Source organism: Ranitomeya imitator, chromosome 2 (genome assembly GCF_032444005.1).
Source record: "Ranitomeya imitator isolate aRanImi1 chromosome 2, aRanImi1.pri, whole genome shotgun sequence".
NCBI lineage: Eukaryota > Metazoa > Chordata > Amphibia > Anura > Dendrobatidae > Ranitomeya > Ranitomeya imitator.
The window spans coordinates 370,649,891-370,720,983 of NC_091283.1; the positions used below are offsets into that span (position 1 = coordinate 370,649,891).

A 71,093-nucleotide genomic window follows, 5' to 3' on the forward strand; every position below is an offset into this window, starting at 1 on the left:
TTACAGACATTGTATTTTTGTGTGTATTAATTGTTCCTATATTTCATATTGTAAGGTAACAGCACCACCTGCTGACGGTTAAATGAATAGATTCTAGTTTAATTTGCAATGTATTATGGGAAGTTCCTAGGGCATTGTGGGATTGTTCCTGTTGCATTGTGGTCTTATTATGACACTGTGAAGGGAACAGCAGCCATTGTTCCTCCATGCGTCTGAGGAGAAACCACACCATTCGTTTTCTTCATGCTCCTTAACACTAGAACTCCCAGAGAGGGGTCATTTAACCTTTGGAGCTCGAAATTTCTGGGACTTCTAGTGTTAAACAGTCTGCTCTAAGCATAGTTGGTAAGCACTATCTGTGTTATAGTCCTGTGTTTATCAATATATTTGCTGTACTAAGTAGGTAATCATCAGTTTGTATTACCTTATGTTACCTGTGTATTGCAGACTATCTGTATTTTATGCTCTGTGCAGTTATATATTCTGAAATGCTCCTGTTATTGCATTTTATAGTTTCACCCTTTCCTGTCACATCTACAAGCAATAAAAGAAGGTTACAACTTTACAGCCTCTTTTTCTTAAAGGGAGGGTGCCGTGATTTTAGTTTTTGTATTAATAATTATTGATTATATAATCAATTATTTTTAATACAAAAGTAAATGTACTACTTTAATACTTTTTTATTTATTCATTTTTACTTTTGCCACTGGAGGCCGCCATTTTCATTAGTGTGGGTGTAAGTGTCTGGGCACGACACTTGCACACCTCACTTACGGCAGCCATGGGCATAGGAGCCAACAGTCGGGCTCCGACCGCTCCTCCTGCCTCTCAGCTGTGACTTGGGCACGCCCCCTGGGCTGCTACGTCACAGCTGTGAGAGGAGATCGCGGCCATTTTGTTTTTTCCTCTGTCATCGCACACACAGCTCAGTGTGTGCGATCATAGCAGGAGCTGCCAGGGAGAAGCTGCTGCTGGGAGCGAGGGTCGGGGTGAGTATCTGCAGCCAGGAGCTGTGATTGCAGTCTGTACTTATTATTACAGCACAGGCTGCAATCACTGCTCACTGCCGACCTGTTCAATGCAGAGCAGGGAGATCATCACACTGCTCTGCCCTGAACATGACTCAGCACTTCCTGGGAGAGGACTGAAGGTAAGTACAGAGTTTTTATTTTCTTATGCATCTACCACTGCTACCTGTCCCTATATACCACTGCTACCTGTCCCTATATACCACTGCTACCAGCCCTTATATACCACTGCTACCTGTCCCTATATACCACTGCTACCTGCTCCTATATACCACTGCTACCTGCTCCTATATACCACTGCTACCTGCCCCTATGTACCACTGCTACCAGCCACTATATACCACTGCTACCTGCCCCTATATACCACTGCTACCTGCTCCTATATACCACTGCTACCTGCCCTATATACCACTGCTACCTGCCCCTATATACCACTGCTACCTGCCCCTATATAGCACTGCTACCTGTCCCTATATACCACTGCTACCTGCCCCTATATACCACTGCTACCTGCCCCTATATACCACTGCTACCTGCTCCTATATACCACTGCTACCTGCCCCTATATACCACTGCTACCTGCCCCTATATACCACTGCTACCTGCCCCTATATACCACTGCTACCTGCTCCTATATACCACTGCTACCTGCCCCTATATACCACTGCTACCTGCCCCTATATACCACTGCTACCTGCTCCTATATACCACTGCTACCTGCCCCTATATACTACTGCTACCAGCCCTTATATACCACTGCTACCTGCCCCTATATACCACTGCTACCTGCCCCTATATACCACTGCTACCTGCTCCTATATACCACTGCTACCTGCCCCTATATACCACTGCTACCTGCTCCTATATACCACTGCTACCTGCTCCTATATAGCACTGCTACCTGTCCCTATATACCACTGCTACCTGTCCCTGTATACCACTGCTACCTGCTCCTATATACCACTGCTACCTGCCCCTATATACCACTGCTACCTGCCCCTATATACCACTGCTACCTGCTCCTATATACCACTGCTACCTGCTCCTATATAGCACTGCTACCTGCTCCTATATACCACTGCTACCTGCCCCTATATACCACTGCTACCTGCTCCTATATACCACTGCTACCTGCTCCTATATAGCACTGCTACCTGTCCCTATATACCACTGCTACCTGCCCCTATATACCACTGCTACCTGCCCCTATATACCACTGCTACCTGCCCCTATATACCACTGCTACCTGCTCCTATATAGCACTGCTACCTGCTCCTATATACCACTGATACCTGCCCCTATATACCACTGCTACCTGCTCCTATATACCACTGCTACCTGCTCCTATATAGCACTGCTACCTGTCCCTATATACCACTGCTACCTGCCCCTATATACCACTGCTACCTGCCCCTATATACCACTGCTACCTGCTCCTATATACCACTGCTACCTGCCCCTATATACCACTGCTACCTGCCCCTATATACCACTGCTACCTGCCCCTATATACCACTGCTACCTGCCCCTATATACCACTGCTACCTGCCCCTATATACCACTGCTACCTGCTCCTATATACCACTGCTACCTGCTCCTATATAGCACTGCTACCTGCCCCTATATACCACTGCTACCAGCCCTTATATACCACTACCTGCCCATATATACCACTGCTACCTGCTCCCATATACCACTGCTACCTGCCCCTATATACCACTGCTACCTGCTCCTATATACCACTGCTACCTGCTCCTATATACCACTGCTACCTGCCCCTATATACCACTGCTACCTGCCCCTATATACCACTGCTACCTGCTCCTATATACCACTGCTACCTGCTCCTATATACCACTGCTACCTGCCCCTATATACCACTGCTACCAGCCCCTATATACCACCTACCACTGCTACCAGCCCCTATATACCACCTACCACCGCTACCTGCCTCTGTATACCACTGCTACCTGCCTCTGTATACCACCGCTACCTGCCTCTGTATGCCACCTAACACTGCTGCCTGCCTCTATATACCATCTACCACTGCTGCCTGCCTCTGTATAGCACCGCTACCTGCCTCTGTATAGCACCGCTACCTGCCTCTGTATAGCACCGCTACCTGCCTCTGTATAGCACCGCCACCTGCCTCTGTATACCACCTACCACTGCTGCCTGCCTCTATATACCATCTACCACTGCTGCCTGCCTCTATATACCATCTACCACTGCTGCCTGCCTCTATATACCATCTACCACTGCTACCTCTGTCCTGTGTAGCTAATCTAGTCCTGTGTAGCTAATCCTGTCCTGTGTACAGTATCACACAAGATAGGATTAGATACACGGCGCAGCACAGTATCACACAGGACAGGATTAGATACACGGCGCAGCAGTCAGTATCTAATCCTCTCCTATGCACTCCTCTCCCCCCTGCGTGTCTTTCCCCATTGTGGTTTATTATTTTTGTTGTGGGAGATGAGGGAGTCGAGGATTATGCGTTCGGTATGGTATAAAAAAGATTAATAAAGGACTTTATTCTGGCCGAGTCTTTATTTACAATACATGTGAGATCTATGTGGCGGCATTGTGGGTGATCTATATGGCGGTATTATGTGAGAAGCATATGGTGGTATGTGAGAACACTGGCGGTATTATGTGTGATCTATATGGCGGTATGTGAGAACACTGGCTGTATTATGTGTGATCTATATGGCGGTATGTGAGAACACTGGCGGTATTATGTGTGATCTATATGGTGGTATTATGTGAGAACTGTATGACAGTATTGTGTGATCTATTTGATAGTATTGTGTGTGATCTATATGGCGGTATTATGTGAGAACACTATGGCAGTATTATCTTCAGAAAGCGGACCCATTCTATGGTGGTTCTGGCTGAGCACCTGCACGCGGGTCTGGGGTAATAGAGGGGACAGCGTGACCTCCAGTTAGGTGTAGTCAGGGGAAGGCTGGTGAGGAAGCTGAAGAGAGGGGTCTCATTTTTATCATTACTATATGGCTACAGCGTCACCCCAGACTGCGCCTGTCGCCTCGCTTTCACACATTGCCAGGAGGGGAATGGGGTCTGCATGCAAAGTCTGGATCAGACCAGGCCATCAATCCGCAGAAATGTTTCCTGGATTCCTGTGGAGCAGACGGTCCATCCATGTGTATAAAAGACAGCGCCCTATGTACAATCCCTGGCTGCTCCGCGCACCAAACAGGGGGCCCCTATAGACCAGCACACTGCTCTCCTGAAATACTCTGTGCTGCTGTCACCCTGCTCCCTCCACCACATATCTCCCAGAATCCTTGCTGCTTGCCATCCTTGGTGACTGTCTACTTGTCAGTATAAGGCTGCCTTCACACTAGCAGTATTTGGTCAGTATTTTACCTCAGTATTTGTAGCCAAAACCAGGAGTGGGTGATAAATGCAGAAGTGGTGACGTGTTTCTATTATACTTTTCCACTCCTGGTTTTGACTTACAAATACTGATGTAAAATACTGACCAAATACTGATAGTGTGACGGCAGCCATACTCTGCAGTCACCAACAAAATGGCTGCTCACTGGGTTCCTGAATATCATCCTCTCTAATCCCTTAGCAAACACCCATAAGGAGAGGAGAGGAGACATCACACACGTCAGCAGACTCCGCCAATAATTACTGCAGTGCTGTAATGTGAGCTATTTGTACACTAGGTTTTTCTGAAATTTCAGCAGCTGCTCCCCCTAGTGTTTAAAAGTGGAAATTCCAAAACTTTTCAAATTATTTTTCATATTTTACTAAATTATAAACAAATGATAATATTTTTTACGAAAATGTAATCATTAATTCTTTACATTTTTACAATTTCTGAAAAAAAATTTTTTTGATGGCACCTTCCCTTTAAAGAAGACTGGGGGTTTAGCTACATGTCTCATTACACACCCTGCTAACGTGTATGAGGACAGTATACGTGTCAGGGAACAACATGATGGGAACTCTGCTGTTTTAATGTTTGCGGGGGGTTGAAAGGGTTAAGTCACCAGTTCACAGAGGGGATCACCGCAGAATATTACTCAGGAGGGAAGCTGAATGGATCATGTGAACGCAGGCACAAGGTTCAGCGGGTTTCAATGATAAAGTCGATATGTCTGTTTTTCTATGATTTAATAATGCATGTGGAACGCCCGCCAGGTCCGTGAGGTACTCGATACCGGGTCTTGTAGTTAAAGGGGATGTGTCGCGGCGGTGGCGACCCGGTTCGTGGCCTTGGGTGCCCAAGTAAAAGGGACGGTCTTTAAAGGGATTTGAATAAAGATTGTAAAAATAGGAAATGTTCGTGACACCACCTGTGGTGCTCGGTCAAGAGTGACTGGCACTGCTTAAAGGGGTCCTCTGGGCGTGATAGTACTGCAGCAAAGATGGTATCGCTTCCCACAAGTGAAGCTGGGTCCCCAGGGCTCTGGTGTGTTTGGGCAAAGATGGTGTGAAGCTGGAAATAAATGGAGGACACAGGGCTGCAATCTCTTTACCTGGTTTACTGTTGGTAGACAGTCTCAGTCCAGAGTACCTGCAACAGGTGACGGTGGAGCCCAGGCAGCCTGTAAACGAATTGAACCACCTTGGTCAGGTCAGACTGGGACCCTTCTACTATCTTCCTCTTTCTCTCCTGTCCTGGGACAGTACCTGCATGGTAGGCAACTCAAGCTTGGGGTCTCTATGCACGGTGATTCCAGGATCTAGATGTTGCTGTACCTCAGGTATAATATGGAGAAGTCACTTCCAATTTCCTGCCCTCCGGTTCTGCCGTGAGACTTGTAGTTCCACACAGCCTTGGGCTCCCAGTGCCCAGTTTCTGCGCTCTTGCTTAGAGGGAACCCACTCGCAGCTCTCCTCTAGCTCCTGACATATCCTGTGCTCCTTCACTGTTCTTTATCTGCAGCAGACTAACTAACTCCTCCTCTAGACCAGAATGTATATTATCTAGGGAAGCTCCCCTGAAAACCGGATTCAGAGCTCCCCCTTCTGGCCTGGAGTCAGAAAGTGTTGCATGTAAGATTACCTGTCAAAGAGATCATCCTCATTTCCAGGCATGGCATCACCCTCCCCGAGAGGAAGGCAATAGCACTGTGGTACCTGAACTCCTGGGGTGCCACACGTGTTCATCTTGATTTTAAATGTGCACATATAGTGTTTTTTAATATTGTGAATTTTTATGTTGTCTTAAAGGGAAACAGTCACCCCAAAATTGGTCTATAAGCTAAGGCCACCGGCATCAGGGGCTTATCTACATCATTCTGTAATGCTGTAGATAAGCCTCCGATGTCACCTGAAAGATAAGAAAAACAGGTTATATTATACTGGTCTGGGTCCAATGGACGTCGCGGTCCGGGGCTCCTATCTTCTTTCGATGACGTCCTCTTCTTGTCTTCATGCCGCAGCTCCGGCGCAGGCGTACTTTGTCTGCCCTGTTGCGCTGGGCCTCTCTGACCTTTCCCGGCTCCTAGTAGTTTTCACCTCTGCTGCCCCAGCCTATATAATGGAGGCCGGCTGCATCCTGCTAGTGCATTTGTCATCTAACTAATGTTGGTCAGGCTTTCTTCATGGTGAGTGGTGAGTTTTTTATATTTTATGTTCAAGCATTTAGAGTAGGACTCGCAAGCATGAGGACACTTGGAGTTGGGTTGCGAGCTTCTTTATTTTGGCCAAAATATCAACAATACCTCATCTAATGTAATTATTATATGCATTATTATCTTTCATTTTTTTTTTTGCACTTTTTCCATCTTTTTTTAGCATGATGCTGCTGGGCCTCTTTTTGATGGCTGGTATGCTGGGGCGACATTCCTTATGTGTTGCATTTTTTCAGGTGCTGGGCAACACGCCTATCATAAAGTTTTGGGCGCCATCAATTCGCTGAAAACCAGACACCTTGCATCACACATCTTGCATCACTTGTGAATGGAGCCGTAGCAAGCCCTATTAGTGTGCATATTTTGCTACTAGGCAGTCACCCCCTCCATAAATTGGTAGGTCTGTGAGTGGCTGCTATTATCAGTAGTTTGCACCTCTGCTGTGTCAGCCTATAAAATGAGGCTGGCTGCATCCTGCTAGTGCATTTTTCATCTAACTAGTGTTGATCAGGATTTCCACAAGAGGAATTATGACATTGGTAATAGAGCATTGTTGGCAACTAAGTAGGTCTTCAAGGAATGACGTCACTTCCTCGAAGGGGCCCTACATGAAGTACCTGTTATCACAGGCCACAAAAGAGACTAAGAGAATCAACTCTAGGCAAGCTAGATGGTCTTTCGTTCTAGATTTGATTTTGTGGTGATGTTCAGACCTGGTGCTAAGAACATATAAGCATATGCACTCTCCCAAAGTTTGTGTCCTTTTCAGTCTGAGGACTCAGAACTAGTGATGAGTAGTGATGAGTGAGCACTAAAATGCTCGGATGCTCTTTGCTCGGGTTGAACAATTTGTAATACTCGGGTACTTGGGCAGAACAACGAGCCCAATGTAAGTCTATTGGAGACCCGAGCATTTTTACCGCGACCCCCCCCCCCCCCGGGGGTCCTTTTAACCCCTCTGTGACCTTAGACGTACTATCCCGTCGAGGTGCCCTGGGCTTATCTGACCCTGGACGGGATAGTACGTCATAGCCGATCGGCCGCGCTCACGGGGGGAGCGCGGCCGATCGCGGCCGGGTGTCAGCTGCTTATCGCAGCTGACATCCGGCACTATGTGCCAGGAGCGGTCACGGACCGCCCCCGGCACATTAACCCCTGGCACACCGCGATCAAAGATGATCGCGATGTGCCGGCGGTGCAGGGAAGCACCGCGCAGGGAGGGGGCTCCCTGCGGGCTTCCCTGAGCCCCCCGCAGCAACGCGATGTGATCGCGTTGCTGCGAGGGTCTCCTCACCTCCCTCCCTGCTCGAGCCCCGGATCCAAGATGGCCGCGGATCCGGGTCCTGCAGGGAGGGAGGTGGCTTCACAGAGCCTGCTTAGAGCAGGCGCTGTGAAGCCTGCAGCGCTGCATGTCAGATCAGTGATCTGACAGAGTGCTGTGCAAACTGTCAGATCACTGATCTGTGATGTCCCCCCCTGGGACAAAGTAAAAAAGTAAAAAAAAAATTTTCCAAATGTGTAAAAAAAATAAAAAAAAATATTCCAAAATAATGAGAAAAAAAAAAAATTTTATTCCCATAAATACATTTCTTCATCTAAATAAAAAAAAAAACCAATAAAAGTACACATATTTAGTATCGCCGCGTCCGTAACGACCCGACCTATAAAACTGTCCCACTAGTTAACCCCTTCAGTAAACACCGTAAGAAAAAAAAAAAAAAAAACGAGGCAAAAAACAACGCTTTATTATCATACCGCCGAACAAAAAGTGGAATAACACGCGATCAAAAGGACAGATATAAATAACCATGGTACCGCTGAAAGCGTCATCTTGTCCCGCAAAAAAAGAGCCGCCATACAGCATCATCAGCAAAAAAATAAAAAAGTTATAGTCCTGAGAATAAAGCGATGCAAAAATAATTATTTTTTCTGTAAAATAGTTTTTATCGTATAAAAGCACCAAACCATAAAAAAATGATATAAATGAGGTATCGCTGTAATCGTACTGACCCGAAGAATAAAACTGATTTATCAATTTTACCAAACGCGGAACGGTATAAACGCCTCCCCCAATAGAAATTCATGAATAGCTGGCTTTTGGTCATTCTTCCTCACAAAAATCGGAATAAAAAGCGATAAAAAAATGTCACGTGCCCAAAAATGTTTTCAATAAAAACGTCAACTCGTCCCGCAAAAAACAAGACCTCACATGACTCTGTGGACCAAAATATGGAAAAATTATAGCTCTCAAAATGTGGTATTGCAAAAAATATTTTTTGCAATAAAAAGGGTCTTTCAGTGTGTGACGGCTGCCAATCATAAAAATCCGCTAAAAAACTCGCTATAAAAGTAAATCAAACCCCCCTTCATCACCCCCTTAGTTTGGGAAAAATAAAAAAAAATGTATTTATTTCCATTTTCCCATTAGGGCTAGGGTTAGGGCTAGGGTTAGGGCTAGGGCTAGGGTTAGGGCTAGGGTTAGGGCTAGGGTTAGGGCTAGGGTTAGGGCTAGGGTTAGGGCTAGGGTTAGGGCTAGGGTTAGGGCTAGGGTTAGGGTTGGGGCTACAGTTAGGGTTGGGGCTAAAGTTAGGGTTAGGGTTTAGATTACATTTACAGTTGGGAATAGGGTTGGGATTAGGGTTAGGGGTGTGTCAGGGTTAGAGGTGTGGTTAGGGTTACCGTTGGAATTAGGGTTAGGGGTGTGTTTAGATTAGGGTTTCAGTTATAATTGGGGGGTTTCCACTGTTTCGGCACATCAGGGGCTCTCCAAACACGACATGGCGTCCGATCTCAATTCCAGCCAATTCTGCGTTGAAAAAGTAAAACAGTGCTCCTTCCCTTCCGAGCTCTCCTGTGTGCCCAAACAGGGGTTTACCCCAACATATGGGGTATCAGCGTACTCAGGACAAATTGGACAACAACTTTTGTGGACCAATTTCTCCTGTTACCCTTGGGAAAATACAAAACTGGGGGCTAAAAAATAATTTTTGTGGGAAAACAAAAAGATTTTTTATTTTCACGGCTCTGCGTTATAAACTGTAGTGAAACACTTGGGGGTTCAAAGTTCTCACAACACATCTAGATAAGTTCATTGAGGGGTCTAGTTTCCAATATGGGGTCACTTGTGGGGGGTTTCTACTGTTTAGGTACATTAGGGGCTCTGCAAACGCAATGTGACGCCTGCAGACCAATCCATCTAAGTCTGCATTCCAAATGATGCTCCTTCCCTTCCGAGCCCTCCCATGCGCCCAAACGGTGGTTCCCCCCCACATATCGGGTATCAGCGTACTCAGGACAAATTGGACAACAACATTTAGGGTCCAATTTCTCCTGCTAACCTTGGAAAAATACAAAACTGGGGGCTAAAATATAATTTTTGTGGAAAAAAAAATATTTTTTATTTGCATGGCTCTGCGTTATAAACTGTAGTGAAATACTTAGGGGTTCAAAGCTCTCACAACACATCAAGATGAGTTCCTTAGGGGGTCTACTTTCCAAAATGGTGTCACTTGTGGGGGGTTTCTACTGTTTAGGTACATTAGGGGCTCTGCAAACGCAATGTGACGCCTGCAGACCATTCCATCTAAGTCTGCATTCCAAATGGCGCTCCTTCCCTTCCGAACCCTCCCATGCGCCCAAACGGTGGTTCCCCCCCACATATGGGGTATCAGCGTACTCAGGACAAATTGGACAACAACTTTTGGGGTCCAATTTCTCCTGTTACCCTAGGGAAAATACAAAACTGGGGGCTAAAAAATAATTTTTGTGGGAAAAAAATTTTGTTTTATTTTTATGGCTCTGCATTATAAACTTCTGTGAAGCCCTTGGTGGGTCAAAGTGCTCACCACACATCCAGATAAGTTCCTTAGGGGGTCTACTTTCCAAAATGGTGTCACTTGTGGGGGGTTTCAATGTTTAGGCACATCAGTGGCTCTCCAAACGCAACATGGCGTCCCATCTCAATTCCTGTCAATTTTGCATTGAAAAGTCAAACGGCGCTCCTTCCCTTCCGAGCTCTCCTATGCGCCCAAACAGTGGTTTACTGCCACATATGGGGTATCAGCGTACTCGGGACAAATTGGACAACAACTTTTGAGGTCCAATTTCTTCTCTTACCCTTGGAAAAATAAAAAATTGGGGGCAAAAATATAATTTTTGTGAAAAAATATGATTTTTTATTTTTACGGTTCTGCATTATAAACTTCTGTGAAGCACTTGGTGGGTCAAAGTGCTCACCACACCTCTAGATAAGTTCCTTAGGGGGTCTACTTTCCAAAATGGTGTCACTTGTGGGGGGTTTCAATGTTTTGGCACATCAGTGGCTCTCCAAACGCAACATGGCGTCCCATCTCAATTTCTGTCAATTTTGCATTGAAAAGTCAAACTGCGCTCCTTCCCTTCCGAGCTCTCCCATGCGCCCAAACAGTGGTTTACTGCCACATATGGGGTATCAGCGTACTCAGGACAAATTGGACAACAACTTTTGAGGTCCAATTTCTTCTCTTACCCTTGGAAAAATAAAAAATTGGGGGCAAAAATATAATTTTTGTGAAAAAATATGATTTTTTATTTTTACGGTTCTGCATTATAAACTTCTGTGAAGCACTTGGTGGGTCAAAGTGCTCACCACACATCCAGATAAGTTCCTTAGGGGGTCTACTTTCCAAAATGGTGTCACTTGTGGGGGGTTTCAATGTTTAGGCACATCAGTGGCTCTCCAAACGCAACATGGCGTCCCATCTCAATTCCTGTCAATTTTGCATTGAAAAGTCAAATAGCGCTCCTTCCCTTCCGAGCTCTCCCATGCGCCCAAACAGTGGTTTACTGCCACATATGGGGTATCAGCTTACTCAGGACAAATTGGACAACAACTTTTTGGGTCCAATTTCTCCTGTTACCCTTGGTAAAATAAAACAAATTGGAGCTGAAGTAAATTTTTTGTGTAAAAAAGTTAAATGTTCATTTTTATTTAAACATTCCAAAAATTCCTATTAAACACCTGAAGGGTTAATAAACTTCTTGAATGTGGTTTTGAGCACCTTGAGGGGTGCAGTTTTTAGAATGGTGTCACACTTGGGCATTTTCTATCATATAGACCCCTCAAAATGACTTCAAATGAGACGTGGTCCCTAAAAAAAAATGGTGTTGTAAAAATGAGAAATTGCTGGTCAACTTTTAACCCTTATAACTCCCTAACAAAAAAAAAAATTGGTTCCAAAATTATGCTGATGTAAAGGAGACATGTGGGAAATGTTACTTATTAAGTATTTTGTGTGACATATCTCTGTGATTTAATTGCATAAAAATTCAAAGTTTGAAAATTGCGAAATTTTCAAAATTTTCGCCAAATTTCCGTTTTTTTCACAAATAAACGCAGGTACTATCAAAGAAATTTTACCACTATCATGAAGTACAATATGTCACGAGAAAACAATGTCAGAATCACCAGGATCCATTGAAGCGTTTCGGAGTTATAACCTCATAAAGGGACAGTGGTCAGAATTGTAAAAATTGGCCTGGTCATTAACGTGCAAACCACCCTTGGGGGTAAAGGGGTTAAGGTCTGAAGATGATGTAAACACTGCTCAAATGACATGGGAACATCATGGCAAATGTCCATTTCTGACTCCTAGGTCACAGCTGTAACCAGTGTTGTCAGAGTTTCACGACATTTTTACAGGTGCACCAAAAAACATACAAAAACTAAATCAAAATGGATTTTACTGGGAAATATCTTAAGGAACATCCTTTCCAGGGTAATGACTTGTATATAAGCAGGGGCGGGCTGGGCCGGGTGGCAGTGAGGCAAATGCCCCCTGGGCTGCTCCCCCAGCAGCTGTGAAGGGCCAGCCGCCTGAATGCTGTGCACAGCAAACTGCGTGTCAGCCAGCAAGGTTGTGGCTGTGTCAGGGGAGTGGCAGTCTCTGGGAACTCCAGCTGCTCATTGGCTGTGTAGCTCTTTGCTTTGATTGGCTGCTAGGCTGCAATTTGCCTGATGCTGATTGGTGCATCAGGGCAGTGTGGGGCAAGCTTAGAAGGTGGGAGGCGCGCATTCAGGAGCATGCTCACTCAGCCAGTAACTACACTACCTGAGCTCTATACTGTAACCAGAGCTCTCCCCTGGGATATCATTGTGTCCCTGGGAAAGAGCCAGCCTAATAGGGAGGGAGGAAAGTGGGCAGGACCTCTCACCACGGCAGGTCGTGCATCCATAGCGTGAGGGGTCGTCACGGAAGTGGGGTATGTGTGGACAGCTCCTCCATCACACCTCTATGTGGAGGGCTGCTGCACTCCTCACTGCACACAGGGACATACAGGGTGACAGTCTGCAGGGCATTGCCTCTCTACTTGTGCATGTATCTGCAGAGCATCACTCCCCTACCTGTGCATGTATCTTCAGAGCATCACTTCCCTATGTGTGAGTGTATCTGCAGAGCATCACTTCCCTACCTGTGCGTATCTGCAGAGCATCTCTTCTCTACCTGTGCATGTATCTGCAGAGCATCACTTTCCTAACTGTGCATGTATCTGCAGAGCATCACTTCCCTACCTGTGCGTATCTGCAGAACATTACTTCTCTACCTGTGCATGTATCTGCAGAGCATCACTTTCCTACCTGTGTATGTAGCTGCAGATACATGCACACGTAAGGAATAGTGATGAGTGAGTGTACTCAAAGCTCAGGTTTTCCCGAGCACGCTTGGGTGACCTCTGAGTATTTATGACTGCTCGGAGATTTAGTTTTCATCGCGGCAGCTGAATGATTTACAGTTACTACCCAGGCTGAGTACATGTGGGGTTTGCCTGATTGCTAGGGAATCCCCACATATAATCAAGCAGGCTAGTAGCTGTAAATCATTCAGCTGCTGGGATGAAAACTAAATCTCCAAGCAGTCATAAATACTTGGAGGTCAACTGAGCGTGCTCGGGAAAACCCGAGCAACGAGTACACTCGCTCATCACTAGTAGGGAAATGTTTGGGATCTCCTTTCACAAGCTTCTCACAGTAGTTGGTCAGAATTTGGGCCCACTCCTCCTGACAAAACTGGTGTAACTGATCCAGGTTTGTAGGTTGTCTTTCTAGCTCCAGCCTTTTCAGCTTTGCCCATGAATTTTGGCCGCTCTAAAACATTGACATTGTTATCCTTGAGCCACGTTGTTAGCTGCTATATACAGGGGGCAGTGGGGACCTTCATACTACATACAGGGGGCAGTGGGGACCTTCATACTACATACAGTGGGCAGTGGGGACCTTCATACTACATACAGGGGGCAGTGGGGACCTTCATACTACATACAGTGGGCAGTGGGGACCTTCATACTACATACATTGGGGACCTTCATACTATATACAGGGGGCAGTGTGGACATTCATACTATATATAGGGGCAGGGGGACCTCCATACTATATACAGGGGGCAGGGGGGACCTTCATATTATATACAGTGGGCAGGGGGACCTTCTTACTATATACAGGGGGCCCTGTGCTCTTCACAGATGAAAGCAGGTTCACACTGAGCACATGTGACAGACGTGACAGAGTCTGGAGATGCCGTGGAGAGCTGCCTGCAACATCCTTCAGCATGACCGGTTTGGCAGTGGGTCAGTAATGGTGAGGGGTGGTATTTCTCAGGAGAGCCACACAGCCCTCCATGTGCTCGCCAGAGGTAGCCTGACTGCCATTAGGTACCGAGATGAGATCCTTAGACCCCTTGTGAGACCATATGCTGGTGCGGTTGGCCTGTGTTCCTCCTAATGCAGGACAATGCCAGACCTCATGTGGCTGGAGTGTGTCACCAGTTCCTGCAAGATGAAGCATTGAAGCTATGGACTGGAACGCCCCTTCCCCAGACCTGAATCCGATTGAGCACATCTGGGACATCGTATCTTGCTCCATCCACCAACGTCACGTTACACCACAGACTCTCCAGGAGTTGGCGGATGCTTTAGTCCAGGTCTGGGAGGAGATCCCTCAGGAGACCATCCGCCGCCTCATCAAGAGCATGCCCAGGCGTTGTACAGTAGGGAGGTCATACAGGCACATAGAGGCCACACACAATACTGAGCATCTTTTCCTTGTAATGAGGGATTACCACTGAAGTTGGATAAGCCTGTAATTTGATTTTCCACTTTGATTTTGTGTATCATTCCAAATCCAGACCTCCGTGAGATATTCATTTTTATTTATATTGATAATTGTTATGTTTTATTGTTCTGAACACATTCCACTATGCAATGAATAAAAATTAGCAACTGGAATATTTCATTCAGTGTTATCTAGGATGTGGGATTTTATTGTTCCCTTTATTTTTTTTGAGCAGTGTATATATATATATATATATATATATATATATATATATATATATATATATATATATATATATATATATATATATACAGTATGTAAACTAACGAAATACTCGACTCTCCTCCTCGTTCCCAAGCTGATTCTGGCTCTGCTCCATTATCAGCAGCTGTACTTCTGTTTGCCTGAAATACAGCGGGTATGCGATGAAGTGACGTCATCGCGCAGCTGCTCTGTCAGAGGCAGAGGGAAATGATGGGAGAGAAAGCGTCATCTGACGCGCTCTCCTCCATTATTGCTTTTAACTGTATCAGCATCTATGATGCCGATACACTTGAATGTGGTGCGCACTGGGGGACAGTGCTGGCGCCGGACCCCACAGACTTACGGGCCTCATAGCGGCCGCATGGGCTGGGGGCACCTGGGCTAGCGGGGACCCTGGTTTTCGAGCCATGATAGTGGGCAGTGTTAGCCGCAGCCTACAACTAACACTGCCCGCTATTAAAGAGAAATGAATATTCACTCCACACCCATGGAGCAGCAAACTTCTGCTTCCTGTCACCGGATGCAGCTCCGCTGGCATTGGGCGGAACCCCTGACTTACGGAGCCCATAGCAGCTGCATGGTGTGCCACTATTAGCAACATGCCACTGGCTGGAGGCCCCTGGAGCCGCGGAGGCCCTAGGCAGCTTCTGAGTCCGTATGCCAGCAGGTGTCAGTGCCTGGGCCCACCCAAGAATCCTCCGGTTCTCCGGTGGGCCAGTGCAATCCTGACCTTGCTTTATGGAGATGTTCGAAGAAGCCAGGTTGTGACCCTCCAGTCAAGCTTGTTGTAACCTCTTCTCTGCGCCAGCCACAGGTGGGGTAGTCGGCCCTGAAAGCTTTGAAGTAACAGCTGCTCTTATCCCGGTAAGTCAGTGAAAGGGTGAGATTCTGTAATTTTGCACCACCTTGGGTATTTTTCTGGGACTGTTCTACGTGTTATTTGTTTTCTGGTACAATAAAGTATTGGCACACTGTTTTACCCTCACCCTGTGTTGTCAGAGTGGTATTACGCCCAGCTTCTGACCCTCCATGTCTCCACATGCTGGGTGTTCCTTGGCTACTTTCTTATATAAACCCCAGCTGCTTTTACTGTAGATTCTGGCTCCCCCTCACCTCACGCTATAAATGTTCTCTGTAATACAGGTTTCTGATTGCTGAGCCCCTTGTTATACTTTCTCATATTATACTGGTTTTCTGTCTATATTAAGCCTGAGGAAGGGTCTGGGAGCTGAAACATTGTGACCACAAGAAAGAGTATTCATGAATGAGGGTCTGAAAAACCTCACAATAAAGAAGTTTTGAGGCAAATCCTGGTGATTATGGAGCGCTGGTTCATCTCTCTGTAAATGCTCTGAAGTCTCCTGAGCAAGTGGTCGGCTGTACGGGAACGTGCCCCCTGGAGCTCCCTATGTGCGCTGCCTGGACTCCGCTCCTCCAGCATCAGGACAACCAGCACAGTGCTATATATACTGAGGCCCATGATCATGTGACCCCTGACTCCTCCCCTCCTGTGACCTCATCACAGGTCCTGTGCGCACAGAACAGCCATATATGTGGTGTGGGGCTCTGCAAGTGGAGGTAGGTGCTGGAGATTTTCCATTACTGGGTGCAGGTGAGTCACCCACCAGGGCAATGGGAATACTCGGTTCCGGTCGCTCTTAAAGGGGATGTCAAGGTGGCTGCGACCCGGTCTGTGGCCCTGGGCACTCAATAAAAGGGGAAAAGTCTTTAAAGGAAATTTGGTAATAAAGTTTATTCGTGACGCCACCTGTGGTTCTCGGTCAGAGGGAACCGACACTGCTTAAAGGGGTCCTCTGGGGTGATATGGTTGCAGCAAGATGGTGACTCTTCCCACGCGTAAAGCGGGGTCCCCTGGGCTCCCAAGGGGTATGGCAAGGATGGTGGGTTGCCGATAAATAACAGATGACACCGAGTTGCAGTCTTTACCTGGTTTACTGATGGTAGCAGGCCTCAGTCCAGGGTACCGGCAACAGGTGCAGAAGGAGTCCAGGCAGCCTGAAAACAAGTAGTAATCTCCCTTGCCAGATCAGGTTGGGAGCCTTCCTCTATGCGCTGGTTTTCTGGTCCCTTGCTACCTGTAGTTCACTGGCAAGGTACCCCTTTCTCTCTCCTGTCCTGGGACAGTACCTGCACGGGCTGTTCTCTTGGGGGTTTCTGACACGGTCACTCCAGGCTCTATCTGCTGCTTTACCTCAGGTATGGTATGGGAAATTAACATACAGTCCTATGCCCTCCGGTTCTACTGTGGACCTTGTAGTTATCCACAATCTCGGGCTCCCGGTGCTGGTTTCTGCGCTCTGGCTCACAGGAGGGCCAATCGCTGCCTTCCTTAGCTCCTAATCACTCCTCTTCATTCCAGACTGAACTCACTCCTCCCCCAGACCCAGATGAATATCAGGGAAGTTCCCCTAAAACAGGGTTTTGAGCTCCCCCTTCTGTCCTGGAGTTAGAATATGTTGTGTGTAAGATTTACCTGCCAAAGGGATCCCACTTGTCTCCAGGCATGGCACTACCCTCCCCGAGAGGAAGGCAGCACCACTGTGGTACCCAAACTCCTGGGGTGCCACACAGGCGCTATAACATTTGTATTTGTCATTCTGGGGTTCCTGTCACGTTGAGGGTAGAAAACGTCAGCGATTCTTTCATTGTCTTCCTGCATTATCACCAGTTAGAGCCGCGCTCGTTTCTCCTCCGTCCCATAGACGATGAATAGAGAGAAGCGCACATGTCCCCTGTAGAAGCCTCTCTTATAATTGCGGCCATTATAATTTATGACTCCTGTAAATCCCCCTCATGGTCACCCCCCGGGACCCTCCCAGTGTCATTGCACTTTGTATTTCCAGAGTCCCTGTGACCAGAACGTCTCCTGTATTAGTAATCTGCACCATTATCCGTGTAGATGGCAGATTCTGGGGAAAGGACACAAAACACATCGAGTTCAGGCCGAGCTCCATCTTTATGACATATTTCCACTCCATCACTCAGGCGTCTATTGTTTCCTTCAGTCTGTTTACATCGCTGCAATGACAATATTGGATGCTGGTATGTCTGAGATGTTTCTATTCTGTTACATGATGGTTTATGGAGATCATCTGTCCGACATGCTGCCACCATGAAGATGTGATGTGGAGAATATGTCTTCATGAAATATGGGATAGATTCTTTATGATCTTACATCAGCTCATCTTCTTTACATTTAGTTCCCTACAATATCGGATCCTCTCAGTGGAGATCTTCTATATAAGAGAAACTTTCTGATTAACCCATCAAGGATGGATAGTGACAGGAACAAGATGGCAGAGAGGATATTACACCTCACCCTAGAGATCCTCTTACAGCTTACTGGAGAGGTGAGAGATTCTGATGACGTCACATTACATCATTCTTATCTATGGGAATAACAGATGGACAGAACTGGAGAGGTGAGGACTCTGGAAATGTCTGTAGTGAGATTTATTAATGTGTCTCCATAACCAGGATAATACAGTAGTGAAGAAGACCTCTAGTGAGCACTGTCAGGCCCCTGTGTCTGAGGGATGGGGGAGACCCCTGAGCCCAATCACGGTAACTCTATCTCACCCCTTGATACATGAGGACATCAATGACCAGAAGATCGTGGAACTCACCTACAAGATGATTGAGCTGCTGACTGGAGAGGTGATACTGCTGGGAATGCTGGGACATTATACCGTAACGGTATGAAAGGATTGAGGGGATGATGGTATAATTGTATTTGTCAGGTTCCTATAAGGTGTCAGGATGTCACCATCTATTTCTCCATGGAGGAATGGGCGTATGTAGAAGGACACAAAGATGTGTACAAGAAAGTCATAAAGGAGGTTCTCAATCCCCTCACATCACCAGGTAATAGGACTAAATACACACGGTCTATAATTATCTGTATGTAAAGAATGAATTCAGTGCCTGTATGTGTTTCCCCCAGTTCTATCCAGTAGGAGGACAACACCAGAGAGATGTCCCTGTCCTCTTTTTCCACAGGACTGTAAAGAAGAAAATCCCAATATTCCTCAGTATCATCAGGTAGATGCTGCCACCATGAAGATGTGATGTGAAGAAGATTTCTTCTTAACATTTTGAATAGATTTGCTATGATGTTTGACCTTTTTCCCATTCAGTTCCCTGCAATATCAGATCCTCTTACTGGAGATCTTCTATGTAAGAGAATTTTCCTTCTTGACCCGTCAAGGATGGATAGGAGCAGTGACAATATGGCGGAGATGGTATTACATCTCACCCTAGAAATCCTTTTCCAGCTTACTGGAGAGGTGAGTGATTCTGATGATGTCACATTACATCATTCTTATCTACAGGAATAACCAACAGATTTGGAGAGGTGAGGACTCTGGAAATGTCTGCAGTGAGATTAATGAATGTGTCTCTCCATAACCAGGATTACACAGTAGTGAAGAAGGCCATTAGTGAGCGCTGTCAAGCCCCTATGTCTGAGGGGTGGGGAAGAACTCTGAGCCCACTCATGGGGCCTCTACCTCATCCGCTGGTACATGAGGACATCAATGATCAGAAGATCCTAGAACTTACCTATAAGATGACTGAGCTGCTGACTGGAGAGGTGACACTGCTGGGAATGCTGGGACATAATACGCTAACACTATGAAGAGATTGGGGGGATGATAGTATCATTGTATGTGTCAGGTTCCTATAAGGTGTCAGGATGTCGCTGTCTATTTCTCCATGGAGGAGTTTGAGTACCTAGAAGGACACAAAGATCTGTACAAGGACATCATGATGGAGGTTCCTCAGCCCCTGACATCACCAGGTAATAGACAGGACTAAATACACACGGCCTATAATTATCTGTATGTAAAAATGAACTCAATCCCTGTATGTGTTTCCTCCAGTTCTAACCAGTAGGAGGACAAAACCAGAGAGATGTCCCCGTCATCTTCTTCCACAGGACTGTAAAGAAGAAAATCTCAGTATTCCTCAAGATCATCAGGTTGGTAGAAAGAAGATGCCATGAGATCTTCTCTATTATGTGTAGTTGGCTGTGAAGGTCTTGTGCTCAGTTTTTTTTTTCATCCTCCAGTATTATTTCTTTTATACTTGTGTAATGAGGACGGTGGAGATGGCAGGATTAGAGCTGATCATAGATGTGACTTCTCCATCTGTCTGTGACTTACAATATTTGTTTCAGGGTGAAGATCTGACCCATATTAATACTACAGAGACATATGTGAGGGGTGTTGAGTGGTGTAAAGAGGAGATTCCATCAGATAACACAGGTGAGTAGTAATCACTAAATGCAGATTATTCACAGATTATCCTTCCTGTAGAATTCTGTTTCATTTTTTAGGGCTTGGTCTCTCATTACTTTTTGATGTGCATTTTTACTGAACGAAGGATTTAGTGCTTTTTCTATTAAAGCATTTTAGCTACAACATTTCACAGGCCAAAACTAAAGTAATACAGTTTTACCACTGAGAAAAATATAGAGCCGATCTCTGTACAATCTGCTTTGATCTTGGTCATGTGATCCCTCCAGCCTAACTCCATCCACATCAGGAAAGGATTACTCTCAGCGGCGTATAGTGATTGGCTAAATCGATCAGGAGTTAATCCGAAAGAGAAGGCATGGAGACTGGCAGGGCACCTCGTCATCAGTGGAAGGGGATTATTAATAATTAGCTGAAGAGCCCGGCGTTGCCCGGGCATAGTAACTAACTGTCGTTAGTTATAACAAATTATAATGATTATATTGCACAGAAATACATAGTGGATGCTTTCCTGAAACGGAAAGTACTTGCAAGCATCATAATACAATGTTTACCCAGAAACCTTTGCAGTAGGCGGAGCTATGCAAATCATCTCTTTCCACCCCAGTCTAATCCACAGCGCTTGGAACCGCCAAGCGTGCAATGCTGCGGATTAGTTTCTAAATTTACACAGGATAAGTAGAGGGCTTTTCGGTCTCTTTCGTCCCGCTACATTTAGCCCAACTTGGGTCTCTCCCTAAGGTGGCTAGCATATACAGTGGGGCAAAAAAGTATTTAGTCAGTCAGCAATAGTGCAAGTTCCACCACTTAAAAAGATGAGAGGCGTCTGTAATTTACATCATAGGTAGACCTCAACTATGGGAGACAAACTGAGAAAAAAAATCCAGAAAATCACATTGTCTGTTTTTTTAACATTTTATTTGCATATTATGGTGGAAAATAAGTATTTGGTCAGAAACAAAATTTCATCTCAATACTTTGTGATATATCCTTTGTTGGCAATGACAGAGGTCAAACGTTTTCTGTAAGTCTTCACAAGGTTGCCACACACTGTTGTTGGTATGTTGGCCCATTCCTCCATGCAGATCTCCTCTAGAGCAGTGATGTTTTTGGCTTTTCGCTTGGCAACACGGACTTTCAACTCCCTCCAAAGGTTTTCTATAGGGTTGAGATCTGGAGACTGGCTAGGCCACTCCAGGACCTTGAAATGCTTCTTACGAAGCCACTCCTTCGTTGCCCTGGCGGTGTGCTTTGGATCATTGTCATGTTGAAAGACCCAGCCACGTTTCATCTTCAATGCCCTTGCTGATGGAAGGAGGTTTGCACTCAAAATTTCACGATACATGGCCCCATTCATTCTTTCATGTACCCGGATCAGTCGTCCTGGCCCCTTTGCAGAGAAACAGCCCCAAAGCATGATGTTTCCACCACCATGTTTTACAGTAGGTATGGTGTTTGATGGATGCAACTCAGTATTCTTTTTCCTCCAAACACGACAAGTTGTGTTTCTACCAAACAGTTCCAGTTTGGTTTCATCAGACCATAGGACATTCTCCCAAAACTCCTCTGGATCATCCAAATGCTCTCTAGCAAACTTCAGACGGGCCCGGACATGTACTGGCTTAAGCAGTGGGACACGTCTGGCACTGCAGGATCTGAGTCCATGGTGGCGTAGTGTGTTACTTATGGTAGGCCTTGTTACATTGGTCCCAGCTCTCTGCAGTTCATTCACTAGGTCCCCCTGCGTGGTTCTGGGATTTTTGCTCACTGTTCTTGTGATCATTCTGACCCCACGGGGTGGGATTTTGCGTGGAGCCCCAGATCGAGGGAGATTATCAGTGGTCTTGTATGTCTTCCATTTTCTAATTATTGCTCCCACTGTTGATTTCTTCACTCCAAGCTGGTTGGCTATTGCAGATTCAGTCTTCCCAGCCTGGTGCAGGGCTACAATTTTGTTTCTGGTGTCCTTTGACAGCTCTTTGGTCTTCACCATAGTGGAGTTTGGAGTCAGACTGTTTGAGGGTGTGCACAGGTGTCTTTTTATACTGATAACAAGTTTAAACAGGTGCCATTACTACAGGTAATGAGTGGAGGAAAGAGGAGACTCTTAAAGAAGAAGTTACAGGTCTGTGAGAGCCAGAAATCTTGATTGTTTGTTTCTGACCAAATACTTATTTTCCACCATAATATGCAAATAAAATGTTAAAAAAACAGACAATGTGATTTTCTGGATTTTTTTTTCTGTTTGTCTCCCATAGTTGAGGTCTACCTATGATGTAAATTACAGACGCCTCTCATCTTTTTAAGTGGTGGAACTTGCACTATTGCTGACTGACTAAATACTTTTTTGCCCCACTGTATGTATCACTTGCTCACCGAGCCCCACTCCATACAGCCAACCAATTTCAGCCCTGTGCTGATGAGGGCCTAAAGCCCGAAACACGTGTCCACAGGTAGGAATTGGTTGGCTGTGTAAATTTAGAAACTAATCCGCAGCATTGCACGCTTAGCGGTTCCAAGCGCTGTGGATTAGACTGGGGTGGAAAGAGATGATTTGCATAGCTCCGCCTACTGCAAAGGATTCTGGGTAAACCTGCTATTCTTTGTATTATGCTGCTTGCAAGTACTTTCCGTTTCAGGAAAGCATCCACTATGTATTTCCTTTAAGTAGAGGGCTTTTTGGTCTCTTTTGTCCCGCTACATTTAGCCCAACTTGGGTCTCTCCCTAAGGTGGTTAGCATATATGTATCGATTGCACAGAAAAACATTTCACATCATATATTCAACACTACAGATTTGCAGCACAAATTAACTAAATGATTACCCAAGTATTGATAGTATTTTATTTTCAACTCATTCAAGAGTCTTTTGTTAAACAATATTTTTGGTTTTTCCTTCCAGTGCAAAAATGAACAGATTTTTCATAGTTCCAACTCTAGAACAGGCCACGTAAATTTGACTATGAAAAAAGTATGGAGATTGAACATAGCAATGCTCCCGCACTGGTACATGGAACACAACCGGTGCCATTTTATTGAAGCAAAAGGTTTTTTAACACAATATTAACCCCTTAACGATACAACTTTTAACGGCGACAGTTAAGGGTTCTTATTCCTCCTGCACCTCATGCTTTTTCTTTTTACACAGCCTCCTCCTGCACCTCATGCTCCTCCTTTAAACACAGCATTTTTCTGCAGCACAGCTTTTCTCCTTTATAGTTGCCTCCTCCAGTAGCACCTCTCACTCCTCTTCCATATGCAATTGGAAACTGTTAATTCCTAGAGAAATTGCACTAATTGCAATAAAGCGTATCATATACACAGTCTTCTTCTTCTGCAGCACCGCACTTTTCTCCTTTAGACCTCGTTCATATGTTATTTGGTCAGTATTTTTACCTCAGTATTTGTAAGCTAAAACTTGGAGTAAAACAATCAGAGGAAAAGTATATTACAAACATGTCACCATTTCTGTATTTTTCTCCCATTCGTGGTTTTGACTTATAAATACTGAGGTAAAATACTGACCAAATACTGAACGTGTGAATGTGGCCTTATGCACAGACTCCACCTGCAGCGCCTCACTCTTCTATACACACAGCCTCATACTGCAGCAGCACCTGACTTCTCTCATTTTGCTATTACACCTCTAATTTTTCCCCTCACATCTCTCATTTTCCCCTCACATCTCTCATTTTCCCCTCACTCCTCTCATTTTCCCCCTCACATCTCTCGTTTTCCCCTCACATCTCTCATTTTCCGCTCACTACTCTCATTTTCTCTCTCCTTTCATTTTCCCCCTCCTCTCATTTTCCCCCCTCACATTTGTCATTTTGACCTCACACCTGTCATTTTCCCCTCACTCTTCTGATTTTCAGCTCACGCCTTTTTTCCCCTCACTACAGTTTCCCCTCACTCCACTGTTTCCCCTCACTCCACTTTTTTCCTCTCACTCTTCTCATTTTTCTCTCACTCCTCTCATTTTCCTCTCACTCCTCTTATTTTCATCTCACTCCTCTCTTCCCCTTACACGTGTGCATATCAACTTCCAGTTATGAGCACAGCGGTGTAATCCATGAGGCTCCTCCCTTTCCCTTAACGTCATTCTGTGGTGCACCTGCAGTCCAGATGCCACAATGGTATTGCCTCCCTAACCGGTGGTGGTATCATGTCTGGAGGTAAATGGAGCTCCCTACACCCTAAGTAACCCACACATCCACACACAAGTCTGATCCCTGACCAGTAGGGGGAGCACAAGCCCCTAGTTTGTAGGGTGACTGTCCTTTCTGGCTGGGGGGAGGAATTAGAGCAGAGTAGTGCAGTTTAGTGTGAGGAAGGGAAGAAGGAGCACATGGAGTTTCCAGGGGTTGGAGCTATCGAAAGCTCACCCTAGGATGACAAAGAGAACAGGGCACCAGAGCCCTAGGCTACTAGGGATTGCAAATCCTGGGAGCAGAATCTGGAGACCAGAGGACTGCAGGTTCTCTGGCCACTCCTGCAGCACTAGAAACAACACATTACAGAGAGTTCAGAGCTGGAACTGAGAGTACAGCTTCTAAAGGGGCTCGCAATGTATGCTAGCTGGAGCTGCTGCAGAATAGACAAGCAGGGAGCACAAATTAGCTCACAAGCTACTGAATCTCCAAAGAGGCATATACAGAAAGGAAGGCTCATTCTACCCACTTAGTGGAGTGGTCTCCACCTGCTTCCAGATGGTCGGAGCCTGAACCTAGTGACCAGTACCCCTGGATTCAACCTGCATCCATCATTAGTAAAGGTAAAGACTGAATTCCTTCACCTCCTTGCTTCTTTCTGCTGCATTTCTCACCACAACCCCCATCATTGCTCCAGGGACATGCTCCTGCTGAGTGGAGTGATCCATTTTGCTGTATTACCATCTATCCTCTGGGGACCCCACTTGCAATGCTGGCCAGACACCTCAGCTGACGTCACGATACAACCATAAACTATTATTCCCCATAAATATTCCCTTTTCATTTGTCCGGTCAGTGCCACGGTGCTGGGCAATTGCCACTGTCACATCCCTGATAGACTGCCTGCCTGGCTACCGAGTACCCCGGCCCGCGTGACTGCGGCAATGCCTCACAGGAGCAACTCCATTCTAGACGCGACAGTGCTAGATATGGCCTGTGCCTACTGTGCACTGATACTCTGAAGGCGGCTGCCCTTATTCTAGCTTACAGCGGCTGAGAAGTCACAGCCGGTGAGTCTCTGCCCGTGTGCGCTAACGTGGGCCGTGTGGAGTGAGTGTGGCTATGCGGAGTGGGCGTGGCTTGATACATACACACACATACATACACATAGCTTTATATATATACAGTAGATTATTATTTCTCAGGAGATATAAATCTTGAGGGCCATGGACTTGGTAGCAATGTGTATAGGACATGCTTTGTGCATCAGTTCCACCATGGACTTGTTGTGATTGTACAGAAGAGGAATGTAGCCCCTTAAATGATCTAAGTCTATGACCTCAAGTTAAGAATTCAGAGAATATGTAGAACCAGGACTTGTACAGCGATAATCCAGTAGCACATAGAAAGGTTAAAACATCATTTTTATTCCCTGGTTTAAACTGTTCCTTCTGTGCAGGCATTCGCTAACAAAAAACACATACACTTATGGCCACAATATCCATTATCAGAGTATTAAACACTGGTGATTACATGTACAGAAATAATCACTTAATCCAACAGTAGAAAATAGATCTTAACAACATAGAAATGAGGTACAATAACAAAAAGCGAAAAATATACTGTATACAAGATGTTGACAAATTTACATGAGATCCTTGTCTTCGAGCCTCAAGACCTAGTACTCATTTTTGTCTCCTGTCTTAGAAGGATTCCTTTCCATTCTCCTCCTCCTGAGGATTCTTAAGGCCGGGGTCACACTGGCGACTAAAACAGACGAGTGCAATGAGATAAAAAATCGCATAGCACTCAGACCAATGTTAAACTATGGGGCAGCTCCCAGCAGCCGATTTTTTTTTTTTTTTTTTGTCGGCCGTTTTCCTTGGTCCGAGACAATCGCAGCATGCTGCCGTCTCTCGGCTCACTCGCACCCATATAAGCCTATGGGTGCGAGTGAGACAACGCACATCACTCGGATATCATCCGAGTGATGTGCGTTAAACACTGACCCCGGCAATAGAGGAGATGGGGAAATTAGTTTCTCCGCCTCCTCCGCAGCTGTGCTCCGATCTGCTCTCTGCGAGAGGCTCGGAGCACAGACACATGACACTCATCTCCCGCTCGCAGCAGACCATGAGCCGAGGGTCATTAGCATGTCGCATCCGATGCTCTCGCATCGGATGGAATAAGCTAGTGTGACCCCGGCCTAACCCTTTCAATACTAACAAGAGAAAAAAGCAATACAGAAAAAGATGCACACCTAAGAGTACAAAAGCAATTATATTTTATTAAACACCATATAGCTCCAAGATTAAAAACAAGTAAAACCAAATCCTCCCCATAGATATACAGTTGTGGTCAAAAGTTTTCATCCCCCAACAGAATTTTTTATCAGATGGTAAAGCTGCCCAATCTTTTTGGCAAAAACTCTCCAGTTCCTGTAAGTTCTTGGGCTGCCTAGTATGAACTGTGCACTTGAGATCTTCCCAGAGTGGCTCAATGATATTGAGGTCAGGAGACTGAAATGGCCACTCCAGAAGCTTCACTTTTTTCTGCTTTAGCCAATGACAGGTAGACTTGGCCTTGTGTTTTGGATTGTTGTCGTGTTGGAACATCTAAGTATGTCCCATGCACAGCTTCTGGGCTGATGATTGCAAATTTGCCTCCAATATTTGCTAATAACATGCTGCATTCATCTTTCCTTCAACTTTGACCAAGTTTCCTGTGCCTTTGTAGCTCATACATCCTCAAAACATCAGCGATATTAGTGGCTGATTTATGAAAATGTTTAATAGTGATGTGTTTAATGATAATAATGCACAAGAACACTTTGGGAACCATACAATATGTGATTGATGCTAGTTCCTGAAACTATATTTACAGTATCTGTGGGTGTGGGACCTTGTGCAATACTATACAAGTTATTGGATAATGATATTGCATGGGAGCACTTTATAATATGTGTACAATGCTGGTCCCTGAAGTTCTATTTTTGAATATTTTTGTGTGAGACCGTATGCACTATTATATTCACCAATAACATTTTTTGGAGCCACATAATTTAATCTTGGTTCCTGAAGCCACTTTTGAAAAGAATTTGTTGTGTGTTGCGATCGTGTGTAATATCATATACGGCTATATGATCTCTTATTTGTGGAGTACGGATGTACCTAATATAATATGTAAGTCCAACCATCTACTTCTAATGGTACTTCCTAAATACATGCGAACAACCACAAGGTGGCAGTCAAATTACTGTCACCTTAAAGAAGCCAACCATTAATAAAAACTTGAATACATTTTATTTAAAGAAAAAATAATGAAGACGATACATATACTTTTTTTTTTTTTTTAAACTACTTCTATTTTTCCGGATATTCCCCTTAGGGAGAGCCATGAGAAGCACACAATAATAAATAAACAATAAAGTGCATATCTCAAACACAAAGAGACTCAGCTTCTCAAACAACACATAGACTATATATAAGGTGCTAAAACAGCCTCCCCTTTTATTTGGCTAGTGTACTATGTTATAGAAGCGGTCCTTAGTACCATAATATCCTATGTAACCACCATAAACCGATCATATTCCGGGATCCCCACATAAGGTACATAAAGTTATGCCAATACCATTACCTAAGATAAGTCTTTCTATTGTGTGCCTCCTCTCCTGGCTTCTCCCAGCGCCCCGACGCGCGTTTCGCCCTTGCTTCTTCCGGGGGCGTGCATATATGCGTAATATAAATATGTTATGGGATTTGGCCCTTTATTGAAAGTGTAACTCGCCTTCTTTTGGTCCATCTCCATGTAAAACCTTGCAAAAAAGGATCTCTTTTTTTTGGCTGTTCCCCTGTGTAAGGGGTTATACCTAATACTATAAGGTGGGGTACCATATTGGAAAAAGGACCCTTAAGTTGGATCAAAATAAAGAAAAAAATTTTAGTAGTTGCCTCTAGTGATGAGTGAGTATACTTGTTGCTCTTGTCTCCCCGAGCACACTCGGGTGGTCTCCGAGCATTTGTTAGTGCTCGGAGAATTAGTTTTCATCGCCTCAGTTGCATGATTTACGGCTCCTAGACAGGCTGAATACATGTGAGGAATGTCTGTTTGTTAGGGAATTCCCACATGTTTTCAGGCTGTCCAGAAGCCATAAATCATGCAGCTGAGGTGACAAAAACTAAATCTCCGAGCACATCAAAATACTCGGAGATCACCCGAGTATGCTCGGGGAGACCCGAGCAACAATGCTACTCGCTCATCACTAGTTGCCTTATCTGATATAGTGCATGTACCATATGATATATCAGAATTGGGGCAAGGTATGAATTGATCATATGGTACCTTACTCTTTTTTCCCTGCACCCTATTATCTATTTTAGGTTTTCTAGGGACAGGGAGGGATAGCCGCCGATTAGCGGGGGTGCCACTGCGCAGGTTCTAGGGTGCCAACGTCTGCAGTCAGGCAGGGAGACAGTAGTGTGATAATAGGGTGATTTTTTTTTTCCCCCTCCCTCTGATGTTTACGGACAAAATAAATTGTGCTTTGTGTTGTCTTGTGAGTCATTTTGGCCAAATAAATTTTGTTCTTAATCATATTATTAAAAGTTATCTTTTATTTGATAATTTGAAAAAGATTTTGGTACACTTTGGGTGAATGATTTTTCATGGTACCTTATACCTCTTGCACGGTGATATGATGTTCTTTGTGGGTTTTTCTTTGCATCCTGAACAATTTTCCAGGCAGTTGTGGACAAAATTTTTGTTGGTCTACCTGACTGTGGTTTTGTTTTTACAGAGCCCCTGATTTTCCATTTGTTAATCACAGTTTGAATGGAATGCTGCTGACTGGCATTATCAATTCTTTGGATATCTTTTTGTATCCCTTTCCTGTTTTATACAGTTCAACTACCTTTTCCCATTGATCCATTAACAATTCTTTATAGTATGATGGTTCCACCTGTAATCCCCCATATATAATATGATGGCCCCACACATATAATCACTCATGTATAGTATGATGGCTTCACACATTTAATCCCCATATACAGTATGATGGCCCCACGCATATAATCCCCCATGAATAGCATGATGGCCCCACACATATAATCCCCATATATAGTATGATTGCCCCACACATATAATCGCCCATATATAGCATGATGGCCCAACACATATAAGCCCTCATATATAGTATGATGGCCCCACACATATAATCCCCATATATAGTATGATGGCCCCACACATATAATTCACATATACAGCATGATGGCCCCACACATATAACCCCCCATATACAGTATGATGGCCCCACACATATAATCCCCCATATATTGTATGATGGCCTCACACATATAATCTCCTATATATAGTATGATGGCCTCTCGCATATAATCCCCCATATGTAGTATGATAGCCCCATGCATATAATCCCCCATATATAGTATAGTGGGCCCCCAAAGTACTGATTGATATACAGTGGGTATGGAAAGTATTCAGACTCAGTTTAATTAAACACAGATGGACTCCAATGAAGGAGGAGAACCATCTCAAAAATGATCAAAAGGAAATGGACAGCATGTGACTTAAAAATGAGTGTCTGAGCAAATTGTCTAAATACTTATGACCATGTGATATTTCGATTTTTCTTTTTTAATAAATTTGCAAAAATGTCTACATTTCTGTTTTTTTCAGTCAGGATGGAGTGCAGAGTGTACAGTAATGAGGAAATAAAATGAACATTTTTGAATTTTCCAAATCGCTGCAATGAAATAAAGAGTGAAAAATTTAAAGGAGTCTGAATACTTCCGTACATATGTGAATAACAAAAAACCCTCACCTCCTTTCCTCTCTTCATTCCCTGTTGCTCCAGTTGGTCCGCGGTTGCAGCATTACTAGTGCCACGGGTGGGAGAGCAGAGTGCATGCTCTCTGTCCACAGACAGCGCTGACACATGACAGCCACACTTGTGTAGCAGCACTCAGATGATGAACGTTGTGCGCATACACGCGCCCCGATGATAATGAACAACCAGGGCAAGCACCTGCAGTGTGCCCTGATCCGACGCTGAGCATAGCACACTGTCAGTGTTTAGTGCTAGTCTATGGCACTGCTGCGGACTGGCAAAAAAACCCCAACTGCCTCTCCTGGACCGTGGACTGGTATTTTGGAACCCCTGATATACGGTATCCGGACCCTTCTAATATTTATTCCAGGTACACTAATAGCTCGGTGTTGCAGTGGTATGGCCATTTCACCAAAGTATCACAGGAGCTGTTTTTCCAACACAAACGACAACCCCAGGCTGCATATTGCTTGTAGTACTGTGAGTTGCCAGCACGTTCTAAACGTGATCTCGTGTTCTGCACCATCTCTTGACTTCTCTGACATTTAACTCATCATTGGTTGGCAATTGCAGCGGCAGATCTTGAGGATTTTCCTGCCCAAGTGCATTGAGTTTCACAGAACATTCTTCATACGATCATTAATAACCTCATTGATGGCAACCAAAGCGTGTAAGTGCATTTTTACACAAGCCACTCATACTCAATACTGAAAAGATGTTTTGACATTTTTTTTTCCATTTTTCAACATTTCCAAGTTAATAACATGTTTTTCCATCCTATGATTTCCATAACTTCACAAGTTTTCCTTCTGGGTGTTACAATTTCAATATAGAGGAGTGTGGTATGTCCGGCTTATTGTGGTACTTCTTCACCACTGCTCCCAAGGATTAGCATTGCCTGCCAGGCTGATGTCATGTCAACAGCACAGCAACCAATCAGTAAGCTGACTAGTTACAATGCTGTCAATGTAATGTCAGCGCTGCAGCCAATTCCAGACATTGGTAGCAGTGTCAGAGTTCACCAGTGGACCGCAGGAAGGTGAGTCCACCATAGATAGTTTTTTTTTTTTAAAGCCAAATGCAGTGATGGACATATTTTATTTAAAAGCCAACAACCCCTTGAATGGTATTGGTCAGTTGTTTTGTCATGCTAAGGCTACGTTCACATTTGCGCCATGGGGCGCAGCGTCGTCGACGCATGCGTCATGCGCCCCTATCTTAAACATGGGGGGTGCATGGATATGCGCCATATGCGTTGTCATGCGTTTCATGACGCATGTGTTTTTTTGGCGCACCAGACAGGACGCGGACGACGCTACAGGTTGCAGTTTTGATGCGTCACATTTCCGAAGAAAAACGCATGCAACGCACCTGCGTCGTAAATGCGCAAAAAAAAACACATTAGTGTCTATGAAAAATGCATAGGGCGCAGGTGCCTGCGTTGAGCCGCGTTTTTGATGCATGCATCTTTTTACTAAATGTTTTTTTGGGGGGGCATTTTGGATCTTCAATTGTATAGGACAAGGCATGCGTCAAAAAACGCTGCGTTGTGTATGCGTTTGCCATGCGTTGTGCGTTGCGCCGACGACGCTGCACCAAACAACGCAAATGTGAATGTAGCCTTATGCTTACCAGCAAGGTTATGTAACTGTGGAAAGCCTACGATGGCCGAAACAGACAGTGGATCCAAAGAATACCTTTTAGTTAGGCATGCAGGGACTCACTAGGAAACAGGAATTAGTTGCTGAATGGCATTTTACATTTAAGGAAGTTAATAGATAATCTAGGTCATGCAGAGAAGTGAGGCAGCTGGATGTCTAAGCATTGGGTGAGGCAGGAAGCGGTCCTTGAGCAACACAAGATCAATTTTTAGCAATGATTCAATGTCTATTGAAAAATAAATATACAATTATCTTTTTTGGCAGATAACTGGACCGTGATCTCAGAGAAATACCTGATATTTTCAGATTCTAATGCAAATGATCCTAGTACAACACCTGATACTTTTGAAGAGCATCCAATTACACCAGATATACCTCTGCTCTTTCTTAAGAAATATAAATATAACAAAAGGGATGGTGAACATCCAATAGCACATACAAGAAAAAAGCCATTTTCATGTTCGGAATGTGGGAAATGTTTTAGTCGGAAGAAAAGTCTTGCTACACATCTGAATATTCACACAGGGGAGAAGCCATTTTCATGCTCAGAATGTGGGAAATGTTGTATAACAAAATCTGATCTTACTAAACATCAGAAAATTCACACAGGAGAGAAGCCATTTTCATGTTCAGAATGTGGTAAATGTTTTAATCGGAAGGAAAATCTTGCTAGACATCTGAATATTCACACAGGGGAGAAGTCATTTTCATGCTCAGAATGTGAAAAAAGTTTTTCAGAAAAATCAATTTTTGTTCAGCATCAGAAAATTCACACAGGGGAGAAGCCATTTTCATGTTCGGAATGTGGGAAATGTTGTATATCGAAATCTGATCTTACTAAACATCAGAGAATTCACACAGGAGAGAAACCGTTTTCATGCTCAGAATGTGAAAAAAGTTTTTCTAACAAATCAGCTCTTGCTCAGCATCAGAAAACTCACACAGGTGAGAAGCCATTTTCATGTTCAGAATGTGGTAAATGTTTTAATCGGAAGAAAAATCTTGCTACACATCTGAATATTCACACAGGAGAGAAGCCATTTTCATGTTCGCAATGTGGGAAATGTTTTAGTCGGAAGAAAAGTCTTGCTACACATCTGAATATTCACACAGGGGAGAAGCCATTTTCATGCTCAGAATGTGGGAAATGTTGTATAACAAAATCTGATCTTACTAAACATCAGAAAATTCACACAGGAGAGAAGCCATTTTCATGTTCAGAATGTGGTAAATGTTTTAATCGGAAGGAAAATCTTGCTAGACATCTGAATATTCACACAGGGGAGAAGCCATTTTCATGCTCAGAATGTGAAAAAAGTTTTTCAGAAAAATCAATTTTTGTTCAGCATCAGAAAATTCACACAGGGGAGAAGCCATTTTCATGTTCGGAATGTGGGAAATGTTGTATATCGAAATCTGATCTTACTAAACATCAGAGAATTCACACAGGGGAGAAACCGTTTTCATGCTCAGAATGTGAAAAAAGTTTTTCTGACAAATCAGCTCTTGCTCAGCATCAGAAAATTCACACAGGTGAGAAGCCATTTTCATGTTCAGAATGTGGTAAATGTTTTAATCGGAAGAAAAATCTTGCTACACATCTGAATATTCACACTGGAGAGAAGCCATTTTCATGTTCAGAATGTGGTAAATGTTTTAATCGGAAGGAAAATCTTGCTAGACATCTGAATATTCACACAGGGGAGAAGCCATTTTCATGCTCAGAATGTGAAAAAAGTTTTTCAGAAAAATCAATTTTTGTTCAGCATCAGAAAATTCACACAGGGGAGAAGCCATTTTCATGTTTAGAATGTGGTAAATGTTTTAGAGATGTTTCACATCTTGTTAGACATCACAGATGTCACACTGGGGAGAAGCTGTTTTCATGTTTAGAATGTGGGAAATGCTTTAGAGATAATTCACATCTTGTTAGACATCACAGATGTCACACAGGAGAGAAACCATTTTTATGTTCAGAATGTGGGGAATGTTTTAGTCGGAAAACAAATCTTGCTAGACATCTGAAAATTCACACAGGGGAGAAGCCATTTTTATGTTCAGAATGTGGAAAATGTTTTATTCGGAAAACACATCTTGCTACACATCTGAAAATTCACACAGGGGAGAAGCCATTTTTATGTTCAGAATGTGGGAAATGTTTTAATCGAAAAACACATCTTGCTACACATCTGAAAATTCACACAGGGGAGAAGCCATTTTAATGTTTAGAATGTGGGAAATGCTGGTCTTCAAAATCTGATCTTGCTAAACATATGACAATTCACACAGGGGTGCAACCATTTTCATGTTCAGTCTGTGGAAAATGTTTTCATCAGAAAAAACTACTAGACATCTGAGAAATCACACATGGGGGAAGCCATTTTTCTGATCAGAATATGGGAAATGTTTTACAAACCCATCAAATATAGTCACACATCGGAGAAGTCAAGTAGGGGAAAAGAAATTTTCAATTTCAGAAAAAGGGAAAATTTTCTTACATGTTTATTTTTTATTCAGAGAAATCACACCGGTAGCTACACACTTTTTTTTTTTAAATAATTTACTTGTCAGATTGTACAAGTGACAGTCAATGTAAATTCACATGTCGTCATACAAGAGAAATAGAAAGCAATTTAAAGCACTAAATGATGACTAATAAATGTAAGCAATTACCAATAATCATCTGTTATCAAAAAGCAAACAATGGAAATAAAGCATCTATAAACTGATTGCACACTTTATTAGAGACACCCATCTATTAGTACATTGGACATCCTCTGGCCTTTCTAAGTGCAGTAATTTCTTGTCACTAAATTGAAATGCAGGAATATTGGCCCATGCAGGCTGGATATCTTCTCACAAATTTTGGTAAAAAATGGAATCTCTGTTTATTTCTTTCAATTCTAATTCAGACGTCAGTGATCTTTTTGTATGCAAAGAAAAAAATGGTAAATTGTGGGGGGATTTCCACTCTTTTGGCACATCAGGGACTTTCCAGGATTCTCAGGTGTATAAAGCGATGTGGCATATGGGGAGTTTTATATACAACCCCATCAGATGTGTGTGCGGTTACAGTCTCAAAAACTCTTGTCAAGAGAGATCGAGAGAGAGATCAAGAGTGATTGAGAGAGAGATCGAGAGAGAGAGATATTTAAATTGTAGCATTCTAAGAAAATTGAAAAATTGATTTCTGTTCAAATATACACATTTAACCTACTAGACAGAGAGGGAAGACCTCCTCAAACAGGTCTTCTCCCTCTCTGTGCATACTTCAAATAAATCCCGCGGTCTCTTCTGTCTTTAAGTTATTATTTTAGGTTTCTTGTGTGTGTGTATATATATATATATATATATATATATATATATATATATATATAAACACCAGTATAAATTGATTTTGTTTTGTTCTATAACCTTTTCATAAATTTGCCCTTTGTTTATTCTCAAGTTGCTTGTTTTATTTTTCAACAAATATGTAAAATTAAAAAAAACAAAAACAACAAACTAAACAATTAAAATAAAAATAATTGTCTTTTTTTCCCTTTACAATATTTTGTGCATAATATGCATTGTTCTACTTGCAAAATTAACCCTGTGGGGAGCCTATGAGCGCTGTTGCGATCTATAAACAATAGCAGGAGAGCTGTTGGGATTAAATACTCATCACATGCAATTGCCATCGTTATCCTAGAGCTTCTGTTTGGAGATAAATCATAATTGTTCACTTGCAGCACTCTACAAGGAAGGAATGTCCTCATCGAACTGCATATCTTTCCTCCCGTCGAAAGGATTGGAATCCAACCCTTGAAATCATTCGAAGAAAAAACACAAAATTGAGCTTGCCTTGAGTTGGTACACATGCAGCACATAAACACATGTTCACATTGGCCATAAAACATAAAACCTATAAGAGAAAAAATGAGCAAAAACCCTGCTGTAACTATGTAAAAAGCAAAAAGTGCATCTAAATAACACATACAGGAAAGATACATATCTTTGTACCACGTTAGCCAGTAGATAGAACAATATTTAGAATTGAGAGTCCTCAGTGGTTGATACCTTTAAATGGCTAGTTGAGAAGATGGTAACAAATTGCAAGCTTTCGAGACTACTCAGGTCTCTTCATCAGGCGCAGACTAATACAAAATCTGAAGAATCACATATTTATACAGAACACAGCACAGAAATAATGCCATAGATATGACAGGTGACGTGAAGCAGAACTACCATTATGGTAGAGTGATAAACAGTTGTGTCCATAAATATTGGAACAGATCATAGATAAGGAGTGTTTTATTGTCCTCTGATTGGTGTCTGGTTCTCTGTTTTGATGACCCCCACAAGGTCTGATGAGCAAATTTCTTAATTAATGTAAAAAGACATAAATCCATGCGACACATTCATTCCTGCACTGAGAGCGTCAAAGGTTGACATGAGTTTATACTCACAGACTTTTCTGTCTCTCTGAGAATTGAAATTACCCTTTAATACAAGTAATTCCACGTCCATGGACCTGAATTTACTTGTATTAAAGGGTAATTTCAAATCTCGCTGTAATCGCACCGACCCGAAAAATAAAGTTGTCTAATCACTTATACCGCACGAGGAATGGCGTAAAAAATAAATTAAACCAATTCTTTACATGCTGTTGATTTATTTAATTCTGCCTCCCAAAGATAGCATTAATGCTCAGCGCACATTTATCCTGTGCTACGCATTGACCTCTTACACCGGGGATTCCATGTAAATCGTGATTTGGATGGAACTTCTGGCAGAAGATTCCCTATAATGAGGCAGGTAGAGGCACTGTGGATGTCGTCTGACCTGTGATCTGGCATGTTCATCTTTTTAGGATTGCATAAAAGTGCCGTCAGCCACAGTTTTGTGCACTTCTGAAAAAAGGACACCGCTGAAGAGCGGCCATTCGAAGTCCAGAGTAACTCTGCTGCCTCATTATAGTGAATGGCTCCCTCAGGACTTTCATCTGAATCACGTCACTCGGAGATTTAGATGGAAACTCCAAAGAAAGTGGTCAGAATAGAGCGCCGGATAAATGTGATACCAAACATTATTTAAAATGTTCTTAATAAAAGCTTCAACTTGATCCACAAAAAAGGGAGCCCTGTCATCAGTTAATGGAAATATAGGGGCTTTCACGTTGCTGGTAGCGCAAATGCTCTGGAAAAGCAAATTGTCCTTTCACCCACCAAAAGATATTAAGCAAATTTTCCGCTCCCAAATCCAAATGCCCCCTCCCTTCTGAGTCCTACAGTGTACCTAAACCACATATTGCGTCCACGTTTGGCATTTCTGAAGCGACAACAGCCCACCTAACTTATGGATGCATGACTGCAGAAGCACAGGTTAGGCATAACGTACTGGTGACTGCAGTGTGCTAGTCACTACAATGTGCTAGCCACTACAACGGCAATTTTCAATTGGCATTATTGATTGCTGCTTGTTTCTGGAAAATATACATGGTCAAAATCGTCACTACACCTGTAGATAAATTCCGCAAGGGGTATAGTTTCCCAAATGGGGTCACTTGAGGGGGAATTCTGCTCTTCTAGCAATTAGGGGCTCTGTATATTGAGTCCACAAACTGTTCTAGGAAAATCTACATTCCAGGAGGCAAACATTTCCCCGAGTCTCTTCATATGGCTAAGCAGTACTGTACAGCCACATATGGGGTATTCCCATGTTTAGTAGAAATTGTGGGACAAATTTTGGTGCCATTTTTACCCATTTCTTATGTAGAAATGTAAAATCTAGGGATAAAATAAAATTTTAGTGGTAAAAATGTAGTTATTTTGTCCTCACTGCCCAATGGTATAAAATTCTGTGACACACCCATGATGTTAATATGATCACTGCACCCCCAGATGAATTCATTGAGAAGTGTAGTTTTTAAAATGGGGTCACTTATGGGGGGTTCTGCTGTTCTGGCACCTCATGGGCTCTCCCAGTGGGTCATGTGTTGTGAATTCTGTGGCAGAGCTCCCTCCTGTGGTCACAAGTGGTACTTCGGCTGGTTCTCTCTGTGAGCTTCCGTTGGTGGAGGAAAGTGGTACTGCGGCTTCTGAGTTTCCTTCCTCAGGTAATGTGGTGAAGTCGTTAGGTGCTGCTCTATTTAACTCCACCTAGTGCTTTGATCCTGGCCTCCAATCAATGTTCTAGTATTGGACCTGTTTCCTCCTGGATCGTTCCTGTGGCCTGCTGCTCTGCATAGCTAAGTTCCTCTTTGCTATTTGTTTGCTGTTTTTTTCTGTCCAGCTTGTCAATTTGTTTTTTACTGCTTGCTGGAAGCTCTGGGACGCAGAGGGTGTACCTCCGTGCCGTTAGTTCGGTACGGAGGGTCTTTTTGCCCCCTTTGTGTGGTTTTTGTAGGGTTTTGTGTTGACCGCAAAGTTACCTTTCCTATCCTCGCTCTGTTCAGAAAGTTGGGCCTCACTTTGCTAAATCTATTTCATCTCTATGTTTGTCTTTTCATATTAACTCACAGTCATTATATGTGGTAGCTGCCTTTTCCTTTGGGGTATTTCTCTGAAGCAAGGTAGGCTTATTTTCTATCTTCAGGCTAGCTAGTTTCTCAGGCTGTGCCGAGTTGCATAGGGAGCGTTAGGCGCAATCCACGGCTGCCTTTAGTGTGGTTGGAGAGGATTAGGGATTGCGGTCAACAGAGTTCCCACGTCTCAGAGCTCGTTCTTGTTTTTTGGGTTATTGCCAGGTCACTGTATGTGCGCTGACCTCTATGTCCATTGTGGTACTGAATTACCTTTCATAACAGTACTGGAGGCCCAAAGTACTAATGATTCCCAATAGAGGGAATAAAGAAGTTCTGAGACCATTTTTTTTTCTTTGCACTGTGTTTTGCCTTTTTTTTCCCCTAGACATTTGGGTGGTTCAGGACACAGGTGTAGCAATGGACATTAAAGGTCTGTCTTCATGTGTGGATCAGCTCACGGCAAGAGTACAAAGTATTCAAGACTTTGTGGTTCAGAATTCTATGTTAGAACCGAGAATTCCTATTCCTGATTTGTTTTTTGGAGATAGAACTAAATTTCTGAGTTTCAAAAATAATTGTAAACTATTTCTGGCTTTGAAACCTCGCTCCTCTGGTGACCCAGTTCAACAAGTTAGGATCGTTATTTCTTTTTTGCGTGGCGACCCTCAGGACTGGGCATTTTCTCTTGCGTCAGGAGATCCTGCATTAAGTAATATCGATGCATTTTTCCTGGCGCTCGGATTGCTGTACGATGAGCCTAATTCTGTGGATCAGGCAGAGAAGAATTTGCTGGCTCTGTGTCAGGGTCAGGATGAAATAGAGGTATATTGTCAGAAATTTAGAAAGTGGTCCGTACTCACTCAGTGGAATGAAGGTGCGCTCGCAGCTATTTTCAGAAAAGGTCTCTCTGAAGCCCTTAAGGATGTCATGGTGGGATTTCCTATGCCTGCTGGTCTGAATGAGTCTATGTCTTTGGCCATTCAGATCGGTCGACGCTTGCGCGAGCGTAAATCTGTGCACCATTTGGCGGTATTACCTGAGCTTAAACCTGAGCCTATGCAGTGCGATAGGACTTTGACCAGAGTTGAACGGCAAGAACACAGACGTCTGAATGGGCTGTGTTTCTACTGTGGTGATTCCACTCATGCTATCTCTGATTGTCCTAAGCGGTTCGCTAGGTCTGCCACCATTGGTACGCTACAGTCAAAATTTCTTCTGTCTGTTACCTTGATCTGCTCTTTGTCATCGTATTCTGTCATGGCATTTGTGGACACAGGCGCTGCTCTGAATTTGATGGACTTGGAGTATGCTAGACTTTGTGGGTTTTTCTTGGAGCCCTTGCAGTGTCCTATTCCATTGAGAGGAATTGATGCTACGCCTTTGGCCAAGAATAAGCCTCAGTACTGGACCCAGCTGACCATGTGCATGGCTCCTGCACATCAGGAGGTTATTCGCTTTCTGGTGTTGCATAATCTGCATGATGTGGTCGTGTTGGGGTTGCCATGGCTACAAGTCCATAATCCAGTATTAGATTGGAAATCCATGTCTGTGTCCAGCTGGGGTTGTCAGGGGGTACATGGTGATGTCCCATTTCTGACTATTTCGTCATCCACCCCTTCTGAGGTTCCTGAGTTCTTGTCTGATTACCGGGATTTATTTGATGAGCCCAAGTCCGATACCCTACCTCCGCATAGGGATTGTGATTGTGCTATCGATTTGATTCCTGGTAGTAAATTCCCAAAAGGTCAACTGTTTAATTTATCTGTGCCTGAGCACGCCGCTATGCGGAGTTATGTGAAGGAGTCTTTGGAGAAGGGGCATATTCGCCCGTCATCGTCGCCATTAGGAGCAGGGTTCTTTTTTGTAGCCAAGAAGGATGGTTCACTGAGACCTTGTATAGATTACCGCCTTCTAAATAAGATCACGGTTAAATTTCAGTACCCCTTGCCATTGTTATCTGATTTGTTTGCTCGGATTAAGGGGGCTAGTTGGTTCACCAAGATAGATCTTCGTGGTGCGTATAATCTTGTGCGTATTAAGCGAGGCAATGAGTGGAAAACTGCATTTAATACGCCCGAGGGCCATTTTGAGTATCTAGTAATGCCATTCGGACTTGCCAATGCTCCATCACTGTTTCAGTCCTTTATGCATGACATCTTCCGAGAGTACCTGGATAAATTCCTGATTGTGTACTTGGATGACATTTTGATCTTCTCGGATGATTGGGAGTCTCATGTGAAGCAGGTCAGAACGGTGTTTCAGGTCCTGCGTGCTAATTCTTTGTTTGTGAAGGGATCAAAGTGTCTCTTTGGTGTTCAGAAGGTTTCATTTTTGGGGTTCATCTTTTCCCCTTCTACTATCGAGATGGACCCTGTTAAGGTCCAAGCCATCCATAATTGGACTCAGCCGACATCTCTGAAAAGTCTGCAAAAGTTCCTGGGCTTTGTTAATTTTTATCGTCGCTTCATCTGCAATTTTTCTAGTATTGCTAAACCATTGACCGATTTGACCAAGAAAGGTGCTGATTTGGTCAATTGGTCTTCTGCTGCGGTGGAAGCTTTTCAAGAGTTGAAGCGTCGTTTTTCTTCTGCCCCTGTGTTGTGTCAACCAGATGTTTCGCTTCCGTTCCAGGTCGAGGTTGATGCTTCTGAGATTGGAGCAGGGGCTGTTTTGTCGCAGAGAAGTTCTGATTGCTCGGTGATGAAACCATGCGCCTTCTTTTCCAGGAAGTTTTCGCCTGCTGAGCGAAATTATGATGTGGGCAATCGAGAGTTGCTGGCCATGAAGTGGGCATTCGAGGAGTGGCGTCATTGGATTGAAGGAGCTAAGCATCGCGTGGTGGTCTTGACTGATCATAAGAACTTGACTTATCTCGAGTCCGCCAAGCGGTTGAATCCTAGACAAGCTCGTTGGTCGTTGTTTTTTGCCCGTTTTGACTTTGTGATTTCATACCTTCCGGGCTCTAAAAATGTGAAGGCGGATGCTCTGTCTAGGAGTTTTGTGCCCGACTCTCCGGGTGTATCTGAGCCGGCGGGTATCCTCAAAGAGGGAGTAATTGTGTCTGCCATCTCCCCTGATTTGCGGCGGGTGCTGCAAAAATTTCAGGCTAATAAACCTGATCGTTGCCCAGCGGAGAAACTGTTTGTCCCTGATAGGTGGACAAATAAAGTTATCTCTGAGGTTCATTGTTCGGTGTTGGCTGGTCATCCTGGAATCTTTGGTACCAGAGAGTTAGTGGCTAGATCCTTTTGGTGGCCATTTCTGTCGCGGGATGTGCGTACTTTTGTGCAGTCCTGTGGGATTTGTGCTCGGGCTAAGCCCTGCTGTTCTCGTGCCAGTGGGTTGCTTTTGCCCTTGCCGGTCCCGAAGAGGCCTTGGACACATATCTCTATGGATTTTATTTCGGATCTTCCCGTCTCTCAAAGGATGTCAGTCATTTGGGTGGTCTGTGATCGCTTCTCTAAGATGGTCCATTTGGTACCCTTGTCTAAATTGCCTTCCTCCTCTGATTTGGTGCCATTGTTTTTCCAGCATGTGGTTCGTTTACATGGCATTCCAGAGAATATCGTTTCTGACAGAGGTTCCCAGTTTGTTTCGAGGTTTTGGCGAGCCTTTTGTGGTAGGATGGGCATTGACTTGTCTTTTTCCTCGGCTTTCCATCCTCAGACTAATGGCCAGACCGAACGAACCAATCAGACCTTGGAAACATATCTGAGATGCTTTGTTTCTGCTGATCAGGATGACTGGGTGTCCTTTTTGCCTTTGGCTGAGTTCGCCCTTAATAATCGGGCCAGCTCGGCTACCTTGGTTTCACCGTTTTTCTGCAACTCTGGGTTCCATCCTCGTTTCTCTTCAGGGCAGGTTGAGTCTTCGGACTGTCCTGGTGTGGATACTGTGGTGGACAGGTTGCAGCAGATTTGGACTCATGTAGTGGACAATTTGACTTTGTCCCAGGAGAAGGCTCAACGTTTCGCTAATCGCAGACGCTGTGTGGGTCCCCGACATCGGGTTGGGGACTTGGTTTGGTTATCTTCTCGTCATATTCCTATGAAGGTTTCCTCTCCTAAGTTTAAACCTCGTTTTATTGGTCCGTATAGGATTTCTGAGGTTCTTAATCCTGTGTCTTTTCGTCTGACCCTTCCAGATTCTTTTTCCAAACATAACGTATTCCATAGGTCATTGTTGCGGAGATACGTGGCACCTATGGTTCCATCTGTTGATCCTCCTGCCCCGGTTTTGGTGGAGGGGGAGTTGGAGTATATTGTGGAGAAGATTTTGGATTCTCGTGTTTCAAGGCGGAAACTCCAGTATCTGGTTAAGTGGAAGGGTTATGCTCAGGAAGATAATTCCTGGGTCTTTGCCTCTGATGTCCATGCTCCCGATCTTGTTTGTGCCTTTCATATGGCTCATCCTGGTCGTCCTGGGAGCTCTGGTGAGGGTTCGGTGACCCCTCCTCAAGGGGGGGGTACTGTTGTGAATTCTGTGGCAGAGCTCCCTCCTGTGGTCACAAGTGGTACTTCGGCTGGTTCTCTCTGTGAGCTTCCGTTGGTGGAGGAAAATGGTACTGCGGCTTCTGAGTTTCCTTCCTCAGGTGATGTGGTGAAGTCGTTAGGTGCTGCTCTATTTAACTCCACCTAGTGCTTTGATCCTGGCCTCCAATCAATGTTCTAGTATTGGACCTGTTTCCTCCTGGATCGTTCCTGTGGCCTGCTGCTCTGCATAGCTAAGTTCCTCTTTACTATTTGTTTGCTGTTTTTTTCTGTCCAGCTTGTCAATTTGTTTTTTACTGCTTGCTGGAAGCTCTGGGACGCAGAGGGTGTACCTCCGTGCCGTTAGTTCGGTACGGAGGGTCTTTTTGCCCCCTTTGCGTGGTTTTTGTAGGGTTTTGTGTTGACCGCAAAGTTACCTTTCCTATCCTCGCTCTGTTCAGAAAGTTGGGCCTCACTTTGCTAAATCTATTTCATCTCTACGTTTGTCTTTTCATCTTAACTCACAGTCATTATATGTGGGGGCTGCCTTTTCCTTTGGGGTATTTCTCTGAGGCAAGGTAGGCTTATTTTCTATCCTCAGGCTAGCTAGTTTCTCAGGCCATGCCGAGTTGCATAGGGAGCGTTAGGCGCAATCCATGGCTGCCTTAAGTGTGGTTGGAGAGGATTAGGGATTGCGGTCAACAGAGTTCCCACATCTCAGAGCTCGTTCTTGTTTTTTGGGTTATTGCCAGGTCACTGTATGTGCGCTGACCTCTATGTCCATTGTGGTACTGAATTACCTTTCATAACAGTCATGGCACCTGCAAACCATAACAGTAAAATCTGGCGTTCCTTGTGTTCTGAGCTTTGCACTGTGCCTGAAAAATATTTCACGATTACATGTAGGGTATTGGCACACTCAGTAAAAAATAGACCTCAGATTGTTGTAAAAAAAATTCCTATTAGCCCTTATAAAAATTAAAAACTTGGGGCTTAAACATTTTAATGGTAAAAAATTATTTTTTCTTTCTTCGCCACTCAGTGCTATAAAACTCTGTGAGGCACATGTGGTGTCAATTTGATCACTGAACCAGTAGATGAATTCATTAGGGAGTGTAGTTTGTAAAATGAGTTCACATATAGGGGGTTTCTGTTCTGGCACCTCTGGGACTCTGCCAATGTAACATGGCATCCTCTGGCAAAGTCTGAACTCCAATATACGGCGCCTCTTCCCTTCTTAGCTTTGCACTGTGCCTCTAAAGTAGTATTTCCCCCATATGGGGTATTGGCGTTCACTGGAGAAACTTTACAAAAAATTGTATGGTGCAATTTCTCCTGTTAAATTTATGAAAATGCAATATTTTGTGCCAAAACATATTTGTGGAGAGTGACATGTTAAGCATGTCGAGGTGAGGAGACTTAAAGCCGCAATGCTCCTCTGGGAAATATGCAAATTGTCTCTTCAGAGAGGAAGAGAACTAGAACTCTAGTGCCACCTATTGGAAGTAGCAATCCTAACAGTCAATGTCAACCCTTTACCGAGCCTTGTCACATGACTTAGGATAGTAGCCAAACCAGAATCTAAATTTGCAGACACTGTGTTTAGGTGCACTGCCCCTCGTCAGTGCAAATTGGAGATCTGGTTTGACTGATTGAGAGGCGTCTGACCGGGATCCAAGAAGTATCGTGAGAGGCGTCTGAAGAGGGAGAGCTCTGTGTGTGAAGCCATGGGATGCTCCAGCTTTTTACCTCACCACATTGTGGCTGGCTGCCTGCCACAATTAAAAGGTTAGTCTTTACAACACACAATAAAGCACTCTGCCACTCCTGTGGTGAACTATAACTCCCAGCATGCCATAGCATCTGCAGGACATGCTGGGAGTTATAGTTCTCCCATGGGTTCTTAAAGCAGCACTCCAGTGCGATTTTTCAGTGCTGGAGTGGTGCTTTAAATATAAGCCCTGTGCCCCCATTCTTATACTCACCCTCCAGCGTCTTCATATAGTACTTTACAGACACCACACTGGTCCCACAGCACCATCTTCTACCCGTAGCTTAAAACATAATAACATACTATTACATACAGTTATATGAAAAAGTTTGGGCACCTCTATTAATCTTAAGCTTAATGTTTTATAAAAATTGTTTTTTTTTTTTGCAACAGCTATTTCAGTGTCATATATCTAATAACTGTTGGACACAGTAATGTTTCTGCCTTGAAATGAGGTTTATTGTACTAACAGAAAATGGGCAATCTGCATTCAAACAAAATTTGACAGGTGCAGAAGTATGGGCACCCCACCAGAAAAGTGACATTAATATTTAGTAGATCCTCCTTTTGCAAAAATAACAGCCTCTCGTTGCTTCCTGTAGTTTTTAATGAGTTCCTGGATCCTGGATGAAGGTATTTTTGACCATTCCTCTTTACAAAACAATTCCAGTTCAGTTAAGTTTGATGGTCGCCGAGCATGGACAGCCCTCTTCAAATGATCCCACAAATGTTCAATGATATTCAGGTCTGGAGACTGGGATTGCCATTCCAGAACAGTGTAATTGTTCCTCTGCATGAATGCCTGAGTAGATTTGGAGCGGTGTTTTGGATCATTGTCTTGCTGAAAGATCCACTGTTGTGAATTCTGTTGTCGGGCTCCCTCCTGTGGTCATGAATGGTACTTCAGCTGGTTCTGTCCATGGACTTCCTCTGGTGGGTGTTTCTGAGTTTCACAGGTGACGAGGTTAATTCGTTAGCTGCTGCTCTATTTAACTCCACTTAGATCTTTGCTCCATGCCACCTGTCAATGTTCCAGTATTGGTCTAGTTCACTCCTGGATCGTTCTTGTGACCTGTCTTCCCATCAGAAGCTAAGTTCCAGCTTGTATTTCTTGGGTTTGCTATTTTTCTGTCCAGCTTGCTATTTAATTTGTTGTCTTGCTTGCTGGAAGCTCTGGGACGCAGAGGGAGCGCCTCCGCACCGTGAGTCGGTGCGGAGGGTCTTTTTGCGCCCTCTGCGTGGTCTTTTTGTAGGTTTTTGTGCTGACCGCAAAGTAACCTTTCCTATCCTCGCTCTGTTCAGTAAGTCGGGCCTCGCTTTGCTAAATCTATTTCATCTCTGTGTTTGTATTTTCATCTTTACTCACCGTCATTATATGTGGGGGGCTGCCTTTTCCTTTGGGGAATTTCTCTGAGGCAAGGTAGGCTTTTTTTTTCTATCTTCAGGGCTAGCTAGTTTCTTAGGCTGTGCCGAGTTGCATAGGGAGCGTTAGGCGCAATCCACGGCTATTTCTAGTGTGTTTGATAGGTTTAGGGATTGCGGTCAGCAGAGTTCCCATGTCCCAGAGCTCGTCCTTATTATCAGTAACTATCAGGTCATTCCGTGTGCTCTTAACCACCAGGTCCATTATTGTCCTGACCACCAGGTCATAACAGTACAGGTGGCCCAAAGTACTAATGCATCTCAATAGAGGGATAAGAGAAGTTCTGAGACCATTTTTTTTCTTTGCAGTGTGTTTTGTCTCTATTTTCCCCTTTACCTCTGGGTGGTTCAGGACACTGGTGTAAACATGGACATTCAAGGTCTGTCCTCTTGGATGGATAATCTCACTACAAAGATACAAAACATTCAAGATTTTGTGGTTCAGAATCCGATGTCAGAGCCTAGGATTCCAATTACTGATTTTTTTTTGGTGATAGATCTAAGTTCTTGAATTTCAAAAATAATTGTAAATTGTTTCTTGCCTTGAAACCTTGCTCCTCAGGTGACCCTGTTCAACAAGTAAAGATCATTATTTCTTTGTTACGTGGTGACCCTCAAGACTGGGCATTTTCCCTTGCGCCAGGAGATCCGGCATTGCGTGATGTTGATGCGTTTTTCCTGGCGCTTGGATTGCTTTATGACGAACCTAATTCAGTGGATCAGGCAGAGAAAATCTTGCTGGCTCTGTGTCAGGGTCAGGATGAAGCGGAGATATATTGTCAGAAGTTTAGAATGTGGTCTGTGCTCACTCAGTGGAATGAATGTGCCCTGGTAGCAATCTTCAGAAAGGGTCTCTCTGAAGCCCTTAAGGATGTCATGGTGGGGTTTCCCATGCCTGCTGGTCTGAATGAGTCTATGTCCTTGGCCATTCAGATCGATCGACGCTTGCGTGAGCGTAAAGCTGTGCACCATTTGGCAGTACTATCTGAGCATGGGCCTGAGCCTATGCAATGTGATAGGACTTTGACCAGAGCTGAATGGCAAGAACACAGACGTCGGAATGGGCTTTGTTTTTACTGTGGTGATTCCACTCATGCTATCTCCGATTGTCCTAAGCGCACTAAGCGGTTCGCTAGGTCTGCCACTATTGGTACGGTACAGTCTAAATTTCTATTGTCTGTTACTCTGATTTGCTCTTTGTCATCCTATTCTGTTATGGCATTTGTGGATTCAGGCGCTGCCCTGAATTTGATGGACTTGGAGTATGCTAGGCGCTGTGGTTTTTTCTTGGAGCCCTTGCTGTTATGGCTGGCAATCAGGCAACACAGCGTGCAGTAATCAGCGCACATACAGAGATCTGGCAATAACCCAAAACAATAGGACGAGCTCTGAGACGTGGAATCTCTGTAGACTGCAGTACCTGAACTATCCTCACACAACTGGAAGCAGCAGTGGATTGCGCCTATCAACTACCTATGCAACTCGGCACTGCCTGAGGAGCTGACTAGCCTGAAGATAGAAATACAAGCCTGACTTACCTCAGAGAAATACCCCAAAGGAATAGGCAGCCCCCACATATAATGACTGTTAGCAAGATGAAAAGACAAACGTAGGAATGAAATAGATTCAGCAAAGTGAGGCCCGATATTCTAGACAGAGCGAGGATAGCAAAGAGAACTATGCAGTCTACAAAAAACCCTAAAACGAAAACCACGCAAAAGGGGCAAAAAGACCCACCGTGCCGAACTAACAGCACGGCGGTGCACCCCTTTGCTTCTCAGAGCTTCCAGCAAAAGATAATAACAAGCTGGACAGAAAAAACAGAAAACAAACTAGAAGCACTTATCTAGCAGAGCAGCAGGCCCAAGGAAAGATGCAGTAGCTCAGATCCAACACTGGAACATTGACAAGGAGCAAGGAAGACAGACTCAGGTGGAGCTAAATAGCAAGGCAGCCAACGAGCTCACCAAAACACCTGAGGGAGGAAGCCCAGAGACTGCAATACCACTTGTGACCACAGAAGTGAACTCAGCCACAGAATTCACAACAGTACCCCCCCCTTGAGGAGGGGTCACCGAACCCTCACCAGAACCCCCAGGCCGACCAGGATGAGCCACATGAAAGGCACGAACAAGATCTGGGGCATGGACATCAGAGGCAAAAACCCAGGAATTATCTTCCTGAGCATAACCCTTCCATTTGACCAGATACTGGAGTTTCCGTCTAGAGACACGAGAATTCAAAATCTTCTCCACAATATACTCCAATTCCCCCTCCACCAAAACAGGGGCAGGAGGCTCCACAGATGGAACCATAGGTGCCACGTATCTCCTCAACAACGACCTATGGAATACATTATGTATGGAAAAGGAGTCTGGGAGGGTCAGACGAAAAGACACCGGATTGAGAATCTCAGAAATCCTATACGGACCAATAAAACGAGGTTTAAATTTAGGAGAGGAAACCTTCATAGGTATATGACGAGAAGATAACCAAACCAGATCCCCAACACGAAGTCGGGGTCCCACACGGCGTCTGCGATTAGCGAAAAGCTGAGCCTTCTCCTGGGACAAGGTCAAATTGTCCACTACCTGAGTCCAGATCTGCTGCAACCTGTCCACCACATAATCCACACCAGGACAGTCCGAAGACTCAACCTGTCCTGAAGAGAAACGAGGATGGAACCCAGAATTGCAGAAAAATGGAGAGACCAAGGTAGCCGAGCTGGCCCGATTATTAAGGGCGAACTCAGCCAACGGCAAAAATGACACCCAATCATCCTGGTCAGCGGAAACAAAACATCTCAGATATGTTTCCAAGGTCTGATTGGTTCGTTCGGTCTGGCCATTAGTCTGAGGATGGAAGGCCGAGGAAAAAGATAGGTCAATGCCCATCCTACCACAAAAGGCTCGCCAGAACCTCGAGACAAACTGGGAACCTCTGTCAGAAACAATATTCTCAGGAATGCCATGTAAACGAACCACATGCTGGAAGAACAAAGGCACCAAATCAGAGGAGGAAGGCAATTTAACCAAGGGCACCAGATGGACCATTTTAGAAAAGCGATCACAGACCACCCAAATGACAGACATCTTTTGAGAAACGGGAAGGTCAGAAATGAAATCCATCGAAATATGTGTCCAAGGCCTCTTCGGGACCGGCAAGGGCAAAAGCAACCCACTGGCACGTGAACAGCAGGGCTTAGCCCTAGCACAAATCCCACAGGACTGCACAAAAGCACGCACATCCCGTGACAGAGATGGCCACCAGAAGGATCTAGCAACCAACTCCCTGGTACCAAAGATTCCTGGATGACCGGCCAGCACCGAACAATGAAGTTCAGAGATAACTTTACTAGTCCACCTATCAGGGACGAACAGTTTCTCGGCCGGACAACGATCAGGTTTATTAGCCTGAAATTTCTGCAACACTCTCCGCAAATCAGGGGAGATGGCAGACACAATGACTCCTTCCTTGAGGATACTCGCCGGCTCAGATAACCCCGGAGAGTCGGGCACAAAACTCCTAGACAGAGCATCCGCCTTCACATTTTTAGAGCCCGGAAGGTATGAAATCACAAAATCAAAACGAGCAAAAAATAACGACCAACGGGCCTGTCTAGGATTCAAGCGCTTGGCAGACTCAAGATAAGTAAGGTTCTTATGATCAGTCAAAACCACCACGCGATGCTTAGCACCCTCAAGCCAATGACGCCACTCCTCGAATGCCCACTTCATGGCCAGCAACTCTCGGTTGCCCACATCATAATTACGCTCAGCAGCAGAAAATTTCCTGGAAAAGAAAGCACATGGTTTGAACACTGAGCAACCAGAACCTCTCTGTGACAAAACCGCCCCTGCACCAATCTCAGAAGCATCAACCTCGACCTGGAACGGAAGAGAAACATCAGGTTGACACAACACAGGGGCACAGCAAAAACGACGCTTCAACTCCTGAAAAGCTTCCACGGCAGCAGAAGACCAATTAACCAAATCAGCACCCTTCTTGGTCAAATCGGTCAATGGTCTGGCAATGCTAGAAAAATTACAGATGAAGCGACGATAAAAATTAGCAAAGCCCAGGAATTTCTGCAAACTTTTTAGAGATGTCGGCTGAGTCCAATCCTGGATGGCCTGAACCTTAACCGGATCCATCTCGATAGTAGAAGGGGAAAAGATGAACCCCAAAAATGAAACTTTCTGCACACCGAAGAGACACTTTGATCCCTTCACGAACAAGGAATTAGCACGCAGTACCTGGAAAACCATTCTGACTTGCTTCACATGAGACTCCCAATCATCTGAGAAGATCAAAATGTCATCCAAGTAAACAATCAAGAATTTATCCAGATACTCACGGAAAATGTCATGCATAAAAGACTGAAAAACAGATGGAGCATTGGCAAGTCCGAACGGCATCACCAGATACTCAAAATGACCCTCGGGCGTATTAAATGCCGTTTTCCATTCATCTCCCTGCCTGATTCTCACCAGATTATACGCACCACGAAGATCAATCTTAGTAAACCAACTAGCCCCCTTAATCCGAGCAAACAAGTCAGAAATCAATGGCAAGGGATACTGAAACTTAACAGTGATCTTATTAAGAAGGCGGTAATCAATACACGGTCTTAGCGAACCATCCTTCTTGGCTACAAAAAAGAACCCTGCTCCCAATGGTGACGACGATGGGCGAATATGTCCCTTCTCCAGGGACTCCTTCACATAACTGCGCATAGCGGTGTGTTCAGGTACGGACAAATTAAATAAACGACCCTTAGGGAATTTACTACCAGGAATCAAATCGATAGCACAATCACAATTCCTATGCGGAGGAAGGGCATCAGACTTGGACTCTTCAAATACATCCTGAAAGTCCGACAAGAACTCTGGGATGTCAGAAGGAATGGATGACGAAATAGACAAAAATGGAACATCACCATGTACTCCCTGACAACCCCAGGTGGTTACCGACATAGAGTTCCAATCCAATACTGGATTATGGGTTTGTAGCCATGGCAACCCCAACACGACCACATCATGCAAATTATGCAGTACCAAAAAGCGAATAACTTCCTGATGTGCAGGAGCCATGCACATGGTCAGCTGGGCCCAGTACTGAGGCTTATTCTTGGCCAGAGGTGTAGCATCAATTCCTCTCAACGGAATAGGACACCGCAAAGGCTCCAAGAAAAATCCACAACGTTTAGCATAATCCAAATCCATCAGATTCAGGGCAGCGCCTGAATCCACAAACGCCATGACAGAATATGATGACAAAGAGCACATTAAGGTAATGGACAAAAGGAATTTGGACTGTACAGTACCAATAACGGCAGAGCTATCGAACCGCCTAGTACGTTTAGGACAATTAGAAATAGCATGAGTAGAATCACCACAATAGAAACACAGTCTGTTCAGACGTCTGTGTTCGTGCCGTTCTACTTTAGTCATAGTCCTGTCGCACTGCATAGGCTCAGGCTTACTCTCAGACAATACCGCCAGATGGTGCACAGATTTACGCTCGCGCAAGCGACGACCGATCTGAATGGCCAAGGACATAGACTCATTCAAACCAGCAGGCATAGGAAATCCCACCATTACATCCTTAAGAGCTTCAGAGAGACCCTTTCTGAACAAAGCCGCTAGTGCAGATTCATTCCACAGAGTGAGTACTGACCATTTTCTAAATTTCTGACAATATACTTCTACATCATCCTGACCCTGGCATAAAGCCAGCAGATTTTTCTCAGCTTGATCCACTGAATTAGGCTCATCGTAAAGCAATCCCAGCGCCTGGAAAAATGCATCAACATTACTCAATGCAGAATCTCCTGGTGCAAGAGAAAACGCCCAGTCCTGTGGGTCGCCGCGCAAAAAAGAAATAATAATCAAAACCTGTTGAATAGGATTACCAGAAGAATGAGGTTTCAAGGCCACAAATAGCTTACAATTATTTCTGAAGCTCAGGAACTTAGTTCTGTCACCAAAAAACAAATCAGGAATCGGAATTCTTGGTTCTAGCATCGATTTCTGATCAATAGTATCTTGAATCTTTTGTACATTTACAACGAGATTATCCATTGAGGAGCACAGAGCCTGAATATCCATGTCCACAGCTGTGTCCTGAAGCACTCTAATGTCTAGGGGAAAAAAAAGACTGAAGACAAAGCTAAGAAAAAAAAATGATGTCAGGATTTCTTTTTTCCCTCTATTGGAAATCATTGAATGGCTCCTTGTACTGTTATGGCTGGCAATCAGGCAACACAGCGTGCAGTAATCAGCGCACATACAGAGATCTGGCAATAACCCAAAACAATAGGACGAGCTCTGAGACGTGGAATCTCTGTAGACTGCAGTACCTGAACTATCCTCACACAACTGGAAGCAGCAGTGGATTGCGCCTATCAACTACCTATGCAACTCGGCACTGCCTGAGGAGCTGACTAGCCTGAAGATAGAAATACAAGCCTGACTTACCTCAGAGAAATACCCCAAAGGAATAGGCAGCCCCCACATATAATGACTGTTAGCAAGATGAAAAGACAAACGTAGGAATGAAATAGATTCAGCAAAGTGAGGCCCGATATTCTAGACAGAGCGAGGATAGCAAAGAGAACTATGCAGTCTACAAAAAACCCTAAAACGAAAACCACGCAAAAGGGGCAAAAAGACCCACCGTGCCGAACTAACAGCACGGCTGTGCACCCCTTTGCTTCTCAGAGCTTCCAGCAAAAGATAATAACAAGCTGGACAGAAAAAACAGAAAACAAACTAGAAGCACTTATCTAGCAGAGCAGCAGGCCCAAGGAAAGATGCAGTAGCTCAGATCCAACACTGGAACATTGACAAGGAGCAAGGAAGACAGACTCAGGTGGAGCTAAATAGCAAGGCAGCCAACGAGCTCACCAAAACACCTGAGGGAGGAAGCCCAGAGACTGCAATACCACTTGTGACCACAGAAGTGAACTCAGCCACAGAATTCACAACACCTTGCAGTATCCTATTCCATTGAGAGGAATTGATGCTACGCCTTTGGCCAAGAATAAGCCTCAGTATTGGACCCAATTGACCATGTGCATGGCTCCTGCACATCAGGAGGATATCCGCTTTCTTGGTGTTGCATAATCTGCATGATGTGGTCGTTTTGGGGTTGCCATGGCTACAGGTTCATAATCCAGTATTGGACTGGAAATCTATGTCTGTGTCCAGCTGGGGTTGCCAGGGGGTACATGGTGATGTTCCATTTTTGTCTATTTCGTCTTCCACTCCTTCTGAAGTTCCAGAGTTTTTGTCGGATTATCGAGATGTATTTGATGAGCCCAAGGCCAGTGCCCTACCTCCTCATAGGGATTGCGATTGTGCAATTAATTTGATTTCTGGTAGTAAGTTTCCTAAGAGCCGATTGTTCAATTTATCTGTGCCAGAACACGCCACTATGCGGAGTTATATAAAGGAATCCTTGGAGAAAGGCCATATTCGCCCGTCGTCATCACCGTTAGGAGCAGGGTTCTTTTTTGTGGGCAAGAAGGATGGATCTTTGAGACCTTGTATTGATTACCGCCTTCTTAATAAAATTACAGTCAAATTTCAGTATCCTTTGCCATTGCTGTCTGATTTGTTTGCTCGTATTAAAGGGGCTAGTTGGTTCACCAAGATAGATCTTCGAGGGGCGTATAATCTTGTGCGTATTAAACAAGGCGATGAATGGAAAACAGCATTTAATACGCCCGAGGGCCATTTTGAGTACCTGGTTATGCCATTCGGGCTTTCCAATGCTCCATCAGTATTTCAGTCCTTTATGCATGACATCTTCCGAGAGTACCTGGATAAATTCCTGATTGTGTATTTGGATGATATTTTGGTCTTTTCGGATGATTGGGAGTCTCATGTGAAGCAGGTCAGAATGGTGTTCCAGGTCCTTCGTGCGAATTCCTTGTTTGTGAAGGGGTCAAAGTGTCTCTTTGGAGTTCAGAAGGTTTCATTTTTGGGGTTCATTTTTTCCCCTTCTACTATCGAGATGGACCCTGTTAAAGTCCAGGCCATTTACGATTGGACTCAGCCGATATCTGTGAAGAGCCTGCAAAAGTTCCTGGGCTTTGCTAATTTTTATCAGCGCTTCATCTCTAATTTTTCTACTGTTGCTAAACTGTTGACTGATTTGACCAAGAAGGGTGCTGATGTGGTCAATTGGTCTTCTGCGGCTGTAGAGGCTTTTCAGGAGTTGAAGCGTCGTTTTTCTTCTGCCCCTGTGTTGTGCCAGCCAGATGTTTCGCTTCCATTTCAGGTTGAGGTTGATGCTTCTGAGATTGGAGCAGGGGCTGTTTTGTCGCAGAGAAGTTCTGATGGCTCGGTGATGAAGCCATGTGCTTTTTTTTCTAGAAAGTTTTCGCCTGCTGAGCGTAACTATGATGTTGGTAATCGTGAATTGTTGGCCATGAAGTGGGCATTCGAGGAGTGGCGTCATTAGCTGGAAGGAGCCAAGCATCGCGTGGTGGTCTTGACAGATCACAAGAATTTGACTTATCTTGAGTCTGCCAAACGGTTGAATCCGAGACAGGCTCGATGGTCGTTATTTTTCTCCCGTTTTGATTTTGTGGTTTCGTACCTTCCGCGCTCTAAGAATGTGAAGGCTGATGCCCTGTCAAGGAGTTTTGTGCCTGACACTCCGGGTGTTCCTGAGCCGGCGGGTATTCTCAAAGAGGGGGTAATTTTGTCTGCCATCTCCCCTGATTTGCGGCGGGTGCTGCAAAAATTTCAGGCTGATAGACCTGACCGTTGCCCAGCGGAGAAACTGTTTGTCCCTGATAGATGGACTAGTAGAGTTATCTCTGAGATTCATTGTTCAGTGTTGGCTGGGCATCCTGGAATCTTTGGTACCAGAGATTTGGTGGCTAGATCCTTCTGGTGGCCGTCTTTGTCGCGGGATGTGCGTTCTTTTGTGCAGTCCTGTGGGACTTGTGCTCGGGCTAAGCCCTGCTGTTCTCGTGCCAGTGGGTTGCTTTTGCCCTTGCCGGTCCCGAAGAGGCCCTGGACGCATATTTCTATGGATTTTATTTTGGATCTCCTCGTCTCTCAAAAGATGTCGGTCATTTGGGTGGTTTGTGATCGCTTTTCTAAGATGGTCCATTTGGTACCTTTGTCTAAATTGTCTTCCTCCTCTGATTTGGTGCCATTATTTTTCCAGCACGGGGTTCGTTTACATGGTATCCCGGAGAACATCGTTTCTGACAGAGGTTCCCAGTTTATTTCAAGGTTTTGGCGATCCTTTTGTGCTAGGATGGGCATTGATTTGTCTTTTTCCTCGGCTTTCCATCCTCAGACAAATGGCCAAACCGAACGAACTAATCAAACTTTGGAAACATATCTGAGATGCTTTGCTTCCGCTGATCAGGATGATTGGGTGTCCTTTTTGCCGTTGGCTGAGTTCGCCCTTAATAATCGGGCCAGCTCGGCTACTTTGGTTTCGCCATTTTTCTGCAATTCTGGTTTCCATCCTCGTTTCTCTTCAGGGCAGGTTGAGTCTTCAGACTGTCCTGGTGTAGATACTGTGGTGGATAGGTTGCAGCAGATTTGGACTCATGTGGTGGACAATTTGACCTTGTCCCAGGAGAAGGCTCAACGTTTCGCTAACCGCCGGCGCTGTGTGGGTCCCCGACTTCGTGTTGGGGATTTGGTTTGGTTGTTGTCTCGTTATGTTCCTATGAAGGTTTCCTCTCCTAAGTTTAAGCCTCGTTTCATTGGTCTGTATAAGATTTCTGAGGTTATCAATCCTGTGTCATTTCGTTTGGCCCTTCCTGCTTTTTTTGCCATCCATAATGTGTTCCATAGGTCATTATTTCGGAGATACGTGGCGCCTATGGTTCCATCCATTGATCCTCCTGCCCCGGTGTTAGTTGAGGGGGAGTTGGAGTATGTGGTGGAGAAGATTTTGGATTCTCGTGTTTCGAGACGGAAACTCCAGTACCTGGTCAAGTGGAAGGGTTATGGTCAGGAAGATAATTCCTGGGTTTTTGCCTCTGATGTTCATGCTGCCGATCTGGTTCGTGCCTTTCATTTGGCTCATCCTGGTCGGCCTGGGGGCTCTGGTGAGGGTTCGGTGACCCCTCCTCAAGGGGGGGGCACTGTTGTGAATTCTGTTGTCGGGCTCCCTCCTGTGGTCATGAATGGTAGTTCAGCTGGTTCTGTCCATGGACTTCCTCTGGTGGGTGTTTCTGAGTTTCACAGGTGACGAGGTTAATTCGTTAGCTGCTGCTCTATTTAACTCCACTTAGATCTTTGCTCCATGCCACCTGTCAATGTTCCAGTATTGGTCTCGTTCACTCCTGGATCGTTCTTGTGACCTGTCTTCCCATCAGAAGCTAAGTTCCAGCTTGTATTTCTTGGGTTTGCTATTTTTCTGTCCAGCTTGCTATTTAATTTGTTGTCTTGCTTGCTGGAAGCTCTGGGGCGCAGAGGGAGCGCCTCCGCACCGTGAGTCGGTGCGGAGGGTCTTTTTGCGCCCTCTGCGTGGTCTTTTTGTAGGTTTTTGTGCTGACCGCAAAGTAAACTTTCCTATCCTCGGTCTGTTCAGTAAGTCGGGCCTCACTTTGCTAAATCTATTTCATCTCTGTGTTTGTATTTTCATCTTTACTCACCGTCATTATATGTGGGGGGCTGCCTTTTCCTTTGGGGAATTTCTCTGAGGCAAGGTAGGCTTTATTTTTCTATCTTCAGGGCTAGCTAGTATCTTAGGCTGTGCCGAGTTGCATAGGGAGCGTTAGGCGCAATCCACGGCTATTTCTAGTGTGTTTGATAGGTTTAGGGATTGCGGTCAGCAGAGTTCCCACGTCCCAGAGCTCGTCCTTATTATCAGTAACTATCAGGTCATTCCGTGTGCTCTTAACCACCAGGTCCATTATTGTCCTGACCACCAGGTCATAACAATCCATGCCCTGCGTAACTTCAACTTTGTCACTGATTCATGAACATTATTGTCAAGAATCTGCTGATACTGAGAGGAATCCATGCGTCCCTCAACTTTAACAAGATTCCCGGTGCCGGCATTGGCCACACAGCCCCAAAGCATGATGGAACCTCCACCAAATTTTACTGTGGGTAGCAAGTGTTTTGGAATGCTGTGTTTTTTGGCCGCCATGCATAACGCCTTTTTGTATGACCAAACAACTCGATCTTGGTTTCATCAGTCCACAGTATCTTCATCCAAAAAGAAATTGGCTTCTCCAAATGTGCTTTTGCATACCTCAGCCGACTCTGTTTGTGGCGTGCTTGCAGAAACGGCTTCTATCGCATCACTCTCCCATACAGCTTCTCCTTGTGCAAAGTGCGTTGTATAGTTGACCGATGCACAGTGACACCATCTGCAGCAAGTTGATGCTGCAGCTCTCTGGAGGTGGTCTGAGGATTGTCCTTGACTGATCTCACCATTCTTCTTCTCTGCCTTTCTGATGTTTTTTTGGCCTGCCACTTCTGGCCTTAACAAGAACTGTACCTGTGTTCTTCCATTTCCTTACTATGTTCCTCACAGTGGAAATTGACAGGTTAAATCTCTGAGACAGCTTTTTGTATCCTTCCCCTGAACAACTATGTTGAATAATCTTTGTTTTCAGATCATTAGACAGTTGTTTTGAGGAGCCCATGATGCCACTCTTCAGGGAAGAGTCAAACAGGAGAACAACTTGCAAGTGGCCACTTTAAGTAGCTTTTCTCATGATTGCATACACCTGGCTATGAAGTTCAAAGCTCAATGAGGTTAGAAAACCAAAAAAAGTGCTTTAGTAAGTCAGTAAAAAGTAGGTAGAAGTATTTAAAACAAGAAAATGATAAGGGTGCCCATACTTATGCACCTGTCAAATTTTGTTTGAATGCAGATTGCACATTTTCTGTTAGTACAATAAACCTCATTTCAATGCAGAAACATTACTGTGTCCAACAGTTATTAGATATATGAAACTGAAATAGCTGTTGCAAAAAAAAACAATTTTTATAAAACATTAAGCTTAAGAATAATAGGGGTGCCCAAACTTTTTCATATTACTGTATAATAACACCACATATAATAGTATGTTATTTATGTTATTAAATATTTTACCACTTTTTTTGCTCCGAATATTTTTTTCCCTATTTTCCACCTCTAAAACCTGGGTGCGTCTTATAATCCGGTGCGTCTTATAGTCCAAAAAATACGGTAGTTATGTACCAGCTTTAATGAACAAGCGTCAGGCAATGAAAGTATAGTGGATTGTCTGCAAAAAGGGTTGATCAGGTCTTCCATGTTACCAGTAAGCGCCGGTTTCTTTTTCATTGATAAAGATGGTGGTCTCAGACCTTGTATTGACTATTGCGAACTTAACTCAATTACTGTAAGGAATCAGTAACCTCTGGTGTGGGTGAAACCTAAGTCTCTAAAAGTCTTATAGCATTTTCTTGGATTTGCAAAATATTACCGTAATTTATTAAACATATTTCCAAGATTGCCGAAGCACTCACCGACTTGACTAACAAGGGAGCAGCTGTGGTTAATTGGAGGCCAAAGGCCATCTGTGCCTTTTCTGAGCTAAAGAAATTTTGGATGAAAATCCAGACGGCGCTTCCATTTTTGGGAAGGAATTCCAATAGGCTGGCCATAGGGCTATCAACCAAGAAGTGTAGATAGTCAGCAGATTAAGTTTTTTCTTTTCATTTTCGATGTAAAGCCTTTATCAGTTGTCTGATACAATACTCCCCATATGAGCTATTTATACCTTTATCCATTACTTATGGGTGCGGTTTCCTAAATAAGGGATCCAATCACTATTACTTTTTCTTTTAAAGGTCTCCCTTAGATACTTATTCAAACATTGTCTAAAAATTGTGAAATACGAAAAGGAACCAACATTATTGGCAAATTTATTCATAATAGAGGTAGGTGTGCAAAACCCCATAATTATATGTCCAAATCACAGAATACTTCCACAGTATATTGTTAATAATCAAGTGGCTTGATAATTTTCGTCTGTCATGATGAATATTAAAATTCATCACAAAGAATATGGTCTCACAGAGGCAAGACGTGGCAAGGTTGACTCCAGTTTGAATTTGGTTATGTAAGACTCATCCAGCTCCCAGTGACCTCTCCCCCATTGCAACCAGCCAGCCCAGCGGGACTCTCAAACCAAGTGGCCAGATGCATTTACCACCAGAGAGACAGCAAGAGTCTCTGATTGCTCCTATCTAATGTCGGGGGACAACCACACACAGGAATCCCTGCTGTGGACAACCCCACACATGCAAGTTGGCAGGTGCAGTTATGCTTAATTGAATAATTATGCAAGTTCCAATGACTCATTGAGTCCTACAGGATACAGACTGCCTGGTTGGATTTATTGGAGTGTTTATTAAAGCAATCATTTTGGGTAAGATGCAGATTATGTCAATATGCTGTATGAACCAATGGTTTAGGATATCTTTTTAAAATAAACCTGGAGAGTAGAACATGTGATTTTTGGATGTAGTCTGTGGTGGAAGTACAATTACATCTAACACGACGGAATTGGCTACTTGGTATGTTCTTTTTCCATTTGGATTAATATAAAACTGAAGTAATTTAAATATCCATTTGTACCAACCAGCTTGAAGTGAGTTCTGCTTTTAATAGACTGATGTTCTGTGATATAATTCTAAATCCAAGAACACAATTTATGTTTTAGATACATTTGCGGTAATTGAAATTCTCCAGTCATTACTGTTGAGTTCATGCACAAACATTGATACCTCTCCTTCTGCACCACACTAGATTAAGAATAAGCCATATGTGTAATGGCAGTAATATTTAATATTGCCACAGTACTTATGGGACATGATAGGCGACAGGGACTCAAACCTCCCCATAAACAAATTTGCAAAGCTTGGGGCTCCTCGAGTCCCCATCGCTGTCCCAAACTGCTGGAGTTAAAGTTTGTTTTGCAAGATGAATAGATTAGATAGATAGAGACACAAGTGTGTCTCAGTTTATCCTACCTGCAGAAGTGGTTATACGTACAGAAACTGAGACAATATCTGTCCTAATGGATAGTGGTGCAGGAGTTAATATGGTGGATGCTCATTTTGCTCAGATTCATGGTCTCTCCTGTAGTAAGCTGGCGAAGTCCATTCTCATATTTGTGATAGACTCTGCACCTCTTGGTCAAGGAACCTTCAAGCAAATAGCGCATAAATTGAACCTTGTAGGGGCCCTTTATGGGGAGCTCCTTTCTTGTTACATTCTAGAAGGCTTTCCTACTCCTATTGTGTTGGGTCTTCCCTGGTTGACTATGTATAATCCAGTCATAGACTGGCAGGACAGAGAGATAATTAAATGGAGTGCTTTTTGCAAGAATTGCCTACGTATTGTAATTTCCAATGTCTCCACTAAAAACATTCAATCTTTTCTGTCTGATTTTGAGGTGTTCTCTGCATAGGGGTGTCAAAAACTGCCTCCCCATCTTGTGTATGATTGTCCTGTGAACTTGCTTTCAGGTGCAAGTTGCCCAAGACCATATTATATAATCTGTCAGGTCCTGAGAGACAGGCTATGAAAGACTATATCTCTCAACATATTGCCAAGGGACATATTGGACCCACATCTTTGCCTGTAGCAGGGGCGTACTTCTTCATTAGGAAGAAAGATGGGAGCATGCATCCCTGTTTAGACTTTCATGAGTTAAATTGGATTACTACCTGGGATGCATATCCCCTCCCTTTCCTGATTTGTTCTCTCAAATTATTGGGGCAAAATGGTTCTTCAAGTTATATCTTAGGGAAGCCTATAGTCTGATTAGTGTTAAGGAGGGGGATGAGTGAAAGACAGTGTTTAACACCCCAGAAAGGCATTATGAAAATCTTACCATGCCTCTTGGTTTGACTAATGCTCCCACCGTGTTCCAACATTTTGTTAATTACATCTTTTGTCACCTCGGGGGTCGATTTGTAGTAGTGTATCTTGACGAAATTTTGGTCTACTTGCCCAATCTCAAGGCTCATTAGGTACATGTCAGGCAGGTGTTACAGGTTATACAGGATAATAAACTATATACCAAGTTGGAGAAGTGTGTATTCGCCATACAAGAGATTCAGTTCTCACCTGCAGGTTTCCACATGGATCCTGATTAAGTCAGAGGGATTCTGAAATGGAACCTCCCAGAAAATCTGAAAGAATTATAATGCTTTTTGGGGTTCACAAACTGTTATTGGAAATTTATCCAAAATTTCGTCTTTTGTCAAAGCCTTCACTGAAATGACTAGGAAAGGTACAGACTTCTCCAGGTGGTCCAACTGTGCTCTGCAGGTATTTTCTTCTTCGAAGAAATGCTTTTCCGCTGCTTCCGGTACTCATCCAACCCGATGCTTCTCAACCATTTATTGTCGAGGTTGATTCTTCTTGGTGGGGGTCAGTACTGTATTAACTCAAGGGTTGTCATCGACCAAAATAAACTATGAGGTAGACAATAGGGAACTTTTGGCCATTAAGTTGGCATTTGAGGAGAGACATAATTTTTTTGAGGGGGTAGTTCACCCAGGCACAGTCATCACTGATCATAAACACTTGATTTACCTAGAATTGGCTAAAAGTCTGATTCCCAGGAAAGCTAGATGGTTTTTGTTTTTTACCAGGTTTAGTTTTGTGGTCACTTATCTTCCTGGGATTAAGAATGTCAGAGCATATGCTTTGTCTCTCAGTTTCTCTGGGGTTGGGAGTAGTGATTATGCCGTCACAATTTTACAAAAAGGGTTGGATGTCTCCACAGCAGTTAAGCGTGGGGTGTTGAAGACTCAGGGGGACACCCTTGCTGGTCCTTCAGGGAAATTGATTGTACCTACAGTGGGGCAAAAAAGTATTTAGTCAGTCAGCAATAGTGCAAGTTCCACCACTTAAAAAGATGAGAGGCGTCTGTAATTTACATCATAGGTAGACCTCAACTATGGGAGACAAACTGAGAAAAAAAAATCCAGAAAATCACATTTTCAGTTTTTTTATCATTTTATTTGCATATTATGGTGGAAAATAAGTATTTGGTCAGAAACACTGGATTACGTACCGGTAATGCTCTTTTATAGAGCCACGACAGCACCCACTTGAGAGAGGGGATCCGCCCCTAGGAACAGGAAACCCAATGGAGAGAATAAAAGGGGCGGTCCCCCTCGCTCCCACAGTTGGGTTTACAGAGATTGCGAGGAACCGCCCACCAGATTTTAGTAGGTCATTCAATATTATCGTTTATAACTAGTTAACTTAAGTATGGCTAACTACCAGAACCAAACACCCTTAACCGTGCTTCTAAATAAAAAACCTATAAGGGTGGGAAGTGAAGGGGTGCTGTCGTGGCTCTATAAAAGAGCATTACCGGTACGTAATCCTGTGTTTTCTCTTCGCCACGACAGCACCCACTTGAGAGACTTTCAGAGATAGTCATTTGGGAGGGATCACCGTGTTAAGGACTGATCTACCGAAGGACAAGTCAGATGAGGAAGACAAGTCTAATCTATAGTGATTATAGAAGGTAGTAGGTGAAGACCAGGTTGCGGCCTTACATATCTGTTCTATCGGAACCTCCGCTCGTTCAGCCCAGGATGATGCAATCGCCCGGGTGGAATGTGCTCTTACGGTCTCAGGCGGATTCTCCCCTTTGGATGAATAGGCCAGACATATTGCATCTCGAATCCACCGAGATAAAGTACCCTTCGTGATTCCAGCTCCTTTTCTATGACCCTGGAAAGAAACAAAGAGAGCCCTGCTCTTCCTCCAGGCACTAGTCCTATCCAAATAGGCTAATATGGCTTTCCTCACATCTAATGTGTGGTATTTTTGTTCTTCCTGACTTGTAGGGTTATCATAGAAGGAGGGAAGGAAAATTTCTTGCGATCTGTGAAATTTAGTGCATACTTTGGGAAAGTATGAAGGGTCTGTCTTTAGGACAACTCTATCTGGGAATATTGACATAAAGGGAGGATCTATCAATAGTGCCTGTATGTCACTTACTCTTCTCGCTGATACTAAGGCGACAAGAAGAGCTGTCTTGAGGGAGACATGTTTTATGTGAGCTGAATGTAGTGGCTCAAAAGGGTGGTCTGTAAGAGCTTCAAGAACTAAATTAACATCCCAAGGTGGTACATGGGGAATTTGAACTGTCTCTGACCTCTGGCATGCTGCAACAAACCTGGCTACCCACTTATTACCTGCGATATCGTGACCATATAAAGCCCCCAGCGCAGAAATGTGTACTTTTAAGGTACTGACTGCCAGGCCTAAATCGCGCCCTTTTTGAAGAAATTCTAGAATCATGGAAATATGAATTTCGTTTGACAGGGCCGTTGGGTAGAGGTTTACAAATTTTCTCCACACTCTTGCGTAGATGGAGGTAGTGGATTTTTTCCTAGCAGAGTGTCAATCACTTTGTTTGAGAACCCTCTCATCTTTAGCAGCTGCCTCTCAAATTCCAGGCTGTTAACCGAAGACCCTTCACCTGAGGGTCGTTGAAGGGGCCCTGGAAAAGAAGATCCCGATCCTCCGGGAGGATGCATGGGTCTGAGATTGACATGGCTCTCAGCCAGGAAAACCATGGCCTCTTGGGCCAGAACGGAGCTATTAAGATCACGTTTGCTCTGTCCTCTCTTATCTTCCTGATTACTGTCGGAAGTAGTATCAGCAGGGGAAAGGCATATGCCTTCTTGAATACCCATGGCACTTGAAGGGCGTAGAAGATAACTGGATTGTCGGATCGGAACAATGATGCGAACTTTTTGACTTGCCTGTTTTGTCTTGTCGCAAAGAGATCTATCTCGGGAGTGCCCCATTTTTTTATTATCATGCAAAAGATACGACGACTTAGAACCCATTCTCCTTGGTGGAGAGTGTGGGGACTGAGGAAATCTGCTCTCGAATTGTCGATTCCCCTCACATGTAGCGCTGATAGGGACAGAAGGTGCTCCTCTGCAATGGCTAGAATGTCGTTGGCTATAGACATGAGAGCTTCTGATCTTGTTCCTCCTTGGTGGTTTATATATGCTACCGCTGTCATGTTGTCTGAAAAGACTCTTGTATGCGTTCCGTGTAGCTGCGGAAGAAATTCAGATAAGGCATGATAGATAGCCTTCAGTTCTTTTTTATTAGAAGAATCATCCGATTCTCTAGGAGGCCACAGACCTTGCACTATTTGATCTTCTAAGTGTGCTCCCCAACCACTAGGACTGGCATCAGTGAAGATAGTTTTTGATGGTTTAACCACCCAGGGAACCCCACTGAAAAAATGATCCGGATTTAAAGACCAAGTGAGAGATTGTATCACATCTGTTGGTAAGGGAATACGACTATCTAATCGGCCATGTAATCTTTCTTCCTCACGAAGAATTGTATACTGTAATTTCCTGCTATGGAATTGGGCCCACGGAACAGCTGGAATACAGGAAGTGAAGGAACCAAGAAGGGACATACCTTCTCTTAGGGAAATTAGGGGGTGGTTAATCACCGATTGTACTTTGTTTATGATTGTTATTTGTTTTGACTCGGGAAGAAAGCACATTTGATTTGTAGAATCTAGAATAATTCCTAAAAATTTTTGCTTAGTTGTGGGGGACAATCTAGATTTTTCCCAATTTACTAACCACCCTAACCCCTGTAGGGACGAAATTGAATCAGCTAAACGTTGATGACATTGAGAAAGAGAGTTCCCGACTATCAATAGGTCATCTAAATATGGTATTATGAGGGTGTCTTTTAACCTCAAATATGACATTACCTCTGACATTAGTTTTGTGAAAACTCTAGGGGCTATTGATAGACCAAAGGGCATTGCTATGTATTGATAATGCCGAATCTGACCTTTGACCATAACTGCCACCCGTAGATATTTTTGATGCTCACTGAAGATTGGAAGATGATAATATGCATCTTTAAGGTCAAGAACTGCCATGAAGCAATGGGGAAACAGAAGCTTAATAGTTGACCGTATAGATTTCATCTTAAAAGTTTGGTTCTCTAAGAAGATGTTTAGTCTCTTAAGGTTAATTATTGTTCTATATGATCCGTCTGGTTTCGAAATCAAAAATAAAGGGGAATAAAATCCCCTTCCTTTTTGATGAAAAGGGACTTCCACTAATACTCCTTTGGACAGGAGAGTTATTATTTCCTGTTCCAAGGCCTCTTGTTGTGATGGTGACTTTAAGGAAGTCAGACAAAATGAGTCCGGGGGGACTTGGGAAAATCTTAATTTTAGGCCCGTAGTTATAAGGCTAGTTGCCCATGGATTAGAGGTTATTGCCAGCCACTGTGTAGAGAAGAAGGACAACCTACCACCAACGGGTAGATCTGTCCTAACGGGGTTTATCCTCAGGTTTGAAAGGGCGTTTTCCGAAGAAGGCTCCTTTTTGTTTAAAGTCTTTATTAGCCCAATGGTCCTGGTTTTTATAGTCCCGTCTTCTGTTGAACATGGGCTTTCGGAACGCTCTCCTATAGGATGGAAGATAAGTGTTATTGGGGAACCCTTTCTTCCTCTCACCTGCTTTGGTAATGATCTCATCTAACTGAGTACCAAATAGGTACTTACCCTGGCATGGTAGACCACATAACTTAGATTTCGTTTGTGGATCTCCTTTCCACCCCTTTAACCACAAGGCGCGGCGAGCCGCGTTGGTCAGACCTGCCGATTTGGCTGCTAATCGGATGGAATCAGCTGAAGAATCAGCTAAAAAGGCAGTAGCTCCTCTAATTAACGGAATAGATGATATGATTTTATTGCGGGAAAGGCCACCTTTCAAGCCTTCTTCAAGGTCATTCAACCAGACCAACATGGACCTAGCAGTGCATGTGGCCGAAATAGCCAGTCTGAAAGCTCCTGTACAGGATTCCCAAGCTCTTTTTAAAAGGGAATCCGCTTTCCGATCAAGCGGGTCTTGCAAAGATCCAGAATCTTCTACAGGTAGTAGGGATTTCCTAGAAGTGGATGCCACTGCCGCATCTACTTTTGGGGCTTTTGACCATTTGGAGAAATCCTCGTCATTAAAGGGATAACGACGTTTTGAGGAAGACGGCAACCCTTTTTGCCCCTGGCTTTCCCACTCCTTTTTGACTAAGTCCTTTATCGCTGGAATAACAGGAAAAGAAGGTCTCTTTTTTTTCAGACAGGCCAGCAAACATCACGTCCTGTGGTGTCTTAAGGGTTTTAGTATCTTCCATACCCATGGTGTTACGTATTGATTTGACTAGATTGTCAATACTGTCTGTAGGAAAACATGTATCCTGCTCACCCTCCGAGGATATAACCTCTTGGGAATCGTCCGAATCCTTATCCTTCACCTCAGATGACTGTTCAGATCTAGGAGAGCTATATTTTTTCCTACTCTCAGGAACTTTATCCGAGCTTCGAAAGGCTCGTAATTCTTCCCTAATCATGCTACGTATATCTTCCGACCTTACTGAAGACTCCTCATGTAAGGTGGATTCGATGCATGAATGGCACAACTTTTTTAAATAGGTGTCCGGGAGCGGCTGAGAGCATAAGGCACATTGCTTATGTTTGGATTTCCCTGTTCTTTTAACCTAGGGAATTAGATAAAAGAGGGGAGTGTAATCAGCTTAAATAGGGTAGACAAACACTCACCCCTGAAGCTGTAGTCATAATACCGGCTGGAGAGGAGGAGACGGAAGCACAGATGGAGGAGCTGACCGGTCCGATCTCTTTTCTCTGGTGCTCTTGGAGGATGATCTGCGGCTGCTGCTAGTCCGGCTTCCAGGTGTAACAGCGGTGACTTCGGATGAAAGTAACGCTGTGTCCTTAGGAGATGCCATGATGGATGCCGGGTATCAGCGCCGGTGTCCTTTTGTAAATGGGGGCCGCTATCTTCTTCCTGCCGCACCCGGAAGTGACTACTACATCCGGGTTGCGGCTCTGCTGTGCGCGCATGCGCCTCCACCCAGCGATCGCGCAGGCGCCGTCCTCCTCCTACGTCACCCCGGAAGTTGTAGCAATACTTCCGGGGGAGAAAACACTGGGCCACACGCTGCCTGTGCGCCACCCGAGGATGGCGACACAGGTTCTTACCCCAGCGGTCCGGTCCCTGCAGGTCTGCTGGATGATTCTCCGTGAGCCAGGCGACTCCCCGATCCTGGCCTCACGGTACCTGCCAGCAGAGGGGGGAAGCTGCCATAGGACCCCCCGACGCTGCTTCCAGCTCTGGAGCCCTTGCCGTCCCTATCCAGGTAAACTGCGCAAGCGGCATCCAGACTGGGAATCCTCTTCTCTCCAGGTCTCCCGTAGGAACAGGAAACCAACTGTGGGAGCGAGGGGGACCGCCCCTTTTATTCTCTCCATAGGGTTTCCTGTTCCTAGGGACGGATCCCCTCTCTCAAGTGGGTGCTGTCGTGGCGAAGAGAAAACAAACAATCAAGATTTCTGGCTCTCACAGACCTGTAACTTCTTCTTTAAGAGTCTCCTCTTTCCTCCACTCATTACCTGTAGTAATGGCACCTGTTTAAACTTGTTATCAGTATAAAAAGACACCTGTGCACACCCTCAAACAGTCTGACTCCAAACTCCACTATGGTGAAGACCAAAGAGCTGTCAAAGGACACCAGAAACAGAATTGTAGCCCTGCACCAGGCTGGGAAGACTGAATCTGCAATAGCCAACCAGCTTGGAGTGAAGAAATCAACAGTGGGAGCAATAATTAGAAAATGGAAGACATACAAGACCACTGATAATCTCCCTCGATCTGGGGCTCAACGCAAAATCCCACCCCGTGGGGTCAGAATGATCACAAGAACGGTGAGCAAAAATCCCAGAACTACGCGAGGGGACCTAGTGAATGAACTGCAGAGAGCTGGGACCAATGTAACAAGGCCTACCATAAGTAACACACTACGCCACCATGGACTCAGATCCTGCAGTGCCAAACGTGTCCCACTGCTTAAGCCAGTACATGCCCGGGCCCGTCTGAAGTTTGCTAGAGAGCATTTGGATGATCCAGAGGAGTTTTGGGAGAATGTCCTATGGTCTGATGAAACCAAACTGGAACTGTTTGGTAGAAACACAACTTGTCGTGTTTGGAGGAAAAAGAATACTGAGTTGCATCCATCAAACACCATACCTACTGTAAAGCATGGTGGTGGAAACATCATGCTTTGGGGCTGTTTCTCTGCAAAGGGGCCAGGACGACTGATCCGGGTACATGAAAGAATGAATGGGGCCATGTATCGTGAGATTTTGAGTGCAAACCTCCTTCCATCAGCAAGGGCATTGAAGATGAAACGTGGCTGGGTCTTTCAACATGACAATGATCCAAAGCACACCGCCAGGGCAACGAAGGAGTGGCTTCGTAAGAAGCATTTCAAGGTCCTGGAGTGGCCTAGCCAGTCTCCAGATCTCAACCCTATAGAAAACCTTTGGAGGGAGTTGAAAGTCCGTGTTGCCAAGCGAAAAGCCAAAAACATCACTGCTCTAGAGGAGATCTGCATGGAGGAATGGGCCAACTTACCAACAACAGTGTGTGGCAACCTTGTGAAGACTTACAGAAAACGTTTGACCTCTGTCATTGCCAACAAAGGATATATTACAAAGTATTGAGATTAAATTTTGTTTCTGACCAAATACTTATTTTCTACCATAATATGCAAATAAAATGTTAAAAAACAGACAATGTGATTTTATGGATTTTTTTTTCTCAGTTTGTCTCCCATAGTTGAGGTCTACCTATGATGTAAATTACAGACGCCTCTCATCTTTTTAAGTGGTGGAACTTGCACTATTGCTGACTGACTAATTACTTTTTTGCCCCACTGTATACATCTGCAACTCAAAATTTTAGAGGCACATCATAACTTGGCTCTGGCTGGTCACCCAGATAGTTGTAATGTGCTGCTGCAGTGCAGTATAGAGCAACCTCCACCAGGGGGTGCTGGTTAAGGAAAAGAGGTTGTACACACAGCGCAGCAACACTGAACAACAACACAGGTGTCACAGGTAATGAAAGATGTGAGACAAGCCAAGGTCATACACGGAGATAGCAGCGCGGTACAGAAGGGGCGAGCAGAGAATAGTCGGGGACAAGCAAGAAGTCAGAGCCTACCGGGAACGTGGTAACCAAAACGTGAGACGTAAGACGGTGTCGGGGTACAAGCCAGAGGTCAGAACAAGTCATAAATGGGTGCAGGCAGTCAGAGGCAAAAAGGAACACTAGTACAAGTATCCAGGTCAGGTGCCCAAACCGTGCAGCATGAACTATAGCTGACACTGGCCCACAGGCTGCAGAGGACTTAAATAGCTCAGCCAGCTTCAAAGTGAGGCAGAGAAGATTAACCCCTGCCTGATCAGGTCAGAAAGCAAACCCCTACCTGAATTATGACAATACCCTCCTCTCAACGGGTGGCCACAGGACCCCCAGGCTTCCCAGGATATCTGGCATGAAAGCCCCAGACCAACTGATCTGCATGGACCGATCGTGCCGGAACCAATGAGTGATCCTTAGGACCATAACCCCTCCAATGAACAAGATATTGAAGAGAACGATGGACAATCTGAGAGTTCACAATCCGTTCCACCTCATACTCATCTTGGCCATCCACAGTGACCGGTGTCGTGGAAGATGGAGACCCCTCAAAGGAAGACCCTAACAGTTTCAAAAGGGTTTTATGGAATACGTTGGGAATCCTTCGAGAAGGTGGAAGATGCAAACGAAAAGCAACAGGAATGACCACTTACATAATCTCATAAGAACCAATGAACTTAGCCCCCAATTTAGGAGAAGGAACCTTAAGTCTAAGGGTATGTGCACACGTTGCATATTTGCCTGTGGAATTTTCTGTGCAGATTCCGCATCTCTTGGCAGAAAACGCAGGTAAAAATGCGCACGTTTATTGATGCAGATTTTCATGTGTTTTTTATGCAGATTTATATGCATATTTGAAAGCTAAATAAAGATCTATTATTGAAGGAAAAAAAAAGAATTGTGATGTCATTTCTTGTCCAACCTCTTCATTTACATACTCCTTTGAAGAATGTTTACACAGACAGATAGATAGATCTATAGCTAGGTCTAAAGATATAGATCCATCTATAGATAAATATATCTATAGATTGATGGATAGATATATCTATAGATAGATGGATAGATCTATAGATAGATAACACCAAGCCCGATGTTTAATAATAAAAATAATAAAATGGTACATAAAGAGTTAATAAAGACACACACACAAAATCTTCATTGGCCGAGGTCACACATGCGAGAAACTTGCACGAGTCTCTCACCTCAATACCCGCACAATTTTTTAAGTCTAGAGTGGGAAAGCCAGCTACTGGGGACCGATATTTATAGCCTAGGAAGGGATTAATACCCATGGATCTTCCCAGGCTATGAATATCAGCCCGCAACTGTCTGCATAGCCTTTACTGGCTATTAGAATAGGGGGCCCCCCAAAAAAAATGATGTGGGGTCCCAGTATAATTAATAGCCAGAAAGGCTACACAGACAGTGGGCTGATATTCATAGCCAAGGAACGGGCCATGGATATTGGCTCCCCTGGCTACAAACACAAGTACACAGCCACCCTGGAATTCTGGCACTTAGCCTCTCTCTTCCCACTGCCCTAGAGCGGTGGCATATGGGGTAATAAGGGGTTAATGTCACCTTTGCATTGTCAGGTGACATCAAGCCCGGTTAGTAATGGAGAGGCATCAATTAGACACTTATCCATCACTAATCCTATAGTTGTGAAAGTGATAAAAAAGAGACACCAGAAAAAAATTATTTTATTATTCTTAATTTCACCATACTTACAACGACGCCTAATTCCCCAAAGCCATCGATCTCCTGCAAAAAATAAACAAACCGTATACGCCCTGTCCGACATGGTCCAATTAATAACGAGGGTCCCATGACGCTCTCCACTATAGAACAGTGACATCAGGAGATGTCGCTGCTCTATAGGGCCTCCAGTGACACACTGACAGGAGAAAATGGTTTGTGCATTGCATCACTGAAGAGGTTACC

At 44.3% G+C, this 71,093-nt stretch overlaps 1 protein-coding gene across 1 annotated transcript; it reads left to right on the plus strand.

Annotated features, from left to right (window-relative positions):
- The first annotated feature begins 16,535 nt into the window (after positions 1-16,535).
- LOC138663938 (zinc finger protein 420-like) lies at positions 16,536-35,410 on the plus strand. Its single transcript, XM_069750310.1, has 11 exons — positions 16,536-16,577; positions 18,221-18,370; positions 18,498-18,677; positions 18,761-18,884; positions 18,964-19,061; positions 19,157-19,306; positions 19,432-19,611; positions 19,695-19,818; positions 19,901-19,998; positions 20,197-20,284; positions 32,193-35,410. The coding sequence occupies exons 1-11, from the start codon at positions 16,551-16,553 to the stop codon at positions 34,148-34,150; spliced, it is 3,177 nt and encodes a 1,058-aa protein (XP_069606411.1). The 5' UTR covers positions 16,536-16,550; the 3' UTR covers positions 34,151-35,410.
- The last annotated feature ends 35,683 nt before the right edge of the window (positions 35,411-71,093 follow it).

What these genes read in the sequence shown, in the direction of transcription:
- LOC138663938 (XM_069750310.1), top strand. Translation starts at nt 16,551, where the DNA reads ATGTGGTGTGGGGCTCTGCAAGTGGAG. An exon ending in TTGAGCTGCTGACTGGAGAG is followed by an intron (nt 18,678 to 18,760) that starts GTGATACTGCTG and finishes TGTATTTGTCAG; the next exon opens with GTTCCTATAAGGTGTCAGGA. An exon ending in CAATCCCCTCACATCACCAG is followed by an intron (nt 18,885 to 18,963) that starts GTAATAGGACTA and finishes TGTTTCCCCCAG; the next exon opens with TTCTATCCAGTAGGAGGACA.